The 72,089-nt window shown below is 37.2% G+C and overlaps 1 protein-coding gene and 1 pseudogene across 1 annotated transcript; one reads left to right on the forward strand and one right to left on the reverse strand.

Moving 5' to 3' along the window:
• Nucleotides 1-40,080: 40,080 nt before the first annotated feature.
• LOC120012189 (protein indeterminate-domain 5, chloroplastic-like) lies at nucleotides 40,081-44,568 on the forward strand. The gene is made up of 4 exons (XM_038863498.1): nucleotides 40,081-40,568; nucleotides 40,796-41,192; nucleotides 42,272-43,582; nucleotides 44,346-44,568. Exons 1-3 carry the CDS (start codon nucleotides 40,397-40,399, stop codon nucleotides 43,563-43,565), a joined length of 1,863 nt encoding a protein of 620 aa, XP_038719426.1. The 5' UTR covers nucleotides 40,081-40,396; the 3' UTR covers nucleotides 43,566-43,582; nucleotides 44,346-44,568.
• A 2,206-nt stretch (nucleotides 44,569-46,774) lies between these two features.
• Nucleotides 46,775-49,503, reverse strand: LOC120012512 (annotated as a pseudogene).
• Between the last annotated feature and the right edge of the window lie 22,586 nt (nucleotides 49,504-72,089).

Below are 72,089 nucleotides of genomic sequence, written 5' to 3' on the forward strand. Positions count from 1 at the left end.
ACAGGTCAAGGACAGGTTTCTAATAAGGAAAAGCCTTGATGTAAGAATCGTACATCTCTGGGAGTTCATCCATAGTTCAGGTGGTGTCAGACGAACATTGGATTGAAATATTATTCCTAGTCATAGGGCTTGGTGGTAAAGAATAATATTTCGGGAGCCTAGATTTGTATGTCCTGCGGAGTCCCCTTGGTAGCCTCATTTTAGTCTCTCGTTCTATTAAAGGAAGATCGGCAAATTTCACCATATCACAACGGTCATTGGGATATTTGCAAGAATAGAATTTGTATAACAAATAGATATAATTTTATTGGGTTTTGGATTTCCAAAGATAACCCTAAGATGAAATTATTTTTGTTAAGATATACAAAATTCTTGTAAGTGTATTTATGATAAAATAATGAGTCTCGGAATTTTGATTTGGACTATAAAATAAATATTTTACATAATCAAAATTAAAGTCAAGAATGGACTAAGGATCAAAATAATATTTGAGCCTTGAATTCTTGAAGTATTGGGCCAAGCATGCTTTGCATTGCATTGCAAAAACATGGACAGCCTAATGAGAAATAAAAGAGGCGTCAATTATAAGTAGTTGACAAGGTCTCCTTTATTGGTTTTCCTAATTCCCATTGGATTAGTAAAACTAAACCTAATAGGGACTCTATTATTTTTATATAAATACAACATGTGCTCCACGATTTACTCAATTCTTAGGCAGCACAATTGCGGCACAACCGTGTCCTATTAAATACAAAGAAAAACAAAGTATTGAGTTTAAAAAAAGTGATGGCCGTATAGTTGATTTTTTGGTTCACCACCAATCGGTGATTCTTTGCTTCGCACGTTTGCAAGGAGATTAAGGGGAATACCAAGGAAACGACGTAGGCATTCCAAGTTGGTAGAGATCAAGACGGTGGTTCGTGCATTCAAGAAAAGAAGAAAGCTTAGGACCTCGATTTTGAAGAGGTTGGTTAATCCCTAACTTTCTTGATGCCATGTTGTGTGTGCTTGATCTTGTTTTAATAATTGTTAGGATATAAACCTAGAAGTATGCTAGGATTATTTACAAATATTAAAACTTGATCTTGTGTGTTCGATTAACATGTTAAAATAAGATTAGAGATCAAATAAATTTTTAGAAGCATGTTAGGCAAAAACACGCTATGGTCGTAGGGCATCGTTCGTTAAATTATGATTTATACCTATGCTAAGACGATCCTAGTTAGCTTTCGCTGTGTGTCTAAAATTAGTTTTAGCAACCAACATCAATGAGGGAGCAGAATCATCACATTCCCACCACGACTGAGAGCTCTTCCGTGAACATTCACCCTTATAGATACGCTCATTTTCAGAAGGCTGAAATCAAACGTTTGGTGAGTGATATGCTAAAGGCCGGCACCATTTGACACTCTAACAGCTCGTTCTTTTTGCCCACCATCTTAGTGCATAAGAAGAATAGTTCTTTGAGATGATGTGTTGATTATAGGGCACTTAGCCATATCACAGTCAAGGATAAGTATCCTATCCCTGTAATAGATGAATTGCTTGATGAGTTGCATAGGGCAATAGTGTTTCCAAGCTTGATCTTCGAGCCAGTTATCGCCTGATCAGGGTTGAAGAAATAGACATTACAAAAATAGCGTTTCACGCCTATGATGGACACTTGAATTTTTAGTTATGCCTTTCAGGTTAACTAACGCACCTGGTATTTTTATGCAACAATGTCTTTCAGCCATACCTTAGATAGTTTGTTGTGGGTTTTCTTGACGACATTATGATCTATAGTTTGAATATAGAGTAACATTCACGTCACTTGAAGTTGGTATTTATGAGATTACAGGAACACCAGTTGTTCGTGAAGGCTTGGAAGTTTATTTTTGGCGATTTACATGTCGAGTATTGGGGCCATGTAATTTCGACTGAAGTGGTTACTGCTAATAGGAAAAAATTCCAAAGCATGTTGGAATGGCCTAAACCATCTTCGTTGACACCGTTAAAGGGTTTTCTTGGCCTTACTGCGCATTATCAAAAATTTGTCTAGGATTACGGTAAGGTTAGTGCACCTCTTACTACATTACAGAAGAAGGGGAACTTCGATTGGTCTGAAAAAGTAGAGAGGGCTTTTACGATTTTAAAATCTGTCATGAGCACCCACCAATTCTATCATTACCTAATTTTTTGAAGCCTTTTGTGTTAGAAACATATACGAGTGGATTGGGTCCAAGGGCTTTGCTGACTCAAGATGGTAAGCCGATTGCATTTGCTAGTAGACATTTGGCTCCGAAGCATTTGGGGTTATCTACTTATGAGAAGGAACTATTGGCAGTAGTGTTTGCGGTCAACAAATGGAGATCTTATTTGATAGGGCACAAGTTTGTGGTAGAATCGACCATGAAAGTATTAAGCACTTGCTGGGATCATGAGCTCATACTCCTCCGCAACAAAAGTGGATTACCAAGCTCTTAAGCTATGATCTTGAGATAGTGTATAGAAGAGGAGCTAAAAATATTGTGACAGATGAGCTTTCATGTAAGGAAGTAGTATAAGGAACTTCATGTGTCGTATCTAAAGTGGTTCCAACTTGGTTGGAGGAGTTGAAAGGAGATTCAGCGGATGATCCGTGGGTTATATAAATGAAGGGGAAGTTACAACATTCTAAGTTTCTAGAAAAGAATTACTTTGTTGAAGGAGGTTGCTTGAGATACAATGGATGCATGGTCCTTAGCCCAAATTCCCCTTAGAGGCAAAAATTATTGTATGAACTCCATGATAGCCCTACGGCTGGACAGGAGGAATATAATAAAACTATACATAGAGTTCTCAAATCTTTTTATTGGCCTTGAGTTGGAGCTTTCGTGAAATAGTATATCGTTGAATGTGAAGTTTGTCTAACAAAAAATACAAAACATTGAGTCCTTTAAGATTACTACAGTCTTTACCGATTCCAGAAGAAATATGGTATGATCTCACCACGGATTTTGTTGAAGGGTTGCCCATTTCGTATGGTTATTCTATCATAATGGTTGTAGTGGATCGTCTTTCTAAGGGAGCTCATTTTATAGCCTTACGACATCCCTTCATTGATGTCTATGTGGCGCAGAACTCCACTGAGTCAGTTATCAAACTTCATGGGGTACCTAAATCTATTTTTGTTAGCAAATTCTGGTTCAAGTTATTCAGGTTATAAGGTACTCAGTTAAAGTTATCTTAGAGTTATCATCTTTAAATCGATGGCCAATCAAAAGTGATGAATTGCTGCCTCGAAAGGTATCTCAAGTGTTTTACAGGGTGATCGATACTTTTTATTGCAAGAAATACTTGCAACTCAATACCGACGGGTTTATCCCAATCGCAAGTGTACGTGCCAACTGACAGTATAATAGTAACTGGGGTCGAATCCACGAGGACTGTATTAATTACCAACTATAACTACTAACAATAGTGTAAATTAAATTCAGATGCTTATAATATTAACTAGCAATAAAATTTAGATAAATATCAATGGATGAAAGACTAGCTTGGGTTTGGCTTGCCAACTACCTCCACCTATGCACACAGATTAATATGCAATCACACAATTTAAAAGTTTAACAATGTCAATTGAAAGGCCTTGGTCCAGCTGCAGTCAATTAGATTTCCCTAAACAACGATCCTGACTTTGATCCAGTTGCAAGATCTTTTCTTATCAAAGGAGTCTTGGTTGGTCTATCCTAAGAGTTTCCTAAGACAAGCATAAGCACTAGAAAATCGACAGTTGCACAATCTAGGATAATGGTCTATTACCCAATCAATTATGTCCTATGTTCCCAAAACTTGGATCTTACGCAAGTTCTTGTTACTTCGTCAAACACCGGGTCATGGTCAGCCGAATATGTTTAACTAACAATTCCTAAAATTATGATGTTGATCAGGCATGCATAACAATAGGAAATAAACAATCAATCCAGAGAACAAAGAATTAAACTTGGTCTGATTGTCAATTAAATCTGTGCATAAGGTTTATGGTAGGAGAATTACCAAACCCTAGCTAGAAAAGAGTTTAGCTACACATGCTCATAATTAAAACAGTATAAATACTCATGGACAATGTTCAAATCAATGAGAAATTGAAGTTTTGTTGAAATCTGCTGAAGAAATTGATAAGCCCAGCTTGATATTGCTTCTTCTCCTTCTTGCCGCCGCCCTCTCTTCAATATTAAGTCTTCAGCTGCGCACCGAAAGAGAGTCCCCTTTTTTTCTCAGCTTAACACACCTTATATAGTCTTCAGCAAGCCCTAAACTGGCCCATCTATCCTTGCCACGTCAGCAACTTAATCACACAAGTCTGATTCCCGCGATCTGCGGCCGCAACAAGTTGCCAAACAGGTCACAAATTCCGTCTAATGCCAGCTTTATCCTTCTGTAATACCTGTCATAAAAATACCAATATGGGCAGTATGTTTGCACTAAATATCATAGAAAAATAGTAATCTTAAGCCCGTAAAAGTAGGTGTATTTTACACCCAACAAAATCCCCCAAACTTCAACCCTGCTTGTCCTCAAGCAAGCAAACAAGAAAAAGTTTAAACCATTTAAGCATCAGTTGAAAAGCTACAATCAAGAATTGGCAGCACAAGTACTATCTCATTATTTCAATGCAATCTTGACATCCGGTAGAAAATTGCACAGCCTAAACTCTGCTCACAACTACTTTAGTCTACACAATTATTTTCGCACACCCTCACCAAGGTACACACATAATATATAAAAGAGAATTTTCACTCAAGTGTATAAGGGTAGTGTTTACTCTCTTATGAATTCATAACCTACAGCCATATGCTCACATGTCCACCAATCTTACTTCACACTAAAATTTTCATTCAATAAATCAGAAGGACTTTATTGGGGCAAGAACTTTGGCTAAGGAAGGCTAAAAAATGAACAAAATAAATATAAACTGGATTCAAACCAAAGTTATCATGATCCAATCACAAGCAGGCTCAATGCAACAAGGATAAGCGTCAATGAATAACATAGGTTAGATACGGGTATGGTTTAACAAAATATGTGATGATCATGCCATATATCACACAGTCTCAAAAATAGGCATCCATCATACGACTAATCCTAACTCCATCTACCCGAACCAACATAATTAAGTACTAAAAAAAAAACTCCCTCCACTCCTAATCAATGAGTCAGAGTATCAGCAAACTAGCTAGACATCAGCTCTCAACCACAGAACATCAGGGTAAGCTCCCATCACGGATCAGATCAAACATCTCCCTCTGTTGAGCTTCAAATCGCTGCATTGCCTCCTTCATCTCATGCATATGTGTTCCAATACTCATTTGGAGTGACTCAACTGTTGATTCAAGATACTCCAATTGAGTGATCACCTGCCCCTGCAAACTCCCAACTTGCTCAACCTCGACACCCAAATCAATCACTCTCTCCTCAACAGCTTCCAACCTTTCGTTCAAACTAACACAACCTGCACCATCATTCCCTTCTTCGGTATTATGCACCCGAGACTCCTCAGCTGTCCCAGAAGTTTTCTGCTGCTGCCTAACAAGCTGCACCTCACTTCTATCAAACCAAAACCTGTTCAGAGGTGCTTTCCTTTTCTCCTGAACATCACCCAACTCCTTTTCCACACTTTCAGCAAGACACAAGGTAGTAATCAACACCCCAAATGGCAGCACTTGACCAGGTTTGTTATCCTCTTTCACTTTAACAATGTGATCATATATAGTACTCGTCATGCAAAAATCCAAATCACAGATAATGGCATACATCAAATAGCAAGATTTTGCATTGACAGTGGAAAGATGAGTCACAGGTACCACATTCCTGGTCACTATCTGAGCTAGCAGTCTATAAGGCTGCATCAAATCTACATATAAAATCACATTTTTGTTCGGCTCATCACTACAGTTCCCAGTCAGAGTTTCCACTACAATTCTCCAATCAGGCCACACAGTATCAACATTTGAGGTTCCAAAATCCCTAAATTTAAAGCTAGGTTTCTTCAATGGTTCGGGTAAGCTCAAAACAGATGAAACCCTCCTTGGGTTGAAAAAGAATTGCTTACCTCGGACATATGCCATACAATGGTTATCATTGACTATTAAATTGGCATAAAACTCGTAAACCAGTTGTCGAATAGCCACACCTGGAACACTGGTGATGCCGAGCCACCCCCTCTCCTTCAATTTGTAATACCAATTAACCCGCTGGAAGTGCTCCACCACCACATGACGTTCCACATGCAAAGCCCTCTTGGACCACACTTCCTCACACTCGATCTGCACCTCAGGGGATATGAATCGGTCAAAACTCTCCTCTTCTTCCACAGGGACATCCGGACTTGCACCCACCTTTCCCTTCTTCTTGCTCGCTAACTCCTTCTTCCTCTTTGCACTTCTTGTAGCCATTGGTGAACCCGATATTGCTGCCAAGTCTCTGTTTTTAGGAAGGTACCTCTTTTGGACAGAGGAGGTAAAAGGTTAGGGATTGCGGCTGTGGGTAATAGGCACCAACCCTTTTTCGTATATATCTTCTTCTTTTTTTCTATTTTTTTTATTATTATTTTTTTCTTTTGTGTTTTTTTTTTTTTGTTTTTTTTTTTACGGACATGGGTCACTGCTTATTTGTATCTGCTTCAGGTCACACTTATGTCACAAAAAGGCTACAAAGTCCCCAGAACTCTGCTTCTACACTTCTCTCCACTATTCAGACTTATCTCCCTTCAACACCACACTTGAACTCCTCATCACCTTCTCAATAACCTTCCAAACACTTCAACCATAGTCTCATAATGGATTCTATTTTATGACTTATGACACGGGCATAACACATCACATAGATGGGAAGGTTTAGCGCAAGAGCAGAATATTCAATCAAAAGACTGGGAGCAAAGGTAGGGTTCAAGGTAGGCCAAAATTGACAAAGAAGGCCTTCATCACTTTCAAAGAACAAAAACATAGTGTCTATTTCAGATGGTCTAATGCAAGTTCTAGCTATACAACATCATGAAATTCATAGCACACAAAATTTCTGAAGGCTCCTCACAAGTTAATTGGTGCTGCAAATAATGTGTAAACTAAGTAGACATTCATTGCAAAAGATTATGCAAATAATCACACCATCAGTCTCAAAAACACTTCATAACAATTAAGCACAAGTATGCCAATTCTCTTCTCAAAACAATTTCAAAATTTTTTTAAAAAATTTTGTTTTCGGCAAAAGCAAATTCCCTCTTCCCCAAACTTGAAGTTGACATTGTCCTCAATGTTTAAAAAGAAAACAAAACGAAAATTTGCAGTGACAAAAATAAATAACAAATGTGAATGAAAGAAAAGGAAGAAAGACTTAGCTGATTTAATTGTCAAAATGGTGCTCCTTTTCCACATGGGTTACCTCCCATGAAGTGCTAAATTTATTGTCTTCAGCCAGACATAGCCTTAGATTCGGTCAGACATCAATAGAGTGGAGATATACCACTTCATCCACAGGAACTTGTACATTCTCCCAATAAGGCTTCACTCGATGGCCATTAACCTTAAATGTCCGATCAGAATCTAGATGTTTTAACTCTTACGCACCGTGAGGGAACACTGCTTGGATCATATACGGTCCATGCCACTTGGATTTGAGCTTTCGCGGAAACAATTTCAAACGAGAGTTATACACCAGCACCTTCTGTCCAACAGAAAAAATTTTCCGTACAAGCTTCTTGTCATGGTACTGCTTCGCGCGCTCCTTGTATAATTTGGCATTCTCATAGGCTTCATGCCGTAATTCTTCTAGCTCGTTCAGTTGCAAACGACGCCTGTCTCCAGCTACCTTTATGTCAAAATTGAGCTTTTTAATAGCCCAATAAGCTCGATGCTCTAATTCAACCGGCAAGTGACACTCTTTCCCATAAACTAACCGGAACGGAGACATCCTTATTGGTGTCTTGTAAGCCGTTCGGTATGCCCATAAAGCATCAGTCAAACGAAGAGACCAATCTTTTCTATTTGGATTCACCGTTTTCTCAAGAATGGTCTTGATTTCTCTATTGCTTATCTCCACTTGCCCACTCGTCTGAGGATGATATGGGGTGCCCACCCGGTGAGTGATCCCATATTTCTTCATTAAGGCGGAACATGCATAATTATTGAAGTGCCTGCCACCATCACTAATGATCGCTCGTGGCATCCCAAAACGAGAGAAAATATTGTCCTGCAAAAACTTCACAACCACTCGATGATCATTAGTTCGTGAGGGGACAGCCTCGACCCATTTGGACACATAATCAACACCAACTAAAATATATTCAAAGCCAAAAGAGTTGGGAAAAGGACCCATGAAGTCAATTCCCCATACATCAAAAAGTTCAATGACCTGAATATTTGTTAATGGCATTTGATCCCTGACAGCTATATTCCCCGTCCTTTGGCATCTATCACAATTCTTGCAAAAAATCCAAGCATCTTTAAAAATAGTAGGCCAATAAAATCCAGCTTGGAATACCTTAAGTGCAGTCTTTTTAGGCCCAAAGTGGCCTCCACATGCATAGGCATGACAATGATTCAAGATCTCTTGTTGTTCACTTTGTGCTACACATCTACGAATAATTTGATCCGGGCAAATCTTAAAGAGGTAAGGATCATCCCCTATGTAATTTTTAGCCCTTGAAATTATTCGCTTCCTTTCCTGGTAAGATAAATCAGTAGGAAAAGAATTAGTAACAAGATAATTAACAATGTCGGCATACCATGGCAGTGTGTTTATGGACAGGAGCTGCTCATCTGGAAAAGAGTCACACAAAGGAAGTTCTTCATGTTCATTGTCAGGTAGCAGCCGAGAAAGATGATCGGCAACTACATTCTCACTTCCCTTTTTATCTTTAATCTCCAAGTCGAACTCCTGCAAAAGAAGTACCCAGCGTATTAACCTAGGCTTGGCATCCTTTTTAGTCATTAAATACCTCAACGCAGCATGGTCCGTATACACAATAACTCGGGAGCCAATAAGGTAAGATCTGAATTTTTCCAATGCAAAAATCACCGCCAATAATTCTTTTTCCGTTGTTGAGTAATTCAGCTGAGCATCATTCATGGTGCGAGAAGCATAATAGATGGCATATGGTGTCTTATTTTTCAGCTGGCCCAGAACAGCTCCCAGCGAATAATCACTGGCGTCACACATTAACTCAAATGGCAGCTCCCAATCAGGTGCTTGCATAATAGGAGCTGAAGTGAGTGCTTGTTTTAACTTATGAAATGCTGTCCGGCAGTCATCTGTCCATACAAATTCAGCATCCTTTGTCAGCAATACACACGAAGGTTGCGAGATCTTGGAAAAGTCTTTTATAAATCTTCGGTAAAACCCCGCATGACCAAGAAAACTCCGCACACCCTTTACTGTGGTAGGATGAGGCAGCTTTGATATGACTTCGATTTTTGCCTTGTCGACTTCAATGCCACGGTTGGAAATCAGATGACCCAACACAATTCCTTCTTGCACCATGAAGTGACATTTTTCCCAATTCAAAAAGGTTGGTTTCTTCACACCTCTCTAACACCAACCTCAAATGCTCAAGACATTCATCAAAATCAGTTCCAAATACACTGAAATCATCCATGAAAACTTCAATAAACTTCTCTACCATGTCAGAGAAAATACTCATCATACATCGCTGGAATGTAGCTGGTGCGTTGCATAGCCCAAACGGCATCCTTCGGTATGCAAAAGTGCCATATGGACATGTGAACGTGGTCTTCTCCTGGTCTTCAGGTGCTATGGCAATCTGATTGTACCCACTATAGCCATCAAGGAAGCAATAGTGACTATGCCCGGCTAGTCTCTCCAACATCTGATCAATGAATGGTAGTGGAAAATGGTCTTTTCGCGTTTCATTGTTCAACTTCCTGTAATCAATACACACTCTCCATCCCGTGGTCATTCTTGTAGGTATCAACTCATTATTTTCATTCTTCACTACAGTAATGCCACTTTTCTTCGGGACTACATGAATTGGACTGACCCACTTGCTATCTGAAATCGGATAAATTACCCCCACATCAAGTAGCTTGAGAATTTCAGCTTTGACAACCTCCTTCATATGTGGGTTCAACCTCCTTTGTGCCTCTCGGGTAGGCTTTGCATTATTTTCTAGAAAAATCTGATGCATGCATCTTGAAGGGCTGATCCCTTTTATGTCTGCAATAGTCCAACCAAGCACTGTTTTGTGCTACCTCAATATCCGGATCAATTTTGCCTCCTCCCCCAAACTTAGATTTGCTGCCACTATCACGGGTAAAGTATTATGTTCACCCAAGTAGATGTATTTCAAGTGGCTAGGCAACTGCTTCAGTTCCAAATTAGGAGCTTTAACTGTAGAAGGAACAAGAGATGCATTAGTAGGCGTCAATTGCTCAAAGGGAGGAGTATTCTTACCACCGTAAGGCCGGTCCAACTGGAATGCTTGAATGACCTCCTCTATACGGTCATCCTCCAGCTCTCCTTCCAAAGTTGTTTTCTCATTCAACCCATACGCCACTACTGCTGCAATTGGCTCCACACTAGTAACCTGAAAAGCCTCACTCACAAGATCATGCGTAGTATCAACATCAAAACAATCACTATGATCATCATGAGATTTAAGAGCATCAAACACACGAAATTCCAACTCTTTGTCATTTACTTGCATAGTTACAGTCCCTTTTCTCACATTAATATTCATGTCAGCAGTAACCATAAAAGGTCGTCCAAGTATGATAGGTAAAGATGAGGATCTAGGACTATCTTCCATATCCAACACAACAAAATCAGCAGGCAAGATTAAGTCATTTACAGTTACCAAAACATCCTCTAAGATCCCTTTTGGTCTTTTGACACTACGGTCAGCTAGTTGCAATATTATAGAAGTCTCTTGAAGCTCTCCCAACCCAAGTTTTTCATAAACAGAGTAAGGTAACAAATTAATGCTTGCTCCTAAGTCTAATAATGCCTTTTCAAAAAATTAATTTCCCACTTTACATGGTATAGTAAAACTACCAGGATCTTTGAGTTTTGGTGGGAGTTTGTTTAACAACACAGCACTGACCTCTTCTTTCAAAGCAATTTTTTCATGAGCAGCAAATTTTCTCTTTTGAGTGCAACATTCTTTAAGAAATTTAGCGTAAGATGGAATTTGTTTAATAGCATCAAGCAATGGAATATTAATTTCAACCTTACGCAAATTCTCAAAAATATCAACTGCTTTAGAATCAGTTTTCTTTTTGGCAAACCTTTGCGGGAAAGGTGGAGGATCTCTTTCCCATTCCTGTGTCTCCACTGGTGCAGTTTTGCGGCCTGTTTGTACCCTGTCTGTAGCTTTATTGCCATTTGTGAACTCTGTTTGCAGCTGCTCTGTTTTGTTGATTTGCTTGCCACTTCGGAGAGTTGTTATAGCTTTCAATTGCTCTGGTTGCCCAGCCGGGTTATTCAAGGGCTGTGAAGGTAATTCTCCCTTCTTCCTCTCACTCATCTCCTTAGCCATTTGTCCCACTTGGGTCTCCAACTTTTGAATGGCTTGAGTCGTTTGCTGCATGAATTGCATCATTGTGGTCTCCAAGTCACTCCTCCTTGATGTTTACTGTGCAGGAACTGTTGTTTCAGCAGAATTCTATTCATTCCTCCATGAGAAATTTGGGTGATTTCGCCATGGGTAAGATTGATTTCTCATGTTGAAATTTCCTTGTCCCAAGTAATTGGCTTGTTCTTGGTCCGTCTTAGAAGTCAATGGACAGGCTTCAGTCACGTGGTCATTATTTGAACAAATAGCACACACAATAACTGGTTTTGCTGGCACCGAAGTTTTCATATTCATTCCCTTCATGGCTTCCACAATCATGTCAATTTTTCGATTGATATTTCCCATCTCAGCTTGTACCATAGTGTCGGCACTTACTTCGTATATGCCTTGCTTCCTTGTTGAGCTTCTACCCCGTGTAGAAAATTGTTGAGAATCTTCACTCAATTCTTCGAATAGCTCCATCGCTTCCTCACTACTTTTTCGCATCAACACTCCATTACAAGCTGAGTCAACCTTCATCCTATTAATCTCATTCAACCCTTCATAAAAGTGCAGCACAACATCATCCTTATGCAGATTATGAGTTGGGCAACGAGTTAAGCGGCTCTTCAAATCTTTCCAAGCCTCATAGAATAGATCACCATCTTTTTGCTGAAAATTTTGAATTTCTCGCACCAGCTGCTTGGTTCTATGAGCTGGAAAAAATTCCCTTAAGAACTTAGTCGCCATCTGCTCCCATGTGCCAATACTACCTGCTTCAATAGAGTTGTACCACATCTTTGCTCCTCCTCTAAGAGTGAATGGGAAGAGTACCAGTTTCAGATTATCAGTAGACATCCCTGTCATGTGTTGAGTACGACAAAGATCGGTAAAATCCTTTAGATGTTGGTGTGGATCTTCATTGAACCGCCCCTCATAATGTGGTACAGAATTCAGCAATTGAGGTGATAAACTGATGTTAGCTGCTCCAGTAGGTTGATATGTAATACATGATGGCTGGGCAATGTTCTGCGGGATATATCTGTTCATCATGGGTATACGCGCATTACCCTCAGCATTCCCAGCACCACCAGCAATTTGAATCTCTCGATTGGGTGGATTTTCAGCCATGTTTCTTTGTCTTAATGCTCTAGCTGTTCTCTCAATTTCTGGGTCAAATTCTTCTAATGGTTGATGTTGAGAACGAGTGTTGACCATGCAATTTAAGAGACAATTCTAGACCTGCACAAGAAATATATTTTTTATTTTTTTATTTTTTTTAGTAAGTTTAAGTAGGAATAGTAAACTAAATAAATAAATACACACAACTGCCGTAAGAAACAATCGATAATGAACTTAACAGTCCCCGGCAACGGCGCCAAAAACTTGATCGATACTTTTTATTGCAAGAAATACTCACAACTCAATACTGACGGGTTTATCCCAATCGCAAGTGTACGTGCCAACTAACAGTATAATAGTAACTGGGGTCGAATCCACGAGGACTGTATTAATTACCAACTATAACTACTAACAATAGTGTAAATTAAATTCAGATGCTTCTAATATTAACTAGCAATAAAATTTAGATAAATATCAATGGATGAAAGACTAGCTTGGGTTTGGCTTGCCAACTACCTCCACCTATGCACACAGATTAATATGCAATCACACAATTTAAAAGTTTAACAATGTCAATTGAAAGGCCTTGGTCCAGCTGCAGTCAATTAGATTTCCCTAAACAACGATCCTGACTTTGGTCCAGTTGCAAGATCTTTTCTTATCAAAGGAGTTTTGGTTGGTCTATCCTAAGAGTTTCCTAAGACAAGCATAAGCACTAGGAAATCGACAGTTGCACAATCTAGGATAATGGTCTATTACCCAATCAATTATGTCCTATGTTCCCAAAACTTGGATCTTACGCAAGTTCTTGTTACTTCGTCAAACACCGGGTCATGGTCAGCCGAATATGTTTAACTAACAATTCCTAAAATTATGATGTTGATCAGGCATGCATAACAATAGGAAATAAACAATCAATCCAGAGAACAAAGAATTAAACTTGGTCTGATTGTCAATTAAATCTGTGCACAAGGTTTATGGTAGGAGAATTACCAAACCCTAGCTAGAAAAGAGTTTAGCTACACATGCTCATAATTAAAACAGTATAAATACTCATGGACAATGTTCAAATCAATGAGAAATTGAAGTTTTGTTGAAATCTGCTGAAGAAATTGATAAGCCCAGCTTGATATTGCTTCTTCTCCTTCTTGCCGCCGCCCTCTCTTCAATATTAAGTCTTCAGCTGCGCACCGAAAGAGAGTCCCCTTTTTTTCTCAGCTTAACACACCTTATATAGTCTTCAGCAAGCCCTAAACTGGCCCATCTATCCTTGCCACGTCAGCAACTTAGTCACACAAGTCTGATTCCCGCGATCTGCGGCCGCAACAAGTTGCCAAACAGGTCACAAATTCCGTCTAATGCCAGCTTTATCCTTCTGTAATACCTGTCATAAAAATACCAATATGGGCAGTATGTTTGCACTAAATATCATAGAAAAATAGTAATCTTAAGCCCGTAAAAGTAGGTGTATTTTACACCCAACACAGGGCAATACCCCAAAAGGAGGATCCATTGGTTAGCATGGGCAGAGTACTAGTTCAACACCTCCTTTCATAGTGGTATAAAAATGACTCCTTATGAGGCCATGTATGGCAAAGCACCTCTCACACTGCTAACACACGAACTTGGAACAACTAAGGTGGACGTCGTGGCTAGTGAATTGAATGGTCGTGATCAGTTGTTAAAGCAACTCAAGTTCAACCTTGTGGAGGCCCAAAATAGGATGAAACAAATTAGTGATCAACACCGTATGGAGAGGACTTTTGAAGTTGGTGATTGAGTATTTCTTAAATTACAGTCTTACCACCATCAATCTGTATAGAAGAGAAGCAACATAAAGCTAGCACCCAGGTTATATGGCCCGTATGAGATGCTAAACAAAATTGGCACTATGGCCTATAAAATCAGATTGCCTAAAGGTTCAAAAGTGCACCCAGTTTTTCATGTTTCATGTTTCATGTTTCAAAAAGGTGATAGGATCAATGGTGGTTGTTATGCAAGAGCTACCACAATTTGAGGAGAAAAAGGAGTTACAACTTCAGCCTATGCAATTCTTACAACAGAGGACTGTTAAAAAACAGGGCAGAGAGTTTATGGAGTTCTTGGTTCAATGGGTGGGTTTACCAATGGAAGACGCGACTTAGGAGGAAAGCACCACACTGTTCGATCGTTTTCCACATACGCAATCGCGGGGTCAAGATTGTGCTTCTAAGGAGACGGGAATGTTAAGAGGCCCATCTTGTAGTCTGTAAGGGTTGGGCTCAATGCCCTATTTTCGTTTATTTCTATTCTATTATGTTCTTAGGCCCAACTTGTTAAGGTTTTATGGCATCTTTTCTATAGTTGTTTTCCATCTTGAAAAATATCTTATGTTGTGTTGTTAGGGTTTTCGACCTTTACTTGTTCAGAACCTTGTATTGGAACTTTGTGATTCAATACAATAGGCGTTATTGTATCAGTGGCTAGGATGTTTTCATTCATAGTTCTTAAAACCATTAGTTTTGATACAATTTCTCGTGCTACCGAGTCATTCGACCTTTTTTAAAATTTTTGCACAAAATTATTTGTTCTTTGCAATAAGCTCTCCTACTTGTTGTTCCATAAAACCATTCGACTCAGTATTGTTTTCTTGTGGTTTGACTCTGAACTTCAAGATTTATTACTTGACAATCGCCCTACACTTGGGGTAGTTTCTTTGTCACTTTTTGGTACAGGTCAAGTTTTTGGCGCCGTTGTCAATGATGCATTATTGAAGTTGGAGGGTGGCTTGTAGATGCTAGCTTGTAAACACTATAGGCCATCAAATACAGAAGGTGCTCGATAATGAGACTAGGGTAAGATTGTTCAATCTTTTGTTGCTTTCATAATTTAGATTAGTGTTAATGCAGGCAGATCAACAAAGGAGAAGGAAAACACAAATCAAACCAACGTTTGATCGAAAGACAATGGGAATCCACCCAAAATTTAAGAGAAACTCTCTAGGGTTTTTTGATATATTGATAGAATGAAAAGATAATGACCTCTAGGGCCCTAATATGATAAAAACACGAACATGTAAAAATTGTAAAAACACCCCTAAAACAAAAAATAATTTATTTGAGGCCCTAAACGATGGAATTTTGTGAAAATGATTTCTACTAGCTGGTAAAATTCGTAATTACTTGCTCCAAAACACTCCAAATTTGATTTAAACCAACTCAAAATCAGCTCCTATATCAAGTGTAGTCGAAAAAATTGAGAAAATAGGGAAAAAAAAAACAAGTGAAAAACTTGCGGACGGGGCTAACTTAGATTCCTTTGGACGATGAATGCCACCTTGTTTGTTTGATTGGTAGTGAAAACGTTGTTTGAGAGAGACTTACGCACTTTCACCTACTAGTTATTCATTCTTAGTGTTATTGTGCTTTGGATTCTTTCTACACCTCATTGATTGGTTGATATCTTGTTTTCATTGAGTTCTTGTGAGATCTCATTGATTGCTATATTCGTGCTCTTCGTGATTACTTCCAACTTGTGAAAATATGTCTCTGCCAAGAGGGAATGTTAATAGACATTGTAGTAACTGGTTTTCATCCGGCTAAAAAATAAATAAATAAAGATAAAAATGAAAAAAGAATACAAAAGCAAGAAATTTGAAATCCAAATTAAAATTCTCTTCTTTGTCAAAAAACCCATGAGCACACAAATTCACAAAATTTAAGGGCCTTGTTCCAAGCAAGCCCAAGTTTTATCCCAATTACCCATTGAAGTCAAAACCCTAGAAAATATCTAGGAAATAAAAGAATAAAAGTAATATGAAAAAGAAATTAAAAAAAAAGTGATATGTGTGGTGTGGATTAAAAGGTAAGTCGGGAATGACTCCAATGATCCCGAACACTTTTTCAGCCAAGTCGGGAATGACTCCAATGATCCCGAGTACTATTTTAGCCAAGCCAGGAGTGGCTCCAATGATCCCGAGCACTTTTTCAACTAAGCCGGGAGAGGCTCCAATGATCCCAAGCATTTTTTCAGCCAAGCTGGGAGTGGCTACAATGATCCTAAGCACTTTTTCAGCCAACCCGGGAGTGGCTCCAATGACCCTAAGCACTTTTTCAGCCAAGTAAGGAGTGACTCCAATGATCCTAAGCACTTTTTTAGCGGAGCCGGGAATGGCTCCAGTGACCCTGAGCACCTTTTCGAAGATCGAAATCTTCGAAATAAAAGCATTCCTTCCCATGTTTCAGTTTTCCCGTATGAAACTCGATTGACTACACCTTTGTCTACCTTTTATTCAATCAAAGGCATACAAAGGGGGGCTGCTGTAGTAACCGATTTTTGTCCAGCTAAAAAATAAATAAATAAAAATAAAGATAAAAATGAAAATGAAAAAAGAATACAAAAGCAAGAAAAATGAAATCAAAATTAAAATTCTCCTTTGTCAAAAAACTCATGAGCTCACAAATTCACAAAATTTAAGGGCCTTGTTCCAAACAAGCCCAAGTCTTAGCCCAATTAACCATCCAAGTCAAAAGCCTAGAAAATATCTAGGAAATAAAAGAATAAAAATAATATGAAAAAGAATTAAAAAAAAGTGAGATGTGTTGTGTGGATTAAAAGGTAAGAAAAAGACAAAAAGGTAGGGTTTTTCTTGGCTCTCATTTGGGGTTTATAAAAGGAAGAGGAGAATAGGGTTTTGGGAGGCTTTTGGTAGAGAAAAAGCGGAGGCCGCAAAAATCAAAAGGAAAGAAGAAAGAAAAAAAGAGAGAGGAGAAAAGCATAAAAAAGTCACCGATTGAGAGAAAAGAGAAAAGAAGCAGCAAAAGCCGCAGCACAAGTTAGAAAGCAAGAGTAGTCGAGGGAGAAAAAGAGAAAATAAAATAGCCAAGGGAAGCCGCCGGTCACTAGTGGAGAGTAGGGAGAAGAAGAAGGTTTGCCTCTCACTAATTCCGTTTTTCTGAGAAGGTAATATTCGTTCACATTCTGCGTCCTTTAGGTTCTGCTTCTCAAGTGCTAGTTTCCTGATTCTTATCTCTGCATCTCTGGATTCATTTCTCTGAAGTTCTTCGTAATACTCTACATCCAACTTGACTAACTTGTGTTTGTTTTGGCTTATGGTTCGTGTATGCTTGTGTTCAAAGTTCTGCTTATTGTAGTTTGTTTCATTGGCTCGTTTTTGATAGGATTATGCCGTTACTTGTTTGTGAGTATATATTTGATTTGATTGTGAAATAAAGTCTGAGTTTGTTTGCTGGTGACTGGTTCGATTGTGAAGTAGGGTCTGAGTTTGTTGTTTGTGACTAGTTCGATATAAGATTCTGGTGGATGAGCTGATTTCTGTGCAGGTATTATATCCGATCGATCGGTCATATCTGTATTCGAATATGAATTTTGCTTGTATGATGTTCAGATATGATTTGAAGATATGTTTATATGTAAAATGAAAATTGTGTTTATATGTGAGAATCTCATAATGTGGTCTTGAGTTGATTTCAATCTTAATTCCATTGTGAGTATTCAATTTTGACCATGCTTTGTGTTTGATGTTCGATTTGGACCGAGTTGGACAATATTTGGGTCGGAGTGTATATTTGGAAGATTTGGACTGAAGTTGAGTAACAGAAGGGCCCCATGGGCAATATTCGGATTTGTATGTACAATATTGTTATTTTTCTTTTTGTATATTTGCCATGTATATATCCTCGTAAAATCTAAACCTTGTAATAGGATAGTGAAAATAATGGATGTAAAATAGAAAATGCATAGATAATATTTCTAGGGTGTTAGAAGCATATAGACATTTAGGAATGAATTTTGTTGATGATGAATGCATAGATTGCATGCTTAGGATTTTAATTTATGTCATGATCTATAGATGCATGTTAGGATTGTATGTTATTTAACATGAAACAAAATGGCAACACGCTAGTTTAGGATTAATCCAAGCCGTCCAACATTAATGAATGCACCAAGATTAATTATGGAAACCTTGTTTTCTGTTTAAATGCCAATGAACCTTCAAGATATTGGGGTACCATTGGGATTTATTCAGAATACTTGGATTTCGTGGAACCAAAACGCAAACATTTTCTTAGGGATTAGGAGAACTTATTTAGGGACCCAAAGGGGGGGTCTAAAGATATTTGACCCATCCAATGAGCCTTAAATGAATTCTTTCTTTTCTCATAAAGAACTTGATTGTTAAGTATGGCTTGAATTGAATCTTTTCATCATTTGTGGGTCCTTTTCGTGCATCAACCGAGTCCCCAGAATCCACATTAATATCCCTTTTCCAAACTTATCAAAATCCACTCAAAGTGGGATTTTTATCCAAACCAAGCAAAACAAACATTTTTGCCAAGCCGGGAATGACCCCAATGATCCCGTGCACACCTTTTTTCCTAGTTACCAAGACCACTCCAAGTGGGATTTTTACCTAATATTTGACCAAGCCAGGAATGGCCCCAATGATCCTGTGCACACTTTCATCAAAACCCACTCCAAGTGGGATTTTTTTTTATCCATTTTGACCAAGTCGGGAATGACCCCAATGATCCTGCACCTTTTTTTAAAACCACTCCAAGTGGAATTTTTCATCCATTTCTAATAAAACCCATCAAAATGGGATTTTGAAAACCAAAATTTGGTCTAAAATTAATGGAACATATTTCCGCCCATTTGATAATATATGATTTTTTGGGTATATGAAAAATTCATTAAAATAATTGGGACAGATGATCATTTTCTTAAAACAAATTAAAGCCAAATAGGGAAACATTTTCAGGCAACTATTTTTTGAGAGTTGTGGGGTGCCTAACACCTTCCCCATGCTCAATAAACCCCCTTACCCATTTATTTTTCCATAGACCAGAACGGATGTCCAATTGCATCCTAAAAATCAATTGGTGGCGACTTCATTGTTTTTCGAGCTGGTTGCTTCAACTGGCGACTTCACTAGGGACATGGTTGCTGTACCAAAGGGGTTGGGCCTTTTTTGTGTTAGTATTTTCCTATTTGGGTTCATTTGTTTATTTTGTTGTACATTTTTCTTTCAAAATTTTGAGGAATCTAATGTGTTTGTTCGTGATTATAGATAAAATAACAAGTTTTTGGTTTCACAAAATTTAAGTGTTTGTTGAGGATATGGTATGATTTCCCCGCACACACATCACGATTCACATGCACACAAATGGCCCATAAAAACCGGGTCTTACTAGTGATTACTGAGGGTTGATCTTTGCTTTGGATGGATTTTGTCCTTACATAAGCAAGGAAAGACATCCTCTTGGATTGACGTCGGATGGGCTCCACTTCCATATATGGGGTGTGAGCTATCCTGATCCAGTGGCCTCTCACGTAGTTACGTTGCAGTTAGATATGCCACCCATATGCACATTAGATAACCTCTAGATCTGGTTCAAGACCTTCAGAAATTTGTAAGGACTTGACCCTGTTTAAAAGCAATGGGGAACTCTCCTATATTTAACTCTATTTACTTTCTGTACATTTATATACCTTTAACTTTACTCATCATTTATATGTTCATATATACTTGATGCATTAGTTAGATTATATATATATATATATATATATATACACATTCATTAAATCACACATGTTCATCTTTTATACACTTGCCATGTATATATTAGCTTAGGTTATACTCATGTACATACTTGTTAATCACCCATACATGTTCGTATCTACTTGACACATTAGTTAGATTATATATATATATATTCATTAAATCGCACATGTTCATATATATCTTTTATACACTTGCCATGTATATATTAGTCTAGGTTATACTCATGTACATACTTGTTAATCACCCATATATGTCCAAATATACCTTTCTAACGTTACTTACATTTATACGTTTATACTCATTCTTTTCATACTTTTATTTCATGCTCCCATACATTCACTAGGCACATTCTTTGCAATTCGACAAGATGATGTTTACAAGATCAGTAATAGGGACCAGCAGCATAGCACGAGACAGTCCAGGGGAAACCAGAGATACATAAGAAAAATTACAGACAGAGCTTGGGGATAGTTTAAAGGATGATTTATCATTGGGGATTGTTCAAAAAATGCAGTTTCAAAAATAGGCACCACCTGGGTTAGCAAAGTTCTGGGAGGCTCAGAGTAATGAAGCACGTAAGAGGTTTGAGAGAACTTATTGACATATTGGACATTTGTTAACCATTGAAGTACCTGTAACCCTTCTGCAGGTTGCTATTTACTATTGGGACCTTGTATATCAATGCTTTACTTTCAATTCTACAGATTTGTCTCCTTTGATAGAAGAGTATGGTCAATTGTTAGGGTATGATCCACATGTAAACAAAATTTATAATCTAGGAGAAGTTACTGAAGGTAGAAAGGTTGTTCACCGGCTTTTGAAAATAGAGCAAACTAAGACTCCCGGGAAGAATAAAGGTACCGATTGGGTATTTCCTATAGACAAATTGATGGATTTTGCTTAAGTGAGGTTCGAGAACCCAGAGGGACAGATGGCTTTTGCTCTAGCAGTATATGGAGCGGTGTTACTCCCTGGTGTAGGCGTATATGTGGAGAAGAACGTGATTATACTGGTTCACCTTGTTAAGTATGGCACTAATCCAATAACTACAATCTTGTGTGAAACAATTCAATCTCTTAACCATTGTTGCATTGAAAGAGAAGGCAATTTTCGAGGGTGTTCACAATCGTTGGGACTATGGTTGGTGAGTCATTTGAAGTATCCGAAGAGAATTGGAGCTCCGATTGTTGTGTTTGAGGATCATACCCGATCACTTAGGGATCCGATCCAGAATTTCAAAACAGCGGAGATACAATCTACCGTACCAACTGTTGATGTGTGGACACAATTCCTGGAAGAGTTAGAACCAAAAGTGACGTTTGATCGAGCCGTATGGTACAAACCAAAGGGTTTGCTTTATAAATCTGGTGATTATAATTGGGTACCATTGGTGGGACCTTGGGGTGGCACCAATCAAGCACCTGTGATGTTTCTTTGTCAAGATGCAGGCAACCTATGCACGCCAATTACACATGGCTTAATGGAATTTGAATTTTCACATGGGGACGAAAAAGGGAAATGGTCGTCTCGCCAAGTGGTGGAGGTATGGAAAAGGACTTATGTAATGAAGAGAGGAAAGCTTACTGTGGACCCAAAAGGGAGAGACCGATATATGCAATGACTCCGAGGAAGAAAGAAGACAATCACACAATGTGACAATTCTACTAACATGAGAAGAAGAAGAAGATGACCTGCAAAAAAGAAAGCTTGGATCCGAGAGTATAATTAGACGAGAATGACAAAGCAGTCGATGCCCCATATGAGAAAGAGATAGAAATGGCTTAGAATTCATGGAAGGATAAGTATAACAAATATAAAAGCAAGTGCAAAAAGTTGAAGAGGAAGATTCAAAGAGAGAGAGAAGCAAGGGAAGTGGATAAAGGGCAATTTGAGGCATTGAAGGAGAAATTCTTGAAGCTTCAGGAGAAAATGAAGAAAAGGGAAGGGTCCATCCAAGCATGTGGGAATTGAAGAAGAGAAGACTAGGATACAAGCAGTGCTCTAACAAATATATGAACAGATCCAAAGGCTAAATGAAGAGCTTATATCTAGGAAAGAAAATGCTTATCAACTACAACTGCAAATGCATGCAGATAGAGAGGAGCAAAGAAAGATTGAATCTGAGATAGAGAGATTGATTGAACAGATGAATAAGGTGTTTGAGGTGAACCAACGACAGATGGGAGAGATCACGGCTTTAGAGGAACAAAATGATTATATCCACTCAATGTTGGAGGAAACCTAGCAGGAGCAAGAGAGTACCAAATTTAAAGTGAGACTAATGATGAGCCGATTGATGACCCTATCAGATTGGGCTTAGAATTATGAAAAACGCCTACTGAAGTTAAGTTCGAATCCTGCTTTGGAAATGCCAGAGTGGACCGGGACTTGGGCATTCTTGAAAAACTTGAAAAATGATTTAGAAGAGCTTCAGAAGAGATTGAATACAGTGCAAGCAAGAAACTCTTTTATGGTGGAAATCCCCGTTGTTCTAGTAGATTTAGCTTGATGTTTCTTTTGCATACTTTGAATGAAAGGAATAAAAGAAGGAGGTCCTGCTTTTAATCATCTTGTCCAATTACAAAGATATTTAGGGAACACATAAATTCACAATCATGCATGAGCATAAATAATAAAAATGACTAACTAATAAAGGTTTTTCTCATCATTTAGGTGGCAAAAAAAAGGAAAAATATCAATTCACTCATATCATCGCCATCCTTATCACACCATATTACAGTTGTAAATTACTAAGACGATAGAGAACAAACAACAAAAGGAACAAATCCATTGACAGAATCAGGAAATCAAGGATCTGAAAGAGCAGATGGCCATGCTAATCATCCAAATGTCCTAGCTTATGAAAGGGAAGGCCGCAGCTAAAAGTTCATCACAAAAAGAAGATCCCATGTTTCCGTATTATGACAACATGGTAGTAAATGTGTCAGGATTTGTACCAATGGCTAATACTGGATTGGTTCGGGATGGTGGATTCCCATTTGATTCTCAAAAGAAAATGAATGTCATGCCCGTGGATAATAAAGATGAAGAAGAGAGGTCTTACCATAGAACAATACAAAAGGATGGAGAAGTGGATGAACTCGATTGAAGGATTTGGGCCCGTTGGTGCTTTAAGCCCCTAGAAGTTGTGTTTGGTGAAGGATTTGATTTTTCCTCCTGATTTTAAGTTTCCTACTTTTACCCTCTTTGATGGTACTGGGATTCCTCTAGATCACATGACTATGTACTACCAAACGATACAGCCATACGTCTATGACGAGAAGATATTAATTCACTTTTTCCAAGAGAGTTTGATAGGAGGTGTAACTTAGTGGTTCACAAGTTTAGATTCGTCTTTCGTTGAGACCTGGGAGGATCTGGCCAACTTGTTTCATAAGAAATATGAGGATAACATGGAAAAGGTCCCCACCATCTATGACCTTCAGAGCACTATCATAAAGGAAGGGGAGAGCTTCTGAAATTGGGCCCATCGATTGAGAGATTTGGCATCTCAGATGCATCCCCCACTTGCAGAACAAGATTTAGTCAACACATTCATTGATGCACTCCGAGAACCTTACATTTCAAAGATTACTGGAGGAGGACAAGCAGGTTCAGGTGAAATGATTTGAGCAGAGGAGCGTATTGAACGATGTATACAGAGGGGAAATATCAGTGTCAATGTCCCTATATTTGAGAAACCTGAATATCAGGAGGGAGGGAAGATGAAAAAGAAAGAAAATAAGGTGCATTATGTTAATTATGGTATCAATCCCATTTATGGTTCTCCCACTTCCGATTACAGGCTACGAAGCAATACTCCTAGGTTGTCCAACCCATATAATCAGCCACCTCATCAAAATTACCAGCCACCTCAACAAAATTACCAACTACCCCGCCAAAATTATCAAAACTTTGAGACCAATCCCAGACCTCGAAGGCAACCTGAACAATTCACTCCTATACCCATGACTTATAGTCAATGTTACGCCAAATTACTATCCTAGTCAACCATTGCACCTATCCCAGAAGAGGACCCAATAATCCACCTTATCTTCCTTGGAACAACCCTGAGGTAACATATGCTTATCATGGAGATTCGCCAGGACACTCAATTGAGAGTTGTTTGACTTTTAAAAAGATTATGCAAAATATGGTCGATTCTGGATGGTTGAATTTCGACGGAATCAAGAAACCCCATGTGACCCATAATCCTCTGTCTGATAATGGGAACAGAGGCACCAATGCTATTGAGGACTCGGGTGAGTTTAGGAGGGCAATTGTTGAGGTAACAATGCCTTTTACTTTGGTGTTGGATGCCCTGGAAAAAGAGAAATTTATCGAAAGAGAAGAGCTGGACTTGGTGCTAAGGTATGATGATTATGATGAAACTAAAATTTGTAAATTCCATAAGGGCGCGCGAAGACATTCTTTGGACAGTTGTTTCCAATTTCGAAAGAGGATACAAGATTTGATTGATGGCAAGAAAATAATGTTTGGGGTGAAGTCAAGTAGTTCAAAAGCAATCAATGTTATCGGGGATGAGTTCTACAAAGGACCAACGCCTGGTAGGCGTGCAAGGCCAATTGTTTTACAATACTTTCTAGAAGATCAACCGATTACCATGAGTTCTCTTCCTCCAAAGCCTGTCTATACGAGTAATAAAGTTGTTCCATGGATATATGAGCAAAAAGATCCTGGGGTTTCTGTGGATAACATCTCAGGAGTTAGTGGGATGACCCGAAGTGGACATTTTCACTCTCGAGAAAAGTCAAGCAGTAATCCAGTGTTAGGAGCAGAAAATGAAAGATAGAGGAAAGGAAAAGACGTTGTGGGAGCAGAGGAAAGTTTGAAAGATTCGAGAGGGATCCAATCGTATGTGAAGAAGCGAAGAAAGTAGTAACTGAGGGTGAAGTTCAAGAGTTTCTGAAGATTATTCGTCGGAGTGAGTATATGATTGTAGATCAACTGAAAAAGACCCCTGCTAAGATTTCTATTCTGGAATTAATTATGAGCTTAGAGCCACATCGTAAAGTATTGTTGAGAATGTTGAATCAAGCTTATGTGCTAGAAAAAATATCAAACGATTCTTTTGATGGGATCGTGGGAAATGTGCTTGCAACTCACTTGTTGTCGTTCACTGAAGAAGAGCTTCCAGATGAGGGAATGGGACATAACAAGGCTTTGCACATTTCTGCCATGTGTAGGGATTTGAAGTCGCAAGTATTTTCATTGACAATGGGTCGTCGCTGAATATCCCACCGAAAGAGACTTTTGATAGGTTGCCAATTGACAGATCCTACTTAAAGCAAGTACCAATGGTGACTAAGGCCTTTGATGGAACCAGGAAGGAGATAATAGGAGAAATCGAGGTCCCATTGGAGATTGCAAATGTGACCTTCAATGTCCCTTTTATGGTGATGGATATCTCGCCTACTTACAATTGCTTGTTAGGGAGGCCGTGGATCCATATCGCTAGCGCGGTCACATCGTCTTTGCACCAAGTCTCAAATTTTCTCATAAAGGAAGAGTTTACATTGTTAAGGGCCAGTATGAATGGATGGTGGCTAGCATTTCAAACTCACTCCATATTGATGCACCTCCCCCAGGGATTGAAAGCTCATTTTAGTTCTTTGAGATTGTCAAAGCTAGCTTTGTGAAATAAGAGTAGCTTCCAATGCAGCCTCGCTTGTCAAAAGTGGCTAAGTTTAGTGGTAGGATTATGTTGAAGATGGGATTCCGACCAAGAGGTGGTCTGGGCAAAGAAGAACAAGGGATAAAGAGGCCGATAACCATACTAAAACATGCTGAGGCTGGGGGTTGGTGTAAAACTTGATGTGGTATTTAATACCCGCTAAAAATATAGCGATTCCAAACCCAAATTATACTCGCAAGTACACGAATCAATTTGTACAGAAGTGACAAATACGAGTGTCGTATCCATAAGGACTGAATATTAAATATCTGCAATTACAACTCTTCGTAATTATCAGTGGAAACAAAATGAAAAAGAATTAACACAAGTAGACAAACACTAGGGATCCGATTTCACCAACTCTATTGTATTTAAATTATTTAGCTGACAGTTATCATTTCATTCATGCATGTCAAAGATCAAGTCCCTTAATTTATATGATAGTCATGGGCATCTGACTTACCACGTCTATTCTCAATTGCAACCATCCATGGGCATATGGATTGGCTAGGACAATTAAGAACGCATTAGAACCTATGGTAACTTATGTAGCGATCACAAAGATCCTAGCATATGGCATTTATGTCTAAGTAACTCCGGTGTTAACTGCAAGAAGCTGGTCTCAAATTGGACATGGGCATATGCCTCAATTTGCAACATGGTAATCAACCCTAGATGGTAGCTAAACATCAAGATTTAATTATCAATAAAGAATAGCTAATTAACACTTGACATAGCATAAATAAACTAACAATTAATCAAACCAAATTTATTAGATACAATAGAGTGAATCCATCGTCACCCTAGTAAGAAGATTAGTTCCTCATACTAGGTTTACACAACCAGCAATTAATCTCACGAAATTCTAGAAAGAATATGTAAGAGAATTGTTGTAAAAGAGAGAATAAAACTCAAGAACTCACTCTCTGATTTTCTCTGACTCTGTGATTTCTTTCTCCTCTTGCTCTTTGTTTTCTCCAGAAAAATATATCTCCTCGAATTGTCTCAATGTCTTAATTTATAGTAGTGAAAATCTACTGGTGAGATGGAGAATACTGATGATAGTCTTCACATGATTCCTTATAGGGCTGTATTTTGAAGACTTTTGGACGAAAGTTGAGCTGCAATATTAATGCATACATGAAAACCAATACAATAGATCATTTATTGATGTCAAACAATTATATATATATATATATATATATGTATATATATATATATATATATATACACACACACACATATACCCATATATATATATATATCTATATATAACACTATTACGTGGACTTTTGGTACCCAATGTATACATATACATATATATATATATATATGTGTGTGTACACACAACTATATATATTTACTACTATAAATATATATATGGACTTTCGGTACATATGTAGACGATAATAAATGATGTGAGGTAAGCATATATACATATGTATATATATTTATCTACATGATAGGATGATTAAATGGAATGGTGATATGTAAATATACAAATGATGCAAGTTTATTTTACACTTAGTATGATGACACATGGTTGAATAGAACTAGGTTTCATGTGGTATGTTTATGGAATAAGACCCGAACAGAAAAATGGGTTATAAGTTTTTTGGCCTAAAAATATATAAATAAATATAAAGTGATTAAAAACGATATTTGTACTTTAATTATGTAATAATCACTTCAAGCCCTCATTGTATGAAAAATGTCCATGATAAATTATCAATTAAAGTGTACATTTGAACATTTATCAGAGGTATAGGCCAAGTAGAGCTGATAAGATTCAAGCACGGGCCGAGAAACAGGCTAAGAGGACTGCTCGTGTTTAGGGCTGAGAACTGGATGTTCAGAAAAAGCCGATCCCCTGGCTCTATGATAGTTTTGTGTTTGGATATTTTCTTGAAAAAGTCAATCCGCTCAATACTGGGGCAGTTGCAGGAAAATTGACTCTTAATCTTCTGGTTGATCAAGTTAAAATGGATCAAGCTGGGGTAGCTTTTGGGGAGCTGTGTGAGCAGTTTAAAGAATTCAATGTTGCTATGGTGGAAGAGGATCAGAATTCTGCTGCTAAACCTTGCCATGTCATCCCTCGGCCTCCAGGTTTTGAGCTCAACAATTGGACTAGTTTGGAATTGCTAGTTTCTGACAACAGCCTTCAAGAGTAATCTCTATATACAATATAATCTGTGGTCCAGCTAATGACCATTTGATTGAGTTTTTGTAATGAGCATGTCTTTACTTTACCTTGATGAACTTCTATAGTATGTGTTTTGTATGTTCAAATATTTCCATATTCACATGTTTCTAATGTTCCTGTTATGCTCATCATAAATAAAAGTCTTCGGTCAAAATTCTCACATATATATTCACCTTTATTTGTCCATCACTTTCAAATTCCAAATCTCACACATTCCATTTTTAATAGGACTGAAATTGATGATAATGAAGAAGATGAACCTAATAAACCAGATTTTGGGGCACTCATTAACAATATTGAATCTGACTCTGATACGGAGGAGGAATATGAGATATCGCCAGAAATGTTGAGACAAGTTAACCAAGAAGAAAAGATAATTCAACCGCACAAGGAAATGACTGAGGTGGTTAACTTAGGAACTGAAGATCAGAAAGAAAAAAAAAAAAAAGGTTAGAATAGGTGAGCCTTTCAAGGAGAAGATAGAAAAAGATTGACATGATTGTTGCATGAATACCAAGATGTTTTTGCATGGTCATATCAAGATATGCCAGGACTCGATACAAACATAGTGGTCCACATATTGTCATTAAGACCAGATTGTCTACCGGTGAAGCAAAAATTGAGGAGATTGAAGTCGGAGATGCTTTTGAAAATTAGAGATGAAGTAAAAAAGCAGTTTGATGCGGGATTTCTTGTCGTGGTAAGATACCCTGAATGGGTTGCAAATATCGTACCGGTTATGAAAAAGGATGGTAAGGTCTGGATGTGCATGTATTACAGGGATCTTAATCGAACAAGTCCAAAAGATGACTTTCCTTTACCCCAAATTGACATACTGGTAGACAACACTACTAAGCATTCTGCGTTCTCCTTCATGGATGGATTTTCAGGTTATAATTAGATTTTTCATTGATCAAAAGAACCTCAAATTAAATAGGGTAAGGTTGATTGGCCATGACAAAAAGGCTTGTGTTTAGGCTCAAAGAGGGTACTAGCGATAAATTCACAACGATGTATTCTTGGCAAGCAATCAAAACAAGGAATATGAGATCTATTTCAAGAAAAGTTTAAGCACGAAAGAAATTATGGAGTAGAACAAAATCCCTCAAAATAAACGATTGGCTCAAAATCTCACTAGGTATAAGTCTCCACAATTTGTATGTGATGAATACACCATGTAATTTCTTGACTTCACATGCAAGTTAATGATTCACGACATATTTAATCTCCAAATCAAAAATTCAAGCAAACCATCTTTAGAGTAATTGAGCGGCACAAATTAATTTCATCATTGTGAAGAAGCATCGAATCCAAAACTCCCAAACAAAGACTCTAACTAATCCTAATAGCCCGTTGTCGTGGGGAATCACGATGGTATTTAGCGCATACCACAAGCCTTTAAACCCTTAGGTGTCCCTAGTGGACGAGTTATAGTCTCGTGAGGGCTTACCAGGACGATACCCACAAACATCACAATTTTTTTATTTTTTTTAACCACATACTGCTAACAAAAGAGAGTCAGACACATGCCCATCGCAAGCAAATAGCAATTAATATATATCATATCTTGAATCCAAAAGTCACCCCCCACACTTAGATATTGCAGTGTCCCCAATGCAGAAAAGATAAACAAAAAAACAACACAAAAGGGGGAACAACACAACCTGATAGTAATCACGGTGGAGGTGGAACATCGGGTGGTGGGCACCCCAAGAAAACCATAAGTGCCTCCTGGCTAGCTCTAAGCAGTGTCAGCTCTGTCCGTACGTCTTCAAATCCATTCATGACATAAGCACGTAAGCTGGCCTGCTCCCCAGCAACAATACGAAGTTCAGTACCCAAGGTCTCAAATTGCTCAATCAAAGTAGGTGCACCAGGACTCCCGTGAGAAGAACTAGAAGCACCTCTCATTCTTAAGGCAATCCTGTCCATATATGATCGGCTCAGATTCCATGAGCTCATAGAGAGGGTGTCCATAGGGAAATCAGCAGCCGGCTTCTCTCGCAAAGTAATCTCATGCTTCTGCAGCAACCGAGTAATAAGGCGAGGGAAAAGAAGAAACTGGTTTGACTGATTCTCCAACCTGCTTTTAACCAAAAGCATTTGTTCCACAAAGACTTCACCGATGTCAAACCACTCTTTCTTAAGCATAGCATATAAAACCTCTAAGAATGGACCCCGCCGTTCCTGATCATGTCCTATAGGAATCAAATTCCTCTTGACAACTGTGTCAATAAGTCTCACATATTTTGGAAGTTGGGAACATGTCACAAAGCACTGGCCAGTATATGTCTCAATGGTGAGAGCCATAATGATATCAGCCATAAATGGAACTGTGGACCGTTGAAACCCAGTATTGGGAACAAATTCCAGAGGAAACCCGATTAACTCACATAGGTCCGTAGTAGAGAACTGAATAATTTGCTGCTCAATAGTTACGGAGTACGACTTTGGATTGTCAGTCATACTCTCGTGTTCCTCTCCCGGAACTTCAGAAGTGTTTGGTAAAAAGCTCACACTGCCTTTGAATACACGCGCAACTGATCACTGGGTTCAGGATCCAAGAGATACTTAAGAGAGTGCGTGGTGAGATATTGAATTGCTTCCTGGTCAGGGGCGGCCCTGGGGTGGGGCGACACTGGCGGTCGCCCTGGGCCCCCAAATCCCCAGGGCCCCAAAGTTTTTAAAAAATATTGATTTTATATTAATCTAAACACAAAAAACCAATTAAAAACTAACAATTCTCCACATATTTCAATTAAAAAACTAATAAAAGAAAATTTTTTGATTTTAAAATAAATAAAAAAGAAAACGCGGGCCCCTTTTCTAGAGCTCGTCCGGGGCCCCTGTAAACTCAGGTACGCCACTGTTCCTGGTGCTCAGGTAGTGCACGCACATTAGTAGCAATGCGTGTCTCCTTTTCAAGAGGAGCCTCAGTATAAATATCAGTACCCTTTTTGAATGAAGTGGTAGTTGGAGAAACAGCTTTGCGCTTTCCCATTAGACCTGAAAAACAAGGATATATATATATATATATATATATATATATATATATATATATATATGAGAATAGGCACAGAGATTACAAAAAGCACAGCACCACCAGAACAATGTAAGGGCAAACATCCAACTCTGCCATGTTAAATGCACACTAGCACATTTGTGACACAATAACGCACTTCAAAACAAGACCAAGAAAGTTCTTCGGCACTGTTAAAACAAGATATTAGATATAATCATCCAACACAATTGAGAACTAAATAGAGGTCAATTTCCTAATGAAAAAGTGAGCACATAAAGTGTGAGAAATTCCCTATTAAAGAAAGAGAATGGTTCTCCTTGACATTGTATCAAACACGTTGTGCCCAACTTAGAATTACAAATGTCAGCATACAATGTAGACCGCAAATGAACCATCAATACTCAGTGAAACAAGGGAAAGAATGTATGCATATGTAGACAGCAGCACAAAGACATATTCAGTACGCAATTCCCTTGGAATTCATAGACCATAAATTAGGTCTAGTACACATTGAAAACACAGAACGGATGCCATACCAGAGAGTTTGCAGTAGAAGGAATTAATCACAAGAAGAGACGTTACCTGGTCCGTAGGAATCGTGGAAGATGATGGTGCACAAGGTGATGACGGTGGTGTCTGCGTGCGTGAGTGGTATAAGAGAGAAATGGACTGGAGTGTGTGAGAAGTGTTTTGTGTGTGGCTGGGCTAAGTATGTGAGAAGTATTCAAGTAGGCTGAATGAGTGAAAGGCCCATGGGTTTGTTGGACCTATGGTCCTATATGTCTAATTTTGATGATATTAAATCATTTATAAATGATAATGAAACATTAAAGCAATATTTGATTTATATGAATTGAATTTAAATGACTATATATTTTTGAGATAGTGCTGGAAATTAAGTTTTGAAAACAAACATACATGGAATAAGTTAGAGCATTAATTTTCCAATTATCATATCTTAACCAACTTAGGTCCAAATGACTTGAAACTTGAACCACATGCACATGAAGGTTTAATATATGTTCTAGGACTATAATCATGAGAAATTAAGTGCATCAAATATATATTTGGTCATATGCTTAAATTCCGCCAAAACTAGGTTTTACCTAATTTTGTACATATGTGTTCTTTGTGAACGTGGTGAACCAAATGAACTCCGATTTAAATGAAATTTCGTGTGCATCTTAGTTTCATCACTATGAACATATTTGATTTATTAAAGTTCAAGAGAAAAGGTCATTTACACTGAGTTTGCAAAATGACTTTGAATTTACACTTAAAATTTATCGGTTTCACTATTAGTGATCTAATTGCTTGGTTGAGTGACCAAACGATTTCCGATTGTTATGAAATTTTACATGGACATTCTAATACATATAAAATGATTTATCATGCAGTAATATGAATTTTTTGGGTTGTTTTTCTAATGTAATTAACCTATGCGCTCTATATGAAGCTCTTTGAGCTTACATGCAATTGGGGAGTTCTACCTCCTATTTCCATGTAGGTTAATCATCATTGTGGTCTCATATGGCTCAGAATTCAGTATGTTCAAGAGTGGTCGAAGTCCTGTTTCTAAGAATGAGCTTGGAGCTCTAGGAAACTATGAAAAATCCTATATTTGCCAACTTTCCACTAAGGCATTTAATCAAGTTGAATGAATCCAACATTGAGGCTATTGGTTGTGGTCTTCATGGAGATACAACTCTTTTCAAACATGTGGGACAAACCTTGTCCTCTCTATCATTAGTGATATATTCTTGTTTGACATTTTCACTCAAGACATGTGCTACCAAGAAAGTTAGGTTGGTGCAATCAAACAAGATTCTTGACATTTTCACTCAAGACATGTGCTACCAAGAAAGTTAGGATTGGTGCAATCAAAAAAAGATCCTTGACATTTTCACTCAAGACATGTGCTACCAAGAAAGTTAGGATTGGTGCAATCAAACAAGATCCTTGACATTTTCACTCAAGACATGTGCTACCAAGAAAGTTAGGTTGGTGCAATCAAACAAGATCCTTGACATTTTCACTCAAGACATGTGCTACCAAGAAAGTTAGGTTGGTGCAATCAAACAAGATCCTTGACTAAGGGATCACTTTTGAAGTCTTTGATTCAAAATGAAGGGACAAGATGGCATAGTACAATTTACATCCAAAATAAAAAAAGAGTTTATCTCTTGCTTATTTGAAAAAACATGTTTACATGGGGGTGTGTGAAAAGTGGTAACGGAATGAGACAAAATTTCACATTTTGCACTTAACTTTGTGACATGTTACCTAGATCCAAATTTGGCCTACCTTTTCCCTTAACCATGTTACAACCCTTTACACCTAGTGATGAGTTCGATTCTATGGTAAGCAACTAAGTTGATGAATGCTAAAGCCGCTCTTGTAGGTAATTTTGTTCCACAAAGCTACGTCCATCCAAAATCATCTTTCATGCACTTGGTTTTATACTCTATTGTGTAGGTCATCTACCTATTACAACGTTTTTATGTTTATGTTTGCAATATGGGGTTGAGAGCTCATGAACATTAGAAGGATCCATAACAAGGTTGTGTTTGTGTGAATTTACTAAGAAAACTTGTTTGATTGCACTTATATTTTTCTTATTATAAAATGTTCTTGGTCATCTTTGAGGGGAGTGAGATTTTTTGTCCAACAATTTTGCATGTATTGACTAGTGGAGAATTGGAGAATTAGCTTTATCTCTTGCTTATTTGAACTCAAGAATTTTTAGTTGAGCTCTCAAAGTAAGTGTGGATCCCTTAGAAAGTATTTGTAGGTATCGCTCTGATAAACCCTCACGAGACTACAACTTGTCCACTAAGGTGACCTAGGGGTATAAAGTTTTGTTGCATGTGATAAATGCAACCGCAATGACTACGAAAGTGTGTTAGTTTTTATTTAATTTTATTTAGATCGTGCTTGCATTACTAGGGACTAGCAACATCTAAATTGGGAGTTGTGATTGGACCTCTAAATTGAGGTTCCAACATCCTTTAATGAGGGTGTTTTAGTATCTACTTAATGTGTGTGTTTGTGTTTTAGTATAATTTTACTCTTACGAGCGTTTCACATTGATTTTGTAGAAAACGGGAGCAAAGTGGCTATTTTTGGATCAAATTTTACAAACGTTAAATGATTTGGAGAAAAAGGTGGTGTTTTTCCAAGGTCGTTCGGATGACCAACTTACCCATCCAAATGGGTTGTCGACCAACAGACCCATGAGCAGTGTTTTGGAAGGAAACTTGGAAAATAAAACATAAGACCTTTGGGACTCATTTTGTACAGGTAGTTAGGACTTATTAGGGTTAGGAGATAGTATATGACCCGACTCTAAGAGTTATTTTGGAATCTTTTGATAGTTGCTTCATTTCTTTTCATAGCTAGCCCTGCAATAATAAAATAGTTTTATCTCAAGCTTTCATACATTTTTTTAGTTTTCTTCTCATTGATTCTTGTGTAAGCACTAATATTAACCAATAAAATTATAGAAAATCATGAGTGGCTAATCTCTTTATCTAGTCTTTAATCTCTTAATGGTAATTGCAAGGTTGGACTGTTTAAGGTATGGTTTGTAGTTCTAAATATTTTGATGTTTTATATGATTGACTGCTGTTTTTGATTTGGATAATTATAAACAAGCATGTTAATGTTATGATTAGGAGATTTGGAGTGTGAAACTAGATTACCAACTAAGCCAAGCTATTGGGAACATTAATCCCTAAAATTCAGTGTGTTGTAATCTAAGCTTTCATCGATAATCTTGCTATTCAATGTCTTAGCATGTATGTATGAATGTCCTCAAAGCCCAATTCTTAACTTTGTTGATTGCATGTTTTGTGATTATATGAGTCTTAATTGGAAGTAGTTTGGTACTTATGGAATGGATATGGTTATGCTATGGTGAATTGATTTTTGAGTGTGGAACTAGGATGTTAGCTAGGCTAGGTCTTTTGATTGAAAATTAAGTGCGCTACTCTTAAGCTTTCATCATAAATCAATGAACTCGAGGTCTTGTCATGTTTCAATTGAAGTCATCAAAAATTACTTTTCCAATTAAACTTGTGTGATTACTTGCTTATTGCCTTGAACATGAAAATTGCATGTCTATTGGGATGGATTAGGGGCTAGGTCGTTTTCATTCATAGTTGTCTAAAATCATTAGTTTTGATATAATTTTTCATGCTACCAAGTCATTCGGCCTTTTTAAATTTCTATACAAAATTCTTTATTCTTTGCGATAAGCTCTCCTACTAGTTGTTGCATAAAATCCATTCGACTCAGTATTGTTTCCTTGTGGTTCAACTCTAGACATCCAAATTTATTACTTGATGATCGCCCAACACTTGGGTAGTTTCTTTGTCACTTTTTGGTGCAGGTCAACCATCTTCTATGATACGGACGTTTGCGGGATTTGAATGGATGAGGGATGAAAGGATGATAGAGGAATAGAAGGAGAATGTTAGACTTGTGAGATGTTGACTATTTCTAGATGAAGGATGAATAGGTAAGATAAACGCCTATCGTACCATAAATATGTGTGGATGACAGAAATGACGTGAAAGAAAGCTAGACTTGAAAAACTATTTTTTCCCGAGCGATAAACAGGGGACACAAGCATATGTAGTTCATACAAATCGTCTATCATGGTGTGAGAGCGATCGTGATATGGATGCGTAATGGATGCATGATATGAGATGTGAGTATGCAAGATACCGTCTAATTCCCACCTTCCTGATGAATCTTGTGGTCATAAGAGTATTCTCTTTTTTTATGCAACTATTCTACATGATGAGCTGTAGAGTATACTTACCTGAGGTGTTTTGGGGTAGATATGAGCCCTTACCTTTTATTCCTTCTTTTCGTATTCTTTCTCTTCCCTCTTTATCGACGATCGCTTTCGCTCCATTCTTGATCTTGTTTTTTTCCCTTTTTGAAGTCTCCTCTGGTGATTCGGGCTTTTCACTTTTCCTCCTTTTTTCTTCTTGTCCCCTCTATTTTTCATAACCTTATTATAGCATCCCCTTTAGATATGAGGCTTGTCCCCCTTTTTGTATATGATCCCACATTTCTTTCAACCTAGTAGTCACATCACATGATGGAAACCTATCCTTCATTCAGTAGGAAATGAGGAAATTTTGAGTTGAGGGACTAGGTCGTCTGATGGACCTAGCCCACTCCCAAAGGAATGGGCTCCAGAAGCTCGTGGGAGGCCTCTTGAACGTGGATTTGCTCCTGTTGACCCACACGTAAAACCTTACACGTCATGGGCCGATTTGAGACCCAGAAGTAGAAGATTGTATGTCATAGGCCGAATAAAATTGGGATACTACACTCTATAACCTTAATTACATGAAATATATATGGTTGTAGATTGTAGGTGCGCTCCTGCTCAATTACTTTCATTTCGTGCATTTTCATTATTTACTATAATTTCTTGTTCCGCTTCTTAAATACAGTTCTTTTATGCGAACAAAACAAAATATGACACTTTAATTACATCCAGCCTTACCCATATTCTGTTGCAAGTCAAACTTAAATGTCTTATACCCATGATTAAATTTTTACAAAATATCTTTCGATGATATTTATTTTATTTGAATAATTAATAACTATATATCTATATATATATAAGGAGGCTCTAATACACAGGCCCTTAAAGTTTGATGATTTATGGGCTATAAATCTCAACCGTTGGATCTCACTCTAACGGCTGAGATTAAAGCAATCATTTTTACCCCAAATACCACCTGATCCAGAGACATAGCCCCCTTCATCCTTGCGCAAACACAAAACCAAACATATTCCTCCGTCTTCCTAGAGTCTGCATCAAAGCTCGATTGGGTCTTGCCTAGAAACGTGGGCCTTTCACCAAGCAGATGTTGGCCACCAATTAGGGAGGAGGAGAGGGTTTCGTTGAAGTTCCTCTTCCTTCTCTTGATGATTAGGAGAAAGAGGAATATGCGTTTATTGGAGCTTGGCGTACCCTTTTTGACTACCTTCTCTGTCACGGCTGAGTTCTAAAATTCTAGGGAAGTCCTTACTTTGCTTTATCAATGTCACTTTCAATATGTTGCCAAAAATCAAATAATAAAACGACGAATTCGATCCAGTTGGCATTAGGATAACAAGAGATCTAACAAAAGTGAAAGATCTGATATGTCGTTTTTACGTTCTGGGATAACAAGAGGAACATACACTTGTGGAGCTTAGCGAGGAAGAAGGGGGTTGCCTATTGGATCGGGTGGGTATTTGGTGATTTTGGGTTTCAAGTGGTTGCTTTAATCTCAGCTGTTGGAATGATCCAACGGCTGAGATTTGCAGCCCATAAATCACCAAAGTCACGGGCCTATGCATAGGTATTTTTTTCATTTGAAAAAATATATTTGTATTTTGATCGATTTACGAACCCAACGATATATTTTTTGTTTGAAACAAAAATCAAATACAGCATAAAAAATGTATGAAATATCTTTTGTTTTATATCCAATGATCCAAAATTATCATACACTTTTTATGTATAATTTGACTTTTGTTTCGTCAAAAAACATATCGTCAGTTTCGTAACACCGATGAAAATACAAATATATCTATCAAATTAAGAAAAATATTTTGAATTTTAAAAATTAGGATCTCATTTTAAGAAATCGTTTTAATACTTCACATGAGAATTCATATACATATATATAATAAAATATTAATGTCCATGCTCCACAGGAATTCCAGGCTCATCGTAATCAGAAAATGGAACATGACAATGAAATGTAAGGTCATGGTTAACCTGTCGTTGTATAAGAATGACAACTATTGAAAGCAAAAAAGAGTATTTGCTGGCATCGAATAAAAAACTGTCATTCAAAAATATTAAAAAAAAAGACTCTTTTTTAAAAATAAAGTAAAAAAAAAAAAGAAAAGAAAACTGTCGTCATCAGCGCATTAAATTCCACAAAAAAGCACACATTTCACTTTTATGATCATATATTGATATATATCAACCTCTATTTTGACCTCCGTGAGTGCTATGTATATTACTATGTCGTCATTGCTGTAACTTTTTGACAAGGTGGTCTCCTAATAAAATCTAACGGTCAATATTCTGGTGTCATTTATTTAATTGACTGACAGTGAATTTCAGTTTCTTAGAGGGTTACTAAATGACAGAAATACCCTCTTCTTTCGGTGATACCGATTGTCATGGGGCCCACATTTCAAACAAGAGAAGCAACCGGATTGGCTAAGCATAAAAAGGCGTTTGAAGTTTGGACTCCCTTTTTTGCGCTACCCCCACTGACTACAGTAACAGTCGTACTCTGACTTTCAGCCAGGCAGAGCTCGCCCACCCAATCAACTGTCAGGTGCTCCTTTCACTGCTGACTCAAGTTTTAGTCAATTTCTTTATTTTTTTATCTGTCGATTTTTATATATATATATATATATATTTCTAAGAGATTGAGAAGAAAAGAAGGTTGCGATAGGTTGATAGCTAGCGATTGTGAAATTATGTGGATATTAGAGTTATTCACTATATTTGTTAAAGTGCTTTCAATCTAGATTTTCATTATTTGTGATTTTTTTGTACTTTATATGTTGAATTTGAGAAAATAGATTATAAGTCAATTATGATGTGGACTGTGTGTTAAGTATTGAACTGGAGCAACGCAAAGGATTGCAGTAGATTGGCGAGCATCTTCTAACTACATCAAAATTGTACGTCTTCACTCTTGAATTGTGTTTTAGCTTTAGACTTGAATGATATTTGAATTTTCATATTTTTTATATGTTAGATATGAGAAGCACGTACTAGTTAATGATCACGATAAAATGGTTTGTCTAGAATCTGCCAGAGGAAAGCATAGGGCTTCCACCATCTTCAAATTATACCTAAACTGAATGTACACAATCTGATGATATTTCTTGAATTTTTTCGATTGTAGATTTTAATGATTAGTGAATTTCTATATTTGTTGTATATGTCGAATTTGAGAAATGCATACTAGTTAATGATCATGATTAAAATTATTTGCGTAGAAACGACAGGAGATCAAAAAGTAGAAGGCCGCGACTATCCTCAATTATATCTAAAATGTGGACACTTCGACATATCTTGAATGTTTTTTGTTTCAGATTTTAATGATGCGTGAATTTCTATAGCTTTATTTGTTTAACTTGAGAAACGCATACTAGTTAATGATGACGATTAAAATTGTTTATCTACAATATGCTGGAGAAAAGTAGAGGACTGTGACTATCTTCAAATTATACCTAAAATACACACTTATGATATTTCTTGAATTTTTTTAGTTTTAGATTTTGATGAATTTATATATTTTATATGGTTTAATTTGATAAATTCAGAGTATTAAGTTGCAGAAGGTTGGTAGTTATTTTAGAATTATATCAAAATTATAGATATATATTCTTATTCTTACATTCCCTAAAATGTTTCGGTATTTAGATTTTAATAATGATTGTATATAATTATTAATTCAATATTAGAAAATGTGTTTAACTAGTTATAATTTTTTACTTTGAACCTAGTGATATGAGAGAGAGAGAGAGAGAGAGAGAGAGAGGGAGGTGGGTGATGAAGGAAGGTTTGTCTGCAGGTGAGGTAAGATATATGAAATAAAAGAGACAAAGAGAGATGGTGTAGCTGTTCTCACGCACCATTTTTTGTCATTTTGCGGCCAATGGATTGGGTCCACCGACCCATATATCACTAACCTTTCTCCTCTCTCTCTCTCTCTCTCAATTAATTTTCTTACTGTAAACTAAATCTCATTTACGCACAGCAAAGTATTGAGTAAAATCTGGAAATATTTTTGAAACAAATATGGAGAATTAATAAAAGAAAAAAAATATATATATATATATATGTATATGTGTTGGTGTATCTACATGACACCGAATCAAAGTAACCTCAAGTGTGTTCCAAATCTGCCATTTATAAAAAAGCTGTGGAGTACTGAAAGAAAAAATATTTATATAATATTTCTATGGGTTTCTCCTTCTCTTTTTCTTCTTGCTTTCTCTACATCTCTTTTGCTTCATTTGAGATGTTTTTCCTCTTTTAGGGTTCTAATCAATCAATCCTCAGAAACTCCGAATTGCCCGTTTTCTGGCTTTTTGAGATTCAAAAGTTAAGAGGAAATCTCAAATTTTGCATGTAGGGTGGTTGAATTGCTTTTTTGTGAAATAGAAAGAAGATTATATATAGCTGAAGAAATTAATTTAGGTACTGATTGAAAGATATGGCCGCTCCTTCTTCGTCGGTGCCAGTCCCGTTCTTTGGAATCTCAAGAGAAGAGGATCAAAACCACGAGATGACAAGACAACATTCCTCAACTTCTACTCCAAATTCTTCAAGTTTAGCTCCTGCTCCTCCGCCGCAAAAGAAAAGAAGAAACCAACCTGGAACACCAAGCAAGTATCAAAGATTTTATCTTTATACATGTTCTTGATGATTCATTCTATCAAGAATTTGTTTTCTTGCTTTTGTTTGTCCAAGTTTACGCCGAGGAAATGAAATTAATCAAACCCTAATTTTGAATTTTATGTTGTTATATACAATCATAGCCTGCCTTTTTTGGTTTTTCTAATAAATGTGTTGAATTTTCTAAGGTTATGTTGTTTGTCCCTATTGAGTACAGATCCAGATGCAGAAGTGATAGCACTATCTCCCAAGACACTAATGGCAACAAACAGGTTCATATGTGAGGTATGCAATAAAGGGTTTCAAAGGGAGCAAAACCTACAACTCCACAGAAGAGGACACAACCTCCCTTGGAAGCTTAGGCAGAAGACAACAAAGGAGGTGAAGAGGAAAGTTTATTTGTGCCCTGAACCCACTTGTGTTCACCATGAACCTTCTAGGGCTCTTGGTGACCTCACCGGGATCAAGAAACACTACTCAAGAAAACATGGTGAGAAGAAGTGGAAGTGTGAGAAGTGCTCAAAGAGGTATGCTGTTCAGTCTGATTGGAAAGCACACTCTAAGACTTGTGGCACTAGAGAGTACAGATGTGATTGTGGCACTCTCTTCTCAAGGTATGTATATATGTATATATACATTAAAAATTCATTAAACCCATTTTTCCTAGTAGGGTTTAGATTCTAAAGATTGATGTTTTTCTTCTTCTTCGGTTGTGTTTGATTTGATTTGATTCACTTGTCATTCCTTCAATCTTCAGATACTGAAAAATTGAAAACAAAAAAAATGAAATTAAAATGAAAGGACTTGTGTAATTATGTGTGTATTTTTCTTGGAAGTGCCGCCAGTTTTGGCCTGTTTTTACTTTTATTAATTCCTATTCACGTGTTGGTATTTCCATGTAGAGAGAGAGAGAGAGAGAGAGAGAGAGCTGTGTGTTTTGTTGTGTTAAATGCCATGTTTGTTCTCATCTGCTCTGGCTATACATGTTATCAGCCTCTCTGTGACTCTTGCAGGTACCACTTTCTTGATAACATTTAGTCTAGTGGCTCTAACCATTCCCCTCTTACTCTCTCACTCTACATATCTCTTTCTCTCTTACACAATTGAAATTTTTAGAGTGGCATTGATTGAAGATTGGAATCCAAAAGGGAATGTGTAATTATGATTGTTCTTGAATTTCTTAATTTCTATTTTTGAAAGCATTTCTTAAAGATTCCCATGGAGCCCTCAATTGGGGGCTTCTTCTTTGATTGATTTCTTTTATGTATATATATCCTGAATATATTCTCTTTGGTGCATTCATTGAACACCCAATTCTTAAAATGGTCCTATTTCATGGTTGATTGGTTAATAATTTTTGGATGAGTTGTAGTGAAATTCTTCTTCTATGTACCTAACCTTATTAATTATGTTTCTTTCTATGGAAACTTAGTTGTCTTTGTACTCTCCCTTACCTACTTGCTACTATACATGGTTCATTTCTTGCTGGCCTCAATCACAACACAAATTGTTATCAAATTTGAACTATTAATTGCAATTCATGGTACATGTAAAATTGTAAATTGTGTAATATTTGGGGTTGTGAATTACTTGCTAGAAGACATTTGTTCCTGTTCAAAGTTTTGATTTGACAAGCCAATTCATCTTAAGACAAAATTTACTGACTTTGTCAATGTATATGTGACTGTTTCAGGCGTGATAGTTTCGTCACTCATAGGGCTTTTTGTGATGCATTGGCACAAGAAAGTGGAAGAAACCCTCCTGCAGCCTCCTTGAGCACAATTGGGAGCCACTTGTATGGAAACAACAACAACACCACCACCAACATGAACGTAGGCTTCTCATCATCTCAACTTCAAAATCAAACTAGCCATGTTAGTGACATCTTAAGGCTCGGTGGAGATTTCGGCCGGACCGGAGGACGGTTTGATCATATCCTTCCTCCATCCATGGGTTCTTCATCTTCGCCGTTTCGGGCCCCACAACAGCAGCCTCTTTCATCCTCTCCGTTCTTCATGCAAGAAACAAATCAATCCTACCATCATGAGGGAGTACTATCACACCAATCTCAACCCCAAAGCACCAAGCAGCAGCCATTTCATGGACTAATGCAGTTTCCTCCTCCTCATGATCTCGAAACTAACACAAACAACACCAATCTCTTCCACCTAAGCTTTATCTCCAATTTTGGTAGTAGCACAACAAGTAACACCAACAATTCCAACAACAATATCAATGGTGTACCCTCTTCAGGCTTGCTTGTTTCCGATCATTTCAACGCCCAAAACGACAATGCTGTCGACGTTTTAATCGGTGGAGATCATCATCAAATCAGCTCGGCTGTTCCTTCTCTCTTCAGCTCCTCATCGTTTCAAAACGCCAATGTAATGCAACATATGTCAGCCACTGCATTGCTTCAAAAGGCAGCTCAAATGGGTTCAAGCACTACTACTACTTCTCCAAGCAACAACAACAATGAGAGATCATCGCCATTGTTGATGAGAAGCTTTGTTAGCTCTTCTTCAAGTAATACTACTAGTGGTAGTGGTGCCAAAAATGAAAGATCATCACCATCACCGCTTGTTAGTGCTAACTTTGGTGGTTTATATGGAGAAAGTTTGAACCATGAGAGTCATCTACAAGACCTAATGAATTCATTTGCTGCTGCCTCTGGTAATTCTTCCATATTCGGAGAAAACCCTTTTGTTCCTAATTACGATCCTAATAACAACAAAGGTGGTTCAGATCAAGAGAAGCATAATGTGCATGTGAATGTGAGCTCTGGTGGGTCAGACAGGTTGACCAGAGACTTTCTTGGTGTTGGTCAAATTGTTAAAGGAGCTAGTCAGCATATTCAACAACAACAGCAGCATGGCATGGAAATGGGTTCCTCCTCCTCCACCTTGAATTTAGAGGGAAATAATATTAATATTAGTCCGCCGGCAAGAAGCCAGTCTTTTGGAGGAGCCAACAATAATTTTCAGTGAAGCAAAATCAAAAAAAGGTTAGAATTAAAGTACAGGAAGCGTTAACTTTGGTGGTTTAAATCATTAGACACAAATCTTGGTTTTATTGGTAAATGTGTCCGTCTTTAATGCTTTTTAATTTTACTCTATCTTTTTGTCTATTTTTTGGGGTTGATTATTCATTATTCTGACATATAAAGTGGTTTTTTTTATTTGCATGGATGGAGGCAGTCATGATGAGTTGGACGTTTCATTTGTGTTTGATTTCTTGTCATGTTTTTTTGTTGTTTGCTGTTTTAGGGCTGGCAGAGTCACGAGCGCATTGTATTCTTAATTCATACATTTTATTCCTTCTTGGATAACCCGTGAGGTGGCTTTGTTTCATTTCTTGTCATATGTCTAAAGATGCCTTTTTTTTTTCACCCTTCGTATGATTGATGCACTATTTTATTACTACCCATACTCGAAAGATAAATTATTTACACAATTATTCTTTGTGTTCTACCAAGACTTTTCAACAAATATTCTTACATATATTTAAAGTTGAAACAACAAAATGGTTAGATGTTTAGGTCTGCATGCCCTTTTCTTTTGTCTTAAAAGTCCTTTTTACATGCAATAATGCATGTTTCTTCGTAGAAGTTGACGAACTACATGGCTATGCCTAGGCTGAAGCTGGACAGATTCAACTATCTGGGGACCAAGGCATTTAAATTTGAAGCTGGACAGATTCAACTTTTTGGCGTGCCTGGTTTGTATAAAATTGCTTCAGACTAAGTGCATGCGTTATTTAATTTGCAGGCATTGTGAGCTGTTTTTGGATGGAATGGACGTGCGAGGCTTTTGCAGAGAGAGCTTACTGTCGAACCTTTTTTGTGTTTCTTTTCAATTATCTTCTGTGTTTTTTTGTAGTGTAATGGGGAGTGTAACAGTGGCCTTAAGTGGCAACTTCTTTAAAGTGATCATATTTTGGATGTTGAGTTAAGTATCAACTTCTTGAATTCTGGTTATAAAACCCTTTTTGAATTAGTTATTAAATTTCTAGAAGAGCACACACCAAGTACGTAATTAGATTAACTCTCCCATTAGCAAGTAAATATAGGACAATCTACATTCTAGGGTCAAAATATTCATCAAATTTTCTTCAAAATGATTGGAGTTTTGTTTTTCTATTAAGCTAGTTAGGAGTCCGTACAATGCGCAAACTTTTTATGCAATTTGTTTTAGGGAAAATTCCAAGCTGGTACCACTTGTGAAACTTTTTGACACTTAAGTCCAGTCCAAAAAACTTTATCCCTCTAAGGTACCACTAGTATGTTAATTATTCTTTTTACCCTTGTCTTATTCCTCCTACAACAACTACATTTCTCTTCTTCTTCTCTCTCCTTACTGTTGTTCGTCGGTATCCAACCTAAACTGAAGCTCACATCACCATGAACATACTCCAATTGACCTTCCACCACCACCAACGGCCGTGCATTTGACCTGAAAAACGATAGAAAAGTCGAGATGACCATAAGACAAAAGCCTTAGATCCAATCGATTTTGACGACGGTTTGCTATACCACCACTACCGTTGGACTCCCCTCACTGAGACACACAATGTCTAGCAATGTACGGTCCAAAACGGCCACCGGATATGGTCATTTTAAAATAGTAACATTGGTCGGCCAATGTTACTATTTCAAAATAATAACATTGGTCGGCCAGTGTTACTATTTGGAAAAAACTTCAGATTTGATCTATTTCGACGGCGGTTCGCCATACCACCATCACAGTTGGACTCCTCTCATTGAAGCACACAATGCCCAACCATATATGGTACAAAACGGCCACCAGATATGTCCGTTTTAAAATAGTAACATTGATCGGCTAACATTACTTTTTTAAAACAATAACATTGGTTGGCTAATGTTATTGTTTTGAAAAAACTTTAGATATGTCCGATTTTGATGATAATTCGCAACACCACCGTCACCATTGGATTCACCTCATAGAGACGCGTAATGCCCAGCCATATTTGGATCAAAACGACAGCCAGAAAAAGAGATGAGAGAGAGAAAGATGTAGTAAAAAGAGAGATGTAGTAGAGAGAGAGATGCAGCAGGAGAGAGAAAGTTGTTGTGAAGAGAGAGAGATGCAGTAGATAGAGAAGATGTAATGAGATAAGAGAGAGTTGTAGCATATAAAGAAAGTAACAAGAGAGAAATCATATTAGATCTAATCCTCTTTGGAAAAAAAAGGGCAAAAAAGGAATCAGATAAAATTTAAATCAGTTAAATATTATAAAAAATAAAAATGGACTTATGAGGGATAAAGTTTTTTAGAGTGAATCTAGATGTCCAATAGTTTTGAAAATGGTATTAATATATCATTTCCCATTTGTTTTATTAGTGATGATAAGAAATTAGAAAAATGATTTGCAATATGAATAACATATATAGCAACCTACTATTGTTGCTGAGTCCATTGTTGTCTTTCGAGAGCTGCATATATGTGGTGATTCTGGCTTTCGGGATGTTGTGGTGGAGTCTGACTCTGCCATTCTAGTGTTCATCCTTTGGTCACTTGACTGATGCTATTAGAGAGATTGTGGTTTCCATGGGTCATGTAACATGCTGGGAGAACTTGTAATACAGTTGCTCATATTCTAGCCAGGAAAGCTCTAGAGTTGGGGCCTTTCTCTATATGGTTGGAAGAGACTCCAACATGTGTGACTTCTACCCTTGCAAAGGATCGTGTAATCTCTGTTCATATTAATTAATTTACCTCTTTTGTTTCTTATCAAAAAAAGAAAAAGAAAAGAAGAAGCTACTAATCACGGACTAGCTAGTGAATAAGAAAAGACAACAATCACGACAAAAAAGATATTGCTTCTTCTGCTCTACTTGATTTGGGATAATTAAATAACTAATTTGCCAAGATACCCCTTTCATGGTCCCCCAAAACTCTAACTTTCACCCAAACAAGAAATTAAAATAAATATTAGATACTTATATACACATGCATAACAGCTTTGAGTGGTTTCTATAGGTTTATAGTGGTGAAGACTGAAGACAGCAAGATTAATGAACTTTAACGTACAACTAGGTAGCTTGACATGGGAGTGCAACAAAACCTAATTAAGACGGCTACGCCAATATAATGGACATGCCAACGAGTATATATATATATATATATATATATATATATATATATATGAGGGTATATGCAAATATGGGGTCAAAAAGGGCTGCTATGAATGGAGATTAATGAAAGAAAGCTAGCAAGGGATACACAATGACAACAATAGAAAAACGTCTAAAAGAAAGCCTTGAGGCACTTTCAGTAATATATCAATTCAAACATATCTAATGGAGTCAAAAACAAGTAATTAGTGCTATACAGACTCTCTATGTATTGAAAAGAAAAATCTATAGAAATGCATGCCTACCTAAACTTCTTGCACTTTCACTGCATTTTGGCACTTCCAAATGATTGACTTCCATGCGTTGACTTTATTTCAGGATTCTCCAAAGAACCCATATTGATGACTCCACCACTAGTCATGTTCCTCACCATCCCACCAACACCAAGAAAATCCAATGTCAGATTATCAGAATCTCCAATACTTGCACCAAGTTGATGATCATGGTGCAAAAAGTTGTTGCCATTGATGTTATTCTGATCCAATCTTGTGTTAAACTCACTAAAAATTGAACCTCCACCATGTGCCGCAAAAGAGTTCATCAATCCGCGCGTGGAGACTATCATTGTTTTGGTTCTCCACATTACAATTCTCAAAACTGCTCCCAAAGTTGATTCTATCCGCAACGGATTTATCAGCACCACCACATGATGATGAAGAAGTGCAACCTAATCCCCTCAACAATGTCGATCCATCGCCACTATTGCTCGTAGTTGATCCCATTTTCGCCGCTTTCTGGAGCAACGCGGTGGCGGAGATATGTTGTGTGACATGCTCATGTGGTTGTACTGAAGCATTGTAAAAGAGATGCGAGTCCTGAACCGACCTGTTCCCCCATGTTGAACTGATTAGGGTTCAAGAATCCGGAACCGACTAGATTATTTGTAGCATTACTAGCATTTGCAGTATTTTCACTATTGTTGAAGCTAAGATTGAAGATGTTCGCCCCGTCGTCGGTGTTGGTTTGGAGTTCAGGAAGTTGCATTAGGCCATGTAATGGTTTGTTTAGTAATGATGGTTGATTTGAGTCTTGAATGAAGAAATTGGAGGAAGGCATTGTTTGTAGGGAAGTAGGATTCGATGGAGGGATTAGGTGCTCGAACTTGGCTGCACCGGCACTGCCTCGCCGGAGCATTTGATAGGAAGGGTGGGTTTGGTCTTGTAAGCCTAAGGTCATGTGGTTATTCCCATAGAGATGTGTACCCATTGAGGTTAAGCTTGTAGGATGTCTTGCATTCTCTTGAGCTAATGCATCACAAAATGCCCTGTGAGTGATGAAGCTGTCACGCCTGTAAAAATTGCAATACCATAAAAGAGTCACTAGATGAATTGTAATAAGACAAAGGATAAGTTAAGACAAGTTTGTAATCGTTGTCTTTTTCTCTTCTTCTTCTTTTTTTTTTTCTTTTTTTTTGGAAATCAAAAGGATTAATAATATTTTTAAGTGCATTAATATATGGCAAAAAAGAGAATAAATTACCATATATGTATTTATATATGGAAGTAAATGAACTCAAACATACTAGTTTAAATAAAGAATTATGCAAAAAAAAAAAAAAAAAAAAATTTGTGTGGACTCTCCGAGCTGGTCCAACATGTTCAGTGAATGAAGTAGAGAATTGTTTGCAACTTTCAGGAATAGCCCAGAGAGTCAGAAATGAGAACCCTTTTTTTTTTCTTGGACTGTCTTCATTTAATGAAGAAACCCATAAATAGTGTATTTTTCTTCTGAAAAATTTTCGCCATAACCATGAAAAACTATGACATCACATTTTTCAAACTGAGACCGAATTTAATCCAACAATGGCTGTAACAAGAAAATTAGATTGAAAATAAAAGTTTTTGGGGTCATAATTAATGAACATTAATTAGACCCACAAAACCCTAATATTTTGAAGGTTAAAGGACTAATTAAAGCCAAAGCAGAAGAGAACGAACGCAGGAATCACAACCAACTCATCATATAAGAACAAGCCCACTAACAATATTGTCCCCCACTGTCACTGACACACTCTCTCTATAACCAACACCCGTGAATAAGGAAAAAGATGAAGGGGCGTGCTTACCAACAACTTTTTGATTTCTTTCACCTCAAACTCCCAGTCCCTAATCACAACTTTCACCAATTTTGTCTCTTTGCATGTCATTGTAATGATGAATCAATAATATATACACAAACATTGGTGTAAATTTTGTTGAAAGAAAGACAAGGGAATCAAATCAAATCAAATCAAACACAATTGAAGAAAAAAAAAAAGTTTCAATCTTTAGAATCTAAACAGTACTATAAGGAAAAATGGGTTCGATGAATTTTTAATGTATATATACTTGAGTACATACCTTGAGAAGAGAGTGCCACAATCACATCTGTACTCTCTAGTGCCACAAATCTTAGAATGTGCTTTCCAATCAGACTGAACAGCATACCTCTTTGAGCACTTCTCACACTTCCACTTCTTCTCACCATGTTTTCTTGAGTAGTGTTTCTTAATCCCAGTGAGGTCACCAAGAGCCCTAGAAGGTTCATGGTGGACACAAGTGGGTTCAGGGCACAAATAAACTTTCCTCTTGACTTCCTTTGTTGTCTTCTGCCTAAGCTTCCAAGGAAGGTTGTGTCCTCTTCTGTGGAGTTGCAGGTTTTGTTCCCTTTTAAACCCTTTATTGCATACCTCACATATGAACCTACCTGTTTGCTGCCATTAGCGTCTTGGGAGATAATGCTATCACTTCTGCATCTGGATTTGTACTCAATAGGGACAAACCATAAAACATTAGAAACACTATATCAATACAAAATTATACCTGAATCACAAAGAAAAAATTGAATAAGAAGATAAAACCAAAAAGCAATTTCAATTCTCTTAGCAACTTTTCAAAGTTCAAGAATATAAAATTAGGGTTTTGGTTGATGACTGATGTTTTGGATACATGAAACGAAACAAAAAATTATGTAGATGACAAAAAATAGGTACTTGCTTGGAGTTCCAGGTTGATTTCTTCTCTTCTTTGGGGGCGGTGGCGGGGACGGAGCCGTTAAGGAGGACGGAGGTGAGGTGGTGGTGGAGGAATGTTGTTGTATAATCAACTGGTTTTGATTGTCTTCCCTCGACATAACAAAGAAAGGCGGTGTCGATGATGAGGCGGCGGCCATCTTCAATTATATCTCTTGAAGCATTCTTCTCCTCTTCTTCTTCTTTGTGACAAAAGCAAATCTAGAGTTAAAAATTTAATTAGACAAAAAAAAAAGGCCACAGATAATATTAGAAAGAAAAAAGAAAAAGGAAAAGGAAAAGCTTCCATTATCCATTGATGCATTAAACAAATCCTCCAAATCGAAGACTCTCGGATATGGCACACTTGCGCCGGTGGCATGGTCCAAATGCCTACTGTGAACGCCAATGTCTTCTACTTCCCTCAAGGGCACGCAGAGCATCCTTCTGGCTTTGTCGATTTCAAGGCATGCCAGAGTCACTCCTTACATTCTCTGCAGAGTCTCCTCCTTCAAGAAAACCTTGGGTCTTCAATTGGGTTTGAGTGGATTAGACAATGGAGCTTCAATTGAGTCTTTATCTTTCAGTAAATCCAATTGACATGCATGAATTGGGTCCATCTTTCTCGACTGATTTTAGTGCTAGTGATTCTACAGAAAGTGCAATTTTGAATCGATGATGCTTTTCAGGAGGAAATGTCTCGAATGCTGCAGCTTCTAGTCTGGAATGACAACCCAAATGGTAGTCCCCTGGGTCCTTCAATAGCAGAAATTGCAAATCTGAAAAACCCTGTCACAATCCACGGTAGTCCCCTGGGCCCGAGCAATCCATGGTAGTCCTTCTACAGCCGCGGCTCCCTCTGCTACATTTCTTCACCTCCTCCCGGCTGCCTTAGATAAGAAGAGGATGATGATGACAGTGAACAAGAACTCGCAAGAAGATCGGGGAAAAGGGAAGCTTCGCATAGGGGTTGAGTTTTTTTTTTTTAAAAAAAAAATTAGGGTTTGATGAGTTGGTTTTTTTAATCACGTGGATTTTTATTTTTTTTTATAAAAAATGACACGTTGTCATTCTGGTAGCCAACTGGGCAAATCCCGGTGCTAAATCATCAGAAAATGGAGACAATGATAGATTTGGGTGGAGTTTTGAAACATCAAGTACATAAACGACAAATTTTAAACTTAAAGGATAGAAATGAGAAATCGACGAAACTTCAAGGATATAAAGAATGATTTAGCCGACAAAAAATACACCAAACTTCATCATATATATATGGATATGAGCTGAATTCAGAGCTAAAGAAAGAGAATAAGATGTGAAAAAGAAGCTTTTTGTTCTTCGCTTGGTGTGTGTAAATGTTATTACCTCTCTCTCTTTGAGAGAATATATATAGATATATAGATAGATACAAATTTGTACAAATCCAAAAGAAAACAAGTTAAGAGAGGGAGAGCTTAATTGAGAGAAGAACAAACCCACAAAGAACCAAAGAGAAAAGCATATATAAAAGAAAAATATAGGGGGACAACCAAAATCCAGGGATATATGGGATGGGATGATGATGAAGAGAGGAAGAAAACAGTCAAATAACCTATTTTGCTGCTTCTCCTCTTTCCTAATACTACTAGTTGTTGAGAATGAGAGATAGTCTGGTTGGTCAGGTTGTCTGCCCAGGACCTTGAAATCCAGGGTTCTATTTTCATAGGGGGTTTGGGATTTGGGTAGTTTTCCATCCACTGTGATGGCCTTCATGCCCCTCAGGCATGGCTTAGGTGTGTGTGGCTTGTGGGTCTTTCAAAAAAAAAAAAATACTACTAGTTGTTGTTCTGTCCTTTTTTTTATTCATGTATATAATTTAAATGTCCAAAATGTAGATCCACTCAATCATTTTAATTTATGACACCATCTTTTCAATTTAATCTCTCAAAAGATTATACGTATTTTTGTACAAAATAAAATTTTTAAAAAAGAGTAGAAATAATTAATTAAATAATTAAATTTCATTTTTATTGAAGCAAAGTCTGAGAGAGAGAGAGAACGATGAGGCAGCAAAAATGTGTCGTATGCGGCGACGGTTAGGGGGGGGCACTTAGCTGTATGGCTTACCGGCCTTAACTCCTTCCCTAATTTCGTATCTTGTTTCCTTAACATCAAGACAAGCCTCCCTTTGGTCATAATATTCATATATATGCCATCACAACTTAGAACATCCAAACAAAAACATCGAACGTAACCTCTAATTTTGTTGTGCTAAATCAACCTATAAACAAAGCAAAGAAGTGATGGATCGAACTTAACACAAGAGGGGGGGTGAATTGTGTCCCCAAATTCCGATAGGAATCTCTTTTTATAATTTAAAAGGAAATCAATGTCAATTAACAATTAGCACACAAATTTGGACTCTAATGATTATTCTAATCAATATTCATTTCAATGCAAGATGTGATACAATATGGTGAATGATCAATTATCAAATAATCAAGGAATTGCAAAAACAGATTTTTTAAACAACACACTGCGCACAGATTTTACAACTCAAATTTCACCTACAAATCAAGTCAGAATTCAATGAAATTTGGTATGCAGTATCACAACACCCTAATGAATACTATATCAAAAATTCAGATTAAAATTCAAAGTTTAGCTATGTGAACAGTGCACGGACAGACTAGTGGTTCAGAAAATTCTGCAATCAAAACACTTAATCAATCAACAAGCAAGCAATGCAATCAAGAAAGTCCACACAGCAATTTATAGTAGTTCGGAGACTCTTCTCCTACATCTACTACCTAGGTTCACTAACCTAGGATTTTCCAACCTCCACTAAGGATGTGGTTTTCTCAAGAGCTCCACAAAACTCACAAGGGTTTTTAGGTCACCCTTAAAACTGAAGATTTCAAGAGAATCTTCAAACTTTACAACCAAGGGTTTCAAGCACTCCCTTAAACTCAACCTCAACAAGGTTTTTGCCCGATGAAGGGACTTTTACAAGTGTTCGGTATAAATGGTTCACTCAAGGTTTGCACTAAGCAATGGGGTTGAGGAACACTCAAGAATCACAATATCACCTCACGGGTTGGATAGAAAATGAAGAATAATAAGGATTTTCGAATCTGAAAATAAGAAGCCAAATGAGAAGCACTCCCTCTTTGCAAAAGCAAAATAGTGAGAAAGCCTTTAGAGTGGCTTGGGTAGAAGCTTGGATTCAATGGCACAAACTAGCTTGAATGCTTTGAGAGCAAGAATTTCTTCAATGTAATTTTGGCTTCTCCAAGTTGGAATGAGGAAGAACCCCTCTTTATAATTTACCAAGCTCTTGTGATTTCCACCATTGGATCTTTTTCTATCTTCAAATCTCGACCTTCAATTACATGTGCAAATCTTGGCCATTGAATGAATAGATCATTAAATCTTGACCTTACAATATGTAGCCGTTGCACTTGCATTATTTTCCAAGTCTAGCTTTCCAAGATTTGAGTTGTCATGTGCACTTGCAGCCATCTTTGACAATTTGATCAAACTTGCACCAAATCTTGACCTTGGTATCTCCAACAATTTTGTCATCTTTGACCATTTGATCAAACTTACACCAAATCTTGGCCTTGATATCTCCAATGATTTCCTACAAAATGTGTAGCAACTTGCAACCATCTTTGACTCCAAAAATCAAGTAAGATCTTCTTTTAAGTCAAAAATTGCAAGCAAGAATATGGTCTTATGCACAACCATTGGATTCACCTTTTAAATGGTCATCTTAACCCGTCAAGTCTTGTTGTAATCTGATCCATTCATAATTCAAAACAATTCAATCTCAGCCATAGATTAGTGTACCGTTGGAGCTTGTAGTCTTCAAGAATATCTTCATAATCTAAGTCTTGTCTAGTTGCAAAATATACTTTCTCATCTCTTACAAATTTCAACCATTGCATTTGTCCTTTAGCTTCATCAATTGTCTTCTCACAAAAATATGATCATTGACCTCAATAAAGGAAGCATGTGCAAGATCTTGTTTGATGAAGATAAGAGATCCTTCACATGACCACACATGTCCCTCCAATCTTGACTTCAAACTCTGAATTTGGCAGCACCAATATATCCATATTATACAGCCCTAAGGCTAGTTCCAATCATCAATCAAAATGCCTTAGTGGAAGGTTGATGAACATAGGTTTTTCTTGGTTTTCTAGAGATCCAAGCTCATACTCAAAAACCGGACTTCAATTCACTTGAGCGTACTGAATTCTGAGTCATATGAGACCACAATGATGATTAACCTACAAGGAAATAGGAGGTAGAACTCCCCAATTGCATGTAAACTCAAAGAGCTTCATATAGAGCGCATAGGTTAATTATATTAGAAAAACAACCCAGAAAATTCATATTACTGCATGATAAATCATTTTATATGTATTAAAATGTCCATGTAAAATTTCATAACAATCGGAAATCGTTTGGTCACTCAACCAAGCAATTAGGTCACTAATAGTGAAACCGATAAATTCTAAGTGTAAATTCAAAGTCATTTTGCAAACTCAGTGTAAATGACCTTTTCTCTTGAACTTTACTAAATCAAATATGTTCATAGTGATGAAACTAAGATGCACACGAAATTTCATTTAAATCGGAGTTCATTTGGTTCACCACATTCACAAAGAACACATATGCACAAAATTAGGTAAAACCTAGTTTTGGCGGAATTTAAACATATGAACAAATATATATGTGATGCACTTAATTTCTCATGATTATAGTCCTAGAACATATATTAAACCTTCATGTGCATGTGGTTCAAGTTTCAAGTAATTTGGACCTAAGTTGGTTAAGATAAGTTATGATCATTAGAAGATTAATGCCCTAACTTAGTCCATGTATGTTTGTTTTCAAAACTTAATTTCCAGCACTATCTCAAAAATATATAGATATCAAATTCACATAGAGATATGCATAAACCTTCATTTAAGTGTATATGCACAATTAAGATATTAAACAATTAACCAAATAACCATTTAAGCATGTTTTCTAGCATTTTAGGATATGTTCAAGTCAAGCATGCTCACACACATTTTAGTATACAATCATACACAATCATCAAAAACACAATGTTGACCTAGACAGTAAGTCTTGGTTTCCTTCATATTCCATTCGTATAAATATTCAAAAGTACGAATCAACAGAAACCAATATCTTCCTCAAGAAATCTTCAAGGATGGATACTCCTAACTCTCCACATGCAAAAAGGTCTAGAACTGATGAAGGTTCTACTTCTAAAAAAGATGAAGGTGGAAATGATCCCAGATTCAACCTCTCCCCTATAAGGGAAGACGTATACGAGGACGATCCCCAGAAAACCATCAAATCTCTACAAGAAGCTTTGAGTGAAACCAAAAGGAGACTTAAAAAAGCAACCGACAAAGTTCAAGACTACAAAAGGCAACTTATGGTTTCAAAGTATGCCATACAAGGTGTTCGATATATGTCATGGGGTAGACAAGCAAGTACTCATGACCCAGATAAATTGCACGAAGCAATCACTGAGATCACAGTACAACTTGGATCAGTTGCAGATGGAATAGACAGTGTTCTTTATACCCTAGAATAAAATTCCTGTCCAACAATCTCCCCCTTTTTGATGATTCCAAAATGTGCAATGTGGTTTTCTAAAGATGTACCATTTTTTCCAAGAACTACAATCTTTATCCAAAAACTACAATCTTTATCCAAAAACTATATTCTTTCTCCCCCTTGTTGTAATTATCAAAAAGATCTTAAGGTTTAATTGAAATTCTCATTTTATACTCAAATTCTTAATTGTTTCCAATCATGCAAATGAAGTGAGCTATATATCGAGTACAAAGTAATGTTCATATTAGCTCCCCCTCACTTCAAGCATAGTAGCATACATACTTCTCACCAAAACATGGCAAATGCACTCCCCCTTAAACTTTAGTCTATAAACCATTTCATATGTCAGTTCAAGTACTAGTTTAAGGATGCACCATGCTTGATACAAGATAAATATGTTTCGTCAATAAAAGCTCAAATACTAAATATCGCATGAAAGTATATCAATTTAGAATATGTCATTTTAATGCATCTTTTCTAATCATTATCTCTTCCCCCATAATGTAATCAATCAAGAGGGAATAGGGAGAGGAGTTCACACCAACCAAATACATGCGTTCATGAATAGTAATAAAAGCACACTAGAAGTCATGTATTCCACATTTTGCTTCCAAATTATAGAGATGCAACAAGTTCACTTAAGAAACTTAACATACGTTCTATCTTTTTCAATTAATGATAAAACATGAATTTCTAGACTTAGGGCATGCTCCCCTTTCAATCATGCATACCAATGAATATTTGAGAAAATATGCATACCACATATCATCAATGTATTCCAATCCAATTAAAAACAACAAGAGATACCAATTAAGCAAATATGCACCCATGATGCTTCATTCAAACTTAATGCACGTATCATCATCATTTAATCATGTCTAAAGCATATATCATCCAAAATCAAACATTCCAAATGCAATTGAGTTAAAGTTAAGCAGTTAACAAAAATAATGCAAAGGAGTTTAAAGGTTTAAGAAATGACCGTCGAAACCCTCTTAGCTTTTTGTTTGAGCATCTTGATGATATTCCTTTAATATTTGTTCCTTCCTTAGAGTGTTTGTGCTTGTCCATGTTTTGAATATATTTTCCTTGATTTAAAGTTGCTCCCCCAAGGGTTGCACACTTTCCTCACCAATTGGTGTTGCTTCATCATTTGAGATCTTCATCTTCTTTTGAGCTCTTCACCAATGGTGCATCCTCATCCAAGATAAGTACCCCACGGGTACCATTTTAGATTAACTCCTTGGGATGTCCAAGGTCCTTCAAATCTGAAAATTATTTCTCTACAAGCACATTGACCTCAAGTGTGGTTATATCATAAAAATTAACACAAACACTTTCCTTAACCATTCTAGGCTTAGCATCAAAAGCATTGTGTGCACTAGAAAGAGATAAGTAATCAAGAAGAATACAAATATCACTTTTGTCATCAAACTTCTCCAGATTTTCTTTTGTATTCAAGAAAAAGCATCTTTAAATTAAAACTCAACTTTAAGTTTTCTCTTCATACAAAAATTACAAAAATAATTTGTTCAATGATTTCCTCATATTCAACCTTTGTCATACATATCATGCATTTCATGCTTAATTTGCAATCTTTTTCAATAAAGATTAAAAATAGTATAAATGCATAACTCTCATACAACATCCAAGCATCATATAATCTAATAAAATCGTTTTCAATGACAATCATTAAAAATCATATTTGGGCAGCCCCTTCATTTAGGTTCTAGGATTCAATTTTTTTTTTTTTTTAAAAAGAAACAAATCAATAAAGCCTAGTATCCCAAACTAATGCATAGCACATCTAAATAAAGTGTGATCAAGACATTTTAGGTATCCAAACCTTGGATTCTTTAGGGTTAGTGGCCACAATTGCATATACATTAATATTAAAAGAATTCTTCACATATGCTTTCACATCAATATCACACAAACCCTTTGGCACCCACAACCTCCTTAGGTGAACTCTCCTTAGTCTAGGATGAGTTTCCCTACAGGTACTAGTCTCACCCATGGGATGAGCTAGCTTGGCCTTGCCTTTTGAAGGCTTGGCTATGGTACTAACACTACTCAAGGTTTCTTTGAGTTTCGTAGGATCAAATCCAAGTCCACTCTTATCAAGGTAGTGTCTTTGAGAGGCAAGCATCTCATCAAGCTTTGACGAACTCATAGAGAATTTAGAAAATTGAATTTCTAACATCCTATACTTTTCTTTCACATCATCAAGCTCAAGTTACAAAGAAGTAGAGTTGTTCAAAATTATACATTCATGCTCATCCCATGTTCTCAACTCTTGTTCTAACTCATTCACTCTAGCATGCAAGGCATCCAAATCATGAATCTTTGAAGTATTACAATTTGCCATGTTACTCCTAGAAGCATGCATAGATAATTCATTTCTAAGATTTTCATTTTCTTTCATCAAAGCATCAAGAGATAAATATATATTATCATGCTTTGCATTTAGATCAACATACTTATCATTCAAGTCATTAATCTCATCCACATGTGATTTCTCAATTTTCACAAGCCTAGATATTTCTTTTGTAGCATGCTTGTATTTAGAAATTAAGTCACCATGAGCATCACATAATTCATCATACACATTACTCAATTCATCATAAGTGGGTAGTGTAGAATCATTTACCATATCATCCGGAATGGATGATAACTCTTCTTCCTTTGCCACCAAGCAAAGGTTGGCCTTGATTTCTTCCTCTTTATCACTAGAGGTCTCCTCCACTTTGGTCACTAGGCACACATCGCCATTTGACCTTTCATACTTTCTTTCCATCATTTCCCAAACTTGCTTTGCATTTGTACATCTGGAAATATGGTCAAGTCCACACCTACTAAGAGAGATATGAAAGAGATTAATAGCATAAACATTTAAGCACATTAATTCAATGTCCTTATTTGTCCATTCATCTCCTATACTCCTACTAGGACAATGAGGACCATCCTTTACTACCCTCCATACGTCTATGCCTCTAGATTTAATAAATATTCTCATTCTATTCTTCCAAAATGGATAGTCACCATCAAAGATAGGTGGAATATTCATAGAAAGGCTTTCGGCCTCAACATGCAAATTTGTGTAAGTCATAAAAATGCTAATAAGGGTGTTAATCCTATGTTTTAGCAAACCTGCTCCGATACCAATTGATGAATCGTACTTAACACAAGAGGGGGGGGTGAATTGTGTCCCCAAATTCCGATAGGAATCTCTTTTTATAATTTAAAAGGAAATCAATGTCAATTAACAATTAGCACACAAATTTGGACTCTAATGATTATTCTAATCAATATTCATTTCAATGCAAGATGTGATACAATATGGTGAATGATCAATTATCAAATAATCAAGGAATTGCAAAAACAGATTTTTTAAACAACACACTGCGCACAGATTTTACAACTCAAATTTCACCTACAAATCAAGTCATAATTCAATGAAATTTGGTATGCAGTATCACAACACCCTAATGAATACTATATCAAAAATTCAGATTAAAATTCAAAGTTTAGCTATGTGAACAGTGCACGGACAGACTAGTGGTTCAGAAAATTCTGCAATCAAAACACTTAATCAATCAACAAGCAAGCAATGCAATCAAGAAAGTCCACACAACAATTTATAGTAGTTCGGAGACTCTTCTCCTACATCTACTACCTAGGTTCACCAACCTAGGATTTTCCAACCTCCACTAAGGATGTGGTTTTCTCAAGAGCTCCACAAAACTCACAAGGGTTTTTAGGTCACCCTTAAAACTGAAGATTTCAAGACAATCTTCAAACTTTACAACCAAGGGTTTCAAGCACTCCCTTAAACTCAACCTCAACAAGGTTTTTGCCCGATGAAGGGACTTTTACAAGTGTTCGGTATAAATGGTTCACTCAAGGTTTGCACTAAGCAATGGGGTTGAGGAACACTCAAGAATCACAATATCACCTCACGGGTTGGATAGAAAATGAAGAATAATGAGGATTTTCGAATCTGAAAATAAGAAGCAAAATGAGAAGCACTCCCTCTTTGCAAAAGCAAAATAGTGAGGAAGCCTTTAGAGTGGCTTGGGTAGAAGCTTGGATTCAATGGCACAAACTAGCTTGAATGCTTTGAGAGCAAGAATTTCTTCAATGTAATTTTGGCTTCTCCAAGTTGGAATGAGGAAGAACCCCTCTTTATAATTTACCAAGCTCTTGTGATTTCCACCATTGGATCTTTTTCTATCTTCAAATCTCGACCTTCAATTACATGTGCAAATCTTGGCCATTGAATGAATAGATCATTAAATCTTGACCTTACAATATGTAGCCGTTGCACTTGCATTATTTTCCAAGTCTAGCTTTCCAAGATTTGAGTTGTCATGTGCACTTGCAGCCATCTTTGACAATTTGATCAAACTTGCACCAAATCCTGACCTTGGTATCTCCAACAATTTTGTCATCTTTGACCATTTGATCAAACTTACACCAAATCTTGGCCTTGGTATCTCCAATGATTTCCTACAAAATGTGTAGCAACTTGCAACCATGTTTGACTCCAAAAATCAAGTAAGATCTTCTTTTAAGTCAAAAATTGCAAGCAAGAATATGGTCTTATGCACAACCATTGGATTCACCTTTTAAATGGTCATCTTAACCCTTCAAGTCTTGTTGTAATCTGATCCATTCATAATTCAAAACAATTCAATCTCAGCCATAGATTAGTGTACCGTTGGAGCTTGTAGTCTTCAAGAATATCTTCATAATCTAAGTCTTGTCTAGTTGCAAAATATACTTTCTCATCTCTTACAAATTTCAACCATTGCATTTGTCCTTTAGCTTCATCAATTGTCTTCTCACAAAAATATGATCATTGACCTCAATAAAGGAAGCATGTGCAAGATCTTGTTTGATGAAGATAAGAGATCCTTCACATGACCAAACATGTCCCTCCAATCTTGACTTCAAACTCTGAATTTGGCAGCACCAATATATCCATATTATACAGCCCTAAGGCTAGTTCCAATCATCAATCAAAATGCCTTAGTGGAAGGTTGATGAACATAGGTTTTTCTTGGTTTTCTAGAGATCCAAGCTCATACTCGAAAACCGGACTTCAATTCACTTGAGCATACTGAATTCTGAGTCATATGAGACCACAATGATGATTAACCTACAAGGAAATAGGAGGTAGAACTCCCCAATTGCATGTAAGCTCAAAGAGCTTCATATAGAGCGCATAGGTTAATTACATTAGAAAAACAACCCAGAAAATTTATATTACTGCATGATAAATCATTTTATATGTATTAAAATGTCCATGTAAAATTCCATAAAAATCGGAAATCGTTTGGTCACTCAACCAAGCAATTAGGTCACTAATAGTGAAACCGATAAATTCTAAGTGTAAATTCAAAGTCATTTTGAAAACTCAGTGTAAATGACCTTTTCTCTTGAACTTTACTAAATCAAATATGTTCATAGTGATGAAACTAAGATGCACACGAAATTTCATTTAAATCGGAGTTCATTTGGTTCACCACGTTCACAAAGAACACATATGCACAAAATTAGGTAAAACCTAGTTTTGGCGGAATTTAAGCATATGAACAAATATATATGTGATGCACTTAATTTCTCATGATTATAGTCCTAGAACATATATTAAACCTTCATGTGCATGTGGTTCAAGTTTCAAGTAATTTGGACCTAAGTTGGTTAAGATAAGTTATGATCATTAGAAGATTAATGCCCTAACTTAGTCCATGTATGTTTGTTTTCAAAACTTAATTTCCAGCACTATCTCAAAAATATATAGATATCAAATTCACATAGAGATATGCATAAACCTTCATTTAAGTGTATATGCACAATTAAGATATTAAACAATTAACCAAATAACCATTTAAGCATGTTTTCTAGCATTTTAGGATATGTTCAAGTCAAGCATGCTCACACACATTTTAGTATACAATCATACACAATCATCAAAAACACAATGTTGACCTAGACAGTAAGTCTTGGTTTCCTTCATATTCCATTCGTATAAATATTCAAAAGTAAGAATCAGCAGAAACCAATATCTTCCTCAAGAAATCTTCAAGGATGGATACTCCTAACTCTCCACCTGCAAAAAGGTCTAGAACTGATGAAGGTTCTACTTCTAAAAAAGATGAAGGTGGAAATGATCCCAGATTCAACCTCTCCCCTATAAGGGAAGACGTATACGAGGACGATCCCCTGAAAACCATCGAATCTCTACAAGAAGCTTTGAGTGAAACCAAAAGGAGACTTAAAAAAGCAACCGACAAAGTTCAAGACTACAAAAGGCAACTTATGGTTTCAAAGTATGCCATACAAGGTGTTCGATATATGTCATGGGGTAGACAAGCAAGTACTCATGACCCAGATAAATTGCACGAAGCAATCACTGAGATCACAGTACAACTTGGATCTGTTGCAGATGGAATAGACAGTGTTCTTTATACCCTAGAATAAAATTCCTGTCCAACAAGAAGTAATTAACTAAACCAATAATAAGATTCAAGCCAAATAAAGATAAAAAACCAAAACAAGAACAGTAAAAACATACCAGAGAATTACATAGTTCGGCAATAGCCCTACGTTCAGGGACAGAAGAGATCACATTCACTATATTGGATTATATTATTACAATGGGTGAGAGAAAGACTCTCTCACCCTCTATTTTTTCACTTCCTGGTCGCTACAATTATTACAATAAGAAAACCCACCGACATTTCTTTTTATAACAATCCTAAATTCACGTCAGACTTATGTATTTGCACAAATGCTATCTCTCAGAAGTATTTGACACATAGTACTACTCGAGCGACTAAGTCCTCTGCTCGTGGCTGAGCTCTCAGAGACTGATTGTCATACTATTTCACTCAAGCGGAATACCCTTCTCTCGAACGAAACCACATCTGATAGTTTTGAAACAATTTTCACAAATCTCCACCTTGGTGAAACAAAACGAGCCAACATCCAAAATATTCCAAACGAACTCCATCTCGATGAGAATATGAGAAAAAAACAAGAGACGTACACCAACAAGAATAAGAATGAACTCCAACCGACAAAACAAATATGTTACTTCTAATCCGGCACCTCAGTGCCATACACCTGAAGGTGCTCAAGTCTGCTCCAAATGGATCAAGTCCCAACAGTGTTGAAAATTGACTCTTAGTACCACCTTAGTCAGCATATCAGGAGGGTTATTAGTAGTACCAATATTCATCATACAAACATCGACTTCATTCAGAATTTCATGGATAAAGTGAAAGCGAACATCAATATGCCTAGTACGAGCTTGATGAACCTGATTCTTCATCAAGTAGATCGCACCTTACTATCACACTGTATCGAGATATTTTCTTACTAGTATTCAACTCAGATGTTAAACCCTGAAACCAAATGACCTCCTCAATGGCTTCAGTCACAGACGTAGATTTAGCCTCAGTCGTCTACAATGCAATAGTGGACGATCTTCAACAAACAGTAAAATAGGTGCTCCTGCTAGTTGTGCAATCCAGCTAGACGGAGTGGGAATGCACACTTGTACGTATCATTACATCACATACGAGCTTGTGTGAAGTCACTACCAATTGATATTTATAGATGCAATTAGACTTCTAACAGTTAAGGCATGATCCACATGTATACTAGAGACTCGAAGGAGTTCTGGGGTCTGATTATGTGTGGAGAATGTGTTAAGCACCCCACATCATCCGTTCAAATGGAACGATAACCATTCAAGATCTGGGAGATTCTGAGTATTGCCGCTACTACAAGAGGCAATATATGTATATATGTACAGAATAAAAATGCATGGACAAAAGAGGGTTTGGGAATAAGTCGAACCGATATTCCTCTCGCAGCCTATAAGACTATGGATAGAGAGTGTACGTGGCTTCCAAGTGATGGCGTAGGGCCTTTGCTGTCGGGGATGTTTCAATATTGGATGAGATGATGTGTATTCATGATGTGATGGTGATAGGGAATGAATGATGGGTAAAGATGGTAGTAGAACCATGAAAAAATACCGGTCTCATGAGACTTTGCCTATACTCAAGCGGCTGAATAGGGGGACACATACACAGGCGATACTTGTTAGGTATCATCTACCATGATGCTGGTATATGCATAGGGATATAAATATGTGATGAATACAAGAACGATATAGAAATCATAGGAGAGTGCTGGTCTCGTGAAATGCTGCCTATACCCGAGTGGGTTCATGTGAACATGTGTGTCATGTAGATGGAATATGAATGCATGATGTGATTATGAGTGATACATGAATGATAGAGAAGACATGAAAGGATGCAAGATGTGAGACACTGCGTATTTCTGAATGGAGGAACATGGGACACCGGCATATGCAGTTCATGCGAATTGTCTATCATGGTATAAAGAAAAATATGATATGGACTGATAATGGATGCATGATATGAGATGTGAGTATATAAGATACCACCTAATTTCCACATTCATGATGAATCTGGTGGTCATCAGAGTATTTCTTTTATGTGACTTATCTACAAGTTTATGGGTAAGTTTAGAGCATACTTCCTTGAAGGGTAGTTGACCATCAATCTAACTTCTAGCCTCCTCTTCCTTTCCTTTCTTTTTTGGTCCTTTCCAGCCATTGATCCCCCTTTTCAATACTACACGCTCTATTTTTTTAAAATATTTTTCCCATCTTGACTTTTTCAGGATTCTTTGCTCTCTTTTTGTCTCTCTGCCTACTAGGCCTGATTTTTGTTGGGCTACATATGGGATTGGCGAATAATCGGCTGAGCCTAACTTTTGAGCCTCCCCTTGTTTCGGTAGCCGAGGCTTTGCAAGAAGGCAAACTAATTTAAGAGTTTCACTTCTTTTAAGGTGTGAAGGAGGTTGAACATCACTTCAGTCTGTACGCTTCTTTTGCCTATATGGCTTGGGTTAATGATGACGTTTCACATTAACTCTCAATTTTTCGATATACGGGAAGGGCCTTAGGGCATCGATCTCTCATCAGTCAATCCGCATTTGGTGAGATGAAAAATTTTGGGGAGCGATTGAGGGCACTTCTTCTTTTTTGAAGACTTGGCTAGGACCTGAGGAATAGACGCTGACGAGTAGGTTCTATTTGCATGGCGCCATAAGAGTTCTTACAGCCTTCTTTTGATAATGATCTGGTCCAGCTAATTTTCTTCAGTCTGTACGCTAACGCGGCAAGGGAGCCTATAACATCCTTGCAGGACTAGCCATTAGGCGTCCTCACCTCAGTCGGGCAACCAAATTCAGAAAGGGAGCCTAGAGGAGCCCGTCAAGGTGGCATCATCCTAGGGGGTCCGATCATCCTTCTTGTAAGGTATATTACTTGGGCAGGAAAGGACTGAGCCGAGTGCTTTCTTTATAATCAGTTTTGCAAAAGTTTTTTATAATCACAACTTTATTTCATAAAATTATGATTTGTGTTTTGTTTCTCATTGGTTACTTATTTGATCATAAACGGCAATTATTTGGTTGTTGAGGGGCACAGTTTTAGTGATGCAGTGAGGCTGCAGGTTCCCTTATCCCACATCGGGCAGATGGGGCTTGGTGAAGTGCTTTATATGCGCGAGGGGAACCTTAATCTTCCAGCCAAGGTTTTCGGGCCAGCCCTGGGATGGGGTTGGGCCCTGGGCCTTGGTTACAGCCGGCCCATGGGTAATATTGGGTGCGGGCTGGGCCTTGGTTGGGAGTATGCATCAATTTGGTATCGAAGCGGGTGCCCATGCTGACGATGCAGGTGCATGTGGGTCCACGGGGTGGGGTGCCACACGTGGGACACGTGTTCTCTTGTTGGAGGGAGGGAATTGATGCAGTGAGGCTGCAGGTTCCCTTATCCCACATCGGGCAGATGGGGCTTGGTGAAGTGCTTTATATGCGCGAGGGGAACCTTAATCTTCCAGCCAAGGTTTTCGGGCCAGCCCTGGGATGGGGTTGGGCCCTGGGCCTTGGTTACAGCCGGCCCATGGGTAATATTGGGTGCGGGCTGGGCCTTGGTTGGGAGTATGCATCAATTTGGTATCGAAGCGGGTGCCCATGCTGACGATGCAGGTGCATGTGGGTCCACGGGGTGGGGTGCCACACGTGGGACACGTGTTCTCTTGTTGGAGGGAGGGAATTGATGCAGTGAGGCTGCAGGTTCCCTTATCCCACATCGGGCAGATGGGGCTTGGTGAAGTGCTTTATATGCGCGAGGGGAACCTTAATCTTCCAGCCAAGGTTTTCGGGCCAGCCCTGGGATGGGGTTGGGCCCTGGGCCTTGGTTACAGCCGGCCCATGGGTAATATTGGGTGCGGGCTGGGCCTTGGTTGGGAGTATGCATCATTTAGTCATACAAAGTTGCACTCTTGTGACTTAAGCAAGGACTACATTCATAAGATAACTTCCTAGGCCGGACAAAAATGGGGTACTACACTAGTGTAAAAAAGTAAACAGTAGTGAACATTTGTTTATCCAAATCACTTGCATAATTAGAATCCACATAATCAACCATATGTTGTCCATTCTGATCATTCCTCTCAAATTTTAAAACAACATTCACATTGCCCAATATGTAATGCAAAATCTATCAAACTACTTACAAATGCACTTTTTCTCGATTATGCATGTACTAAATATCCTATGCATGTACTAAATAACCATTCTAACAGTATGTAACATATCTGACGTAGTACACACCATAACATACATCAAACTATCAACCAGACTAGTATAAGGAACTTTTTTCATTTACTCACGCTCTCCTCTGTCCATGAATATAACAGAGCACTCAATTTGAAATGAGAGAGCCAAAGGGGTACTTACAAGTTTTAATTGTAGATTCATACCAAAATATTGTAGCGCCTTGTTTAAGTATTGCTTTTGTATGGGCTGCACAACTCTCTTATTTCGGTCTCTAACAATCTTTATACCAAGTATTTTTCTTGGCTTCACCAAAATCCTTCATCTCAAATTTAAAACTCAATTGAGCCTTCAATTTACTAATTTTCACATTGCTTTTACATGCTATCAACATATCATTGACATATACAAACAAATAAATGAAAAATCATTTCCCAGTTTGAGAAAGTACACACAATGATCATAGTTTCTTCTTGTGTATTTATGTCTAATCATGAAATGGTCAACCCTCTCATACTACTTTCTAGGCGCCTAATTCAAGTCATATTGAAATTTCTTCAACCTGCAAACATAATTTTCTTTTCCAGCCACTTTGAACCCATCAGTTTGAGCTATAAAAAATTTCCTCCTCAAGGTCACCGTGTAAAAAATGGATATTCACATCTAACTATGCCAACTTAAGATCAACCGTGCTATCAAAGCCAAACTTCTCAATTGCTCGGTAATCAGCTACTCAGTTTTGAAGTGGACGTAGATGTTCAACAGTTTTGAAAGTAGTATTAATGGGTAATTTTCCTTACAATTTATTCTAATTCAAAACAGGCCCATTATGGGGAAATTTAGAATGTTAAGAGTCACTAGGATATATATGTATAGACAGGGAGAAAGGGAGAAGATTTGGAGGAGTGGTGCGTGATTATATGAACTAGATATATATTAGAGTCTGTCAAATTTTAACTACTAGATGTATTTAATTCCATGTCTTAATTTATTTCAGATTAAGACAATTTTAAGTACACCACATACCTCTGCTTATGTGCTCAGAGGGCGTTTTGGATTTTACTCAAAAACAGGAGGGTGGCCTTTTATGCTTCGATTTTTTTTTTTTTTATGAAAAACCTCAAATACGTAGTCAAGATTTGGACGGAGGGGATACTATGGCCGGTAGGGTTTCAGGGCAACACCCCCGAAGCCGAAGTCCGTGAATTTTTTCTGTTTATTTATATGTCGGGTGTTAACATATAGTCTAGTAAATATAATTTGGTATGTAAGACTAGACCCATTTTAATTGAATTATATAAAATATATCTTTTACGGTGATTAGTTTAAATGATTAGTGAGTAATCATTAAATAGAATAGTAATTAGTAAGTAACTATAATTAGATTAGTGATCAAAGTGCAATTACTAATTTTAATGATTAATTATGAAATAGTAGAGTAACTAACAAATGACTGAATTAAAGATGATTTAAACTTGAGATTTTTTTTCCCAATTAAGCAAGGGGGAATTTAGTTTGTATAAAAGCACCAAGAAAGAGTATTTAGGTAAAAAAGCATTTCGCCTTATCCATGAATAGGTCATTTAAAACCAATAGAGATAAACAAATACAATTACAAAGGCCATATGCATGACTAAGTCAACAAATTGACTATACCTTTGAATACAATTACGTCATAATTTTTTAGACTGCTGCGTGCAATGACAATTACCTTTGAATAACCGTTCTTCAACGCTTGCCCTAAACCCTAATTATAGAAGGAGTTTGAATCTGTAACAACAAACTAGAGTGGGTGAGACCACAAGCCTCTATAGTACAGGGTGAGCTATTGAATGACAAAAGGGTTAAGTATCTTGTCCCACATCACCCAAGGGAAGATGTGAGGTACAGTATATAACATGTCAAATTTTCTAAATAGCAACAAATGCTTTTCTTGACTCAAAGTAGTATGAGTTGGTGCTTCGCATGGGAAGACAAAGTCGTATGGGTCAATATGAATTGATTCAAAAAGGACAAAATGTTACTAATACATAGGGACGAACTGTTACAGAATCTCATCTCTCTTTTGAACACTTAAAAAATTTATCTTCTGCAAAGTGTAAAAATCAAGACATGTATGTACCAAGCCTCTTCAATTCCCTACCAAAAACAAACTATATAGATTCAAACTAGTTTTGTTGCTTACAATACGCATACATACAAGACCAGAGAAAAGACAGAAAATAACAGCAATGAATCGGAAAACAAACAATCAAAAAATAATTGACTAGTGTTGAGGAATCCTTCAAAGAAACACCTTTTTTCCTCTACAAGTTTTTTTGTTACTTTACAATATTGTACACACCTGCCAAGGTCACTTCACTCATTTGTTTTTTTGTTCACTTTATGTGAATTTTCTCACAAAGACAGAGACATTATTGTTGTATTTTTTTATTTTTGTATTTTTTTTTATTTTTTATATGTCTGAAATTCGAGTCAAAACACAAAATTGTTGTCCTGTTTAAAACTAGGTTATATGTCTGGACTCTAATCCGGATTAGGTTATTATTCAGTTTACTTGTTCATATTTAAACCAATCCAGATTTGATCAATTAAGTACGTCCGAATTCCAGTCTAGATTAGGATCTGGACATGTAAATATTTCGTAACATATGATGTTGTCTGACCCAAAACTAACATGAAATCGATTTTTTATCACCCTAGATCCATCCACTACTGTTTTGATGATAGAGAGATTGATTAATGACATCATAGGTGCCTTCAGAATCGGCGAGCATGTGGGGTCCATCCCTCATATCCATGTCAAACCATAATCCCTTATGGATTGCTTCTTAAGATCTCTCTATTATGGAACCCACTCCAATATTGTTCCTTCAATTCCTCGGGAGAATACATAATTACATATCATAATAGTTTTTGGCTAAGTTGCTACGAAAAGCCAAAAAAAAAAAAGGAAATTAAAAGAAACAATGTGAATTTTATAAGGTGGATATACATAAATTTGGTTTTGATCTCCATGTGTGTATGTACAATGGAGAAATATGTCCAATGCATGTATAGGGGTGAATATGTGAATGACTTATGGATTAAAAATACTAATGAGATATTAAATTATACTAATCGGGAGCCCACGCAATCGACAGAAAATATTAATAAAAATTAAATTTTTTAAAAATATTATATATAAAATTAATTTTTCAAAATGAATAAATATGTCATAGTAATATAATTATAACTAAGTTAGTATTATCATATATATGTTTTATAAAGTTCAAATAAAATTAGCATACAAATCACATATAATTTTTTAATTTTCTAATAAAATGTTTTATGATTACCGCCACGTGGTGCGACGGATAAATTCTAAATATGAATCTTTATAGTTAGACAACGGCAATGTAAAAAAAAAATTCAAGGAAACAAAAGCTAATAAGAAATTCAAAATCAGTATTGTACAAAAAATAAAATAATATAGTAATTAACCTATAAATTAAAATCTTGAACAAATTATTGAAGCATGACCTGTAAATTTTGACAGATGAAACCTTTTCAATTATACCATACTTTAGTATATTTTTTCCTTTCAATCATTTTCATCATTGGACCCCCAATATTGTATACCGCCAAGTACCCATCACTATCTTCTTTTTACCTAATAAAGCAATACCCACCAAAAATATATGTAACAATTCTGTTTACTAAATTAATTATAATTATATCCTTACCAAAACAATTATTAATAATTGCTCTCTCTCTCTCTCTCTACTCCCACAATGCCAAACACAAATTTAGTATTCATTCAAATCAAGAGGAATATTATATGTATTCATGATTAGCATATAAATGTAGCTTGTTTATGAAGGAAAACCAAAACCAACCATATAACAATATAATAATAATAATAATAATAATCAAATGTATAATATTCTACTTCCAATAATAATTTTGTTCATGCCAACTTTCCATCACAACTTGCTAGACGTCATTAATTTCACAAATTTGATTGGAACTAAGGTTAAATTAAGTCATAAGCTCAACATCAATATGATTATATGAATAGTTGATTAATTAATAAATTAAATTAAAATGAGATTAATTTAGTTAATTAAAATGAGAGGAGAAGAAGAAGAGATGTCAAGAGTTTGTGGGTCACCTTATCTTATAAAAGGAGAGTTTTAGCGGTTTGTAAGGAATTCCTCCCTATGTCTCACGATCGATTGAGTGACACCTACCACTATCACACCCTCCCCGCTCAGGATTGGGAGTAGGACCGGAGCACTTAGCAGTGATTTTATAACTAGTACTGCACCATTTTGGTCCACAAAAAAGTTTAAAAAATTTAGAAAATAAAATATAAATGTATATTTGTAATATTTAGTATGACGAATGCAATAATATTTTTTATTTTTAAAAAAAATCAAATCAAATACGATCGAATATCAAATGTTTTGAATTTATGTCATACAATCTAAAATTGTCATGTCTTTTTAATATTGAATTTTTTTAAAATTTTTCAAATTTTTTAATATTGAATTTCAAAACCCACACAAATTCTTTCATGCATACCAAAACAAACCGAGATGCATACTGTGAGGAATATTCCGACGAGACACGTGGCAAAATATTATTAATTATTATTCTCTATATTAAATCATGTTATTATTAACAGGTTTAAAATATCAGGAGTTGTTTCCCAATTAAATTAAACAACTTACTGATTGAAGGAAACTCCTACAATTACTCTGGCAGAGTTATACATGAAGTAAATCTCTTCCACTATAAAAGGAGGTAAATTGTTGCGTATTGTTTTTGAAGCTCTAATTGTGATTACACTAGCTGGATTATCTTGGAAGCTAACTTGAGCGTCGGAGTGCCTACGGTCAAACAACGACCGTCGGGCTCACTGACAATCTTTGTTTTCAGGATTCAGGTGACCATATCACGAAGGAGCATCCGTTGAACGTGGTGATCAGATTTTGTTCACTACATTTTGGCGACCACAGTGGGAGGCGATCTGTTTTCCACGAATACTACAAGCAATATGGCAACCGTACGATCTGAGTTAGGTGATGGGGGAAGAGGGTCCCAGTCACGAAACAGTCATGAGGAGCCTAGAGATGACGCTCACCCGAATCCCGGCGTGGACCCGATTCAGGTTGATCAGGTTGCAAGGGGAACGCTGCCAACTGAGGACCAAGTTGAGGCAGAAATCCGTCGCACCACTGAATATTTGGAGTCCTTGAGACAAGGGCTCGTTGAGGTCAGGCGTAAAGGTAAGCGCCCCCATGAGAGTCCACCTCGCGAAGCAGACGAACGAGCCCTCAGGAGAAGAGCTGGCTCTCATTCTAGGCAAGGACACTCACCACCCCGACATTCGTACACCAGGAGGGAATACGAAAGGCAGAGCCCTGAAAGAGTGTCGAGAAGGAGGGAAGAGCATGGGGATGATAGACACTCTCATCATGCTGACAGCAGACCCCGTGAGATCAAGCACCGAGATGAAAAGCCTGTCAAGTACAGTGATGAGCCAGATGCGATGAAGGGCGACCTCATCTATGGTGCTCAGCAAAGAGCAATGAAGGCTCTTGATGAAATGACAACTTCCCCTTTTACAAGGGATATCAGAAAAAGAGAGGTCCCTAGAAGGCTCGTCATGCCAACGTTTGAACAGTTCAATGGCCGAACTGATCCAGTCGCCCATTTGGACCAGTTTATGCGGAAAATGATCTTATGGGAAGGTGATGAGCCCATTTTGTGCAAGGTCTTCCCGTCTTCTTTGGGAACGATGGCATCGCGGTGGTTTCACCAATTACCTCCAAACTCAATTTCGTCGTGGCGTGAGATGGCCAAACTATTCATTAACCGTTTTATTGCTGGAAGTCGGGAACCAAAAACCCTTAGTACCTTACTTACCACGAAGCCGAACAGCGGAGAGGAGATCTCTGACTATTTGTCTAGGTACTTAGAGGTATGCGCGGAGGTTGACGGATGTGATGAGTGGACGACTGCCACGTCCTTTAAGATTGGGCTACCGGATGGCTGTAAGCTCAAGGAGTCTTGACCTTATATGAGCCTAACACC

This window comes from Tripterygium wilfordii, chromosome 13 (assembly GCF_013401445.1).
Source record: "Tripterygium wilfordii isolate XIE 37 chromosome 13, ASM1340144v1, whole genome shotgun sequence".
Lineage (NCBI taxonomy): Eukaryota > Viridiplantae > Streptophyta > Magnoliopsida > Celastrales > Celastraceae > Tripterygium > Tripterygium wilfordii.

Bases quoted from the DNA above. Each gene is read 5' to 3' on its own strand.
- LOC120012189 (XM_038863498.1), top strand. From the start codon at position 40,397: ATGGCCGCTCCTTCTTCGTCGGTGCCAGTCCCGTTCTTTGGAATCTCA. The intron at 40,569-40,795 runs GCAAGTATCAAA...TATTGAGTACAG, and splicing joins AAACCAACCTGGAACACCAA to ATCCAGATGCAGAAGTGATA. The intron at 41,193-42,271 runs GTATGTATATAT...TGACTGTTTCAG, and splicing joins TGTGGCACTCTCTTCTCAAG to GCGTGATAGTTTCGTCACTC.